The sequence below is a fragment of the Anas acuta genome, chromosome 1 (assembly GCF_963932015.1).
Source record: "Anas acuta chromosome 1, bAnaAcu1.1, whole genome shotgun sequence".
Taxonomy (NCBI): Eukaryota; Metazoa; Chordata; class Aves; order Anseriformes; family Anatidae; genus Anas; species Anas acuta.
In genome coordinates this window covers 201,689,404-201,760,364 of record NC_088979.1, presented here as the reverse complement: position 1 = coordinate 201,760,364, position 70,961 = coordinate 201,689,404, and the positions used below count along the sequence as shown (strand labels likewise).

The following is a 70,961-nucleotide window of genomic DNA, read 5'->3' as shown; positions in this document are numbered from 1 at the left end:
CTCCCTGCTACTAGGCAGGTAGTTCCAGGAGGTGTGAGGAAAGAACTTGCCAGTAAATACTGAGACAAAGAAAGCACTGTGTACTGATTTCCATATAAATAGCCCCGCAGAGTTTTGTGGCAATGGAGGAAGCAGCTGCATCTATAACCTTTTATTGGAGCAGTTTCAATCAGAGACACCCACTTCTAAGGGCAGCTTTTCTGTGCAGTATCATCATTAGAACAGAGTTAAGGACTACCTGATGATGATATCAGCTGCTTGTTTTGGAGCTAAAGCTGTTTTCCTCAACACATTGTGCGAGGCTGCTTGCTTAGTTAACACTACCCTTTCCCACAGATGCCAGAGGGTTAGCAGAGCTGTGTTACAGACATCTTCACCAAGCAGCCATCCAGCACTGAGTGTAGGTAAAGGTGAAGAGCAACCTCTTCATCACCATGGCAGGACAAGGGTTTTAATCCATGGGTTACCATTTACCCAGGGTTCAGGATCATAACCTAATGTGTAACAAATATATGCTGCCTGGAAAGCTGAGCTGAAAGGATGGAGTAAGGAGTGTTGTTGTTGTCCATGCTCTTTGAAATTTGTAGGATCAGATTCTTCAGATCCTGACCCTGGTGTAGCTCAGCCTTTGCCCCTGATTCATAAAGTACCCAAATGCAAAATCTGGCTCTGCATCTTCAAAGGGTTGCACGTGGTAGGAAGGTTAGGACTGAGCCATGTTCGCTCAGAGAACCATGCCTGGAGCTCCTGGGCACTACGACTAATATGGATCATTGATAACAAGGACAAGGGTACATTTTTAACCTGTTCTCTTTCCACAGTGCTGAGCTCCATCCTTTCCCCTGGCCCTAAATCTCCTGCCTTTCACAGGACATGAAAGTTCAGATCTCTCCTGTAGAGGCTCTGGTCTGAATTCAAAGTGCAATCTGCCTCTCACTGCTCTGCCTTGCCACATGCCAGTCTCCCTCCCCTCCTTACACTCCCCATAATTTATGTTCCCCTGCCTCCTTGATGGGATTTTACATTTAAACAAAGTTCCACCATGTACCAGTTCCTCCTGCTAAGTGAATGTCAGTAGCAGATTGATTCAGCTCCTTGGCATGCAGGTAATTTCTCCAGCTCCCTCCCATGGCATTCCTCCCCAGTGCCTGCATCTGAAGGATTCCCAGTGCAAGCAATTAGATGTCCATGTGTGTCCTAGATAGCCAGAGAGCTTTTATTTGTATTGCACTTAGCCTACAAAGACATAATATGTAGATTTAAAAGAAGTTTTCCAACAGATCTGTCTTGAAAATCTCCTGCTGTCTTGTTAAAAGTTTTAGTCCAAACACCTAATTTGTTTTTCGGTTTTATTCTAGGACTACCTGTGAGCTGGGAGCCATCCAGAACTAAACCTACTTGGTGGTGATAGCTGTGTCTTGTATTCAAATAGGAGCTCTACAAGCCCCCGTGTACAGAAGTGCCAAGTCCAATAGACACAGGTAGTTACGGCCAAAAACTAGAGCATGCAAAGAAATGAGGAAGCTTCCCCTGAAGATCAGCAACTGGAAGAAAAATCCAAGAGCCTCAGAGCCTCACCAGGGCCTGGCTGGGACAGGTGATGTACACACGTACCAAAACCACAGCCGTCATCTTCTGTGTTGATACTACTTAAAATAAGCACTCCTCTCTGCAGGTACCTGTTTGGTGGCCTTTGTAATCCAGAGAAAGACAGAAGTCAAAACCTGTGCACAGCATGACCCTTCTCCCTGCCACCCAACAGCCTCACAGAGCCCTTCTTTGGCCATGCCAAGCCACTGGCTACCGTATGGGGCTTACTCAAGCTCGTGGGATAGCCAAGGCTAGGCTGGGTGCTTGGCTTGTGGCATATGTGTAGCCCTTTCTGCTCCCTTCTCCCATCAGAGAGCTAGGTCCTGCATAATCCTTTATCTCTGACCCCTGATTCTTTACACTTATGCCGATTAATTTTGAAGATGTCTCTGTGGCTGTTTTGAGCTGCCTCAGCCTTCAAATGCGTGGCTGAGATGAGTTGGAAAAACACCACGGAAAACACTGCCAAAAGGAGTTCAACTTCCCTACAGAGAGAACCGGCCTGGCTTACAAACCTATTTGTTCCAGCTTTCTTTTTTTTTCAACCCCCTAGCCCCCCCCAAACATGTGTTCTTCTTATTGCCGTAACTGGAATCAGCTTGTGGAAGGAGAGCCAAGCAGAGTGTCCCAATTAGAGTCATAATTCACTCCACAGGTCTGATGGGTTTGCATCAGGATTACGAAGGCAAAACCAAGACAGTTACAAATCCATGAAGTAACAGCAGGCTGATAAAAAAGAACGAGGGAGGAAGATCACATTCCTTGCAGCTAGGTAGGCGGGTAGCACAGACGAAAATAAGTACATGTAGTTCTCTGTTCGGTGATGTACACTGAGTTCTCTGAGTTCTTCGTCAAAGCCTGCGTGAGCCTTATCAACTGAACGGGGCCTTCATATCTCCTTGAGAACTTCACTGAGCCAGGTCATGTCCCTGAGGTTGTAACTGTTCAGTGCCATGAAACCAGCCCTCCACCCGCTCTCACTATCTTTGCTGGCTCTAAAGGTCAGCATTGCTCAGCTGGACACCTCCCCACTCCAAAAGCACATAATAAGAGCTAAAATTGCTTTTTTTATTAAATTATTTCAGAAGATAATCATATGGGTTTCACCCCAAGGTGGTGGCAGCTACAATATCTACAGCCTTGTCCATTTTCCCTCTGCCACTTCGATGTCTAAAACTGTCACTTTATCTTTTGTTTTATTTTTTTATTTTTTTATTTTTTTTTAAGTACCAGTGGCAGCTACAGAAGTCTGGGCTTTGAACACCCACAGATCGCCTTTTGTAGGTTGCCTAAGTTATGTTGTACAGGGAGAAGGGACAAAAGGGTGGCCTTGCTATAGGTTTACCCAAATGCTGGCAGATGGAGGTGGTCCAATCTAACCACACAGAGACATCCTCCTGCCCCAGGTTCAGCCCTGATGGAGGTCCCTACAATAACTGCTCAGAGAAAAACCTTCAAGAAAATAAATAATTGATGTGTTAAAAAAAAAAAAAAAAAAAAAAAGCATATTCTATTAATTCATTTCCAAATTGAAGTCTGAAGTGTTAAATTACAAAACTGCCTGTGACTTCAGTTGACCTTTCTTAAGAGTTTGAAGGGATAAGCAAAAATCCACCTGACTCTAATAAGTGTTTAGTTTTAAGTCAATGATGAAGTGACAACTCAACCGGACATGATATTTACTTGCCTGTCTAATTTTGTGAAGAAAAAAAAAACAAGGAGAAAACATTTCACTTGGGTTCAGCCCGTACCAGTGTTTTGACTCTGACTTTTTATTTTCTGCGTATAGCTTCTGAGCCAAAAAAGTCTCCCCAGACGAAGAAATAGCACGCATTTTGACACTATGTTTTTCTATTATTCAATGCAGGTTACTAGCTGATAACCACCGGACGCTGTTTCTCTGTTCTTATGGAAATCACATACATTTACATAGCTATTTTGGGCAAATATATGAAAATGGAGACTTTCTTCCCCTGCATCAACAGCAAAATCAGAAATTCCTCGTACGTTTCTGGGACATTCCTCTGTACTCATTCTGCAATGGGATGACCCTCCATGGATGCATCCGCACATAGGGCAACCCCAAGGGCTTCCAGGGAACCAGAAAATCCCCTACATTGAATCCCCTCATGTAATTAAGATGCGCTTAAAAATGTGGATGTGCTTAAGAGCTCTTGGCCATGTCAGTTCTGTATTCCAGGAGGGACCCTGGATCAGTTTTCACATCTCAACTCAGCCAGGTCCAGCTGCAAAGATGGGATGATTTTCAGGTAATGTTTCAGGTGATGCTTCACACATGCTTTTAAGCCACTAAACCTGAAGTCTGGGATCAACATTACAAATCTGTGTTCAAATTTTACATCATTAGTCTATCTGGACAGCAGGAACGTCATGCTGGTACTATCGATCCTTGTCCTCATCCCTTGAATCTCTACAATAAATCACCCACAAGTCTTCCTCCCTGTCTTCTGACTGAATATATGCTTAGTATCCAAGCTATTTTTAAAATATGAATCTCTTGTGAAGAGAAAACTGAGTCTGAAACACGGCTGGAGAAGATATGGTCAACTGTTCAGGAAAAAATGGTGTCTATATGCACATTCACTGCCTCGACTGATGCAGGCCTCTCGGGGAGAGGTACGGAGGAGGCGTGCTATTTGCCTAGAAGAAGCATAACATCAGTGACTATTTGCTTTACCTTTGTACAAACAGGTTCCTGCTCTGAACCTGACTCCTGGTCGCTTTTAGCATCCACCTTGCACTCAGTGTAGACCCAAAACTCACACATTAGCACAGAGGTAATAAGGTGGGACGTGCTTTATGACTAGTCACAAAGAAATATCAAGGCCCTTGGGCTCAGCTTTCCCCATCTGGCGGCTCACAGCCTGTTCCAGCGAGGAGGCAGGTCACTGCAGCACTTGGTGACAATGCTTGGCAGAGCAACACGAAGCTGGATCACACCCTCTGAGCTTCCTGCAGCCACTGGCACAAAGCTAGCCCCCCTGCACCAAGGCAGTACTGCTGCTCCTTGAGCCAAGCTTGAATGTTTTTTCTCAAATCCTCCACTTTTCCCACTCCTATGGAGGACTTTAGGTGTGAAGCAGCAGAACAGTTTGCTGGTTGGGGCAATTATATGGGTATGTTGTCCTTCCATCCCCATGGAAAGAGGCGAGAGAGGATACATCTAGGTTGGTGACTCTGCTGCACAATGTCACTCCATCGGTTACTGCTTTGCTCTTCTGGTTCCCCAGGTTTTGTCCCTTTCCCCAGAGCTTCTCCATCCAATAGGTCTCTCAGATCCTATGTCTCATAAAAGGGCAATTTCAGAGACTCGCACACTTTCTAGGCTGCTTCCATGAAGCTTTTTGGGTCATCTGATTAATGAGGATGGGTAAAAAAACACTTGGCAGGTCTGCTGATCTTCTCCAATTGCAGGTCAGCAAGAGGGCTAACATTCTGGTCATCTCAAGACTAAACATCACCACTCCTGATTTACAAACAAGGGGAGGCCAAAGTAGGCATGTGCCTCATCCAGATCCCACCACACATGACAGACCTAGGAGGAAGGCCCACCTTATCCAGCTCCTTGACTCCTTGTCAAACCACCACTATGCCTTACAAGACCTCCCACCATGTATATTCTAAGTACATGGCCATGTTTTGGACAAAGCTCGATTGCACTATTTTTAACTTCCAAGCTATTTATATGATGTTAACATGGAAATTTACATGTCCCATCCCAGAGAGAATGGTGGCCTAACAACACCTACCACTTTTTTGTGACCCTCCTTGTTTATATGGCCAACACAAGAAAAGGGAACCCATGCAGAAAGACCTCAGCTCTTTGGCAGCACTGTGCTTCCTTCTTAACATGTTCCTCAACAATTTATTCAGGCAGTCAAATCATGGGGCTATTATTTGTGTGTAGTAAATGTGGTGCCTTGATTTGCCATGCTGTTGTGACTATTATTTCACTAGTCTTCCCCAAAACTTCACTTCTCAGTCTACTTTTTAACCATACTGGTTATGTAAAAATCATTCTATATTTGTGTCCTTGCCTTTGTGTTTCTCAAGAAGTTCCCCTTTCAAAGACAGGATGTACAAGTGGATATAAATTATTTCCTTCTCATGAATCTAATTTTATTTGATTTCATTAATATAAAATTGTAAAAGTGTAGACACATTATCAGACATCAATGTATTTCTTTTATTTTCATATACTCTTATATTAGGAAGAACATCTTTTCAATTTATTCAAAAAAGAAAACTCTACTGATTACCTTTCAACTTGAAACTTCTTTCAAGCAGCTCGTATCCACTGATTTCCCCTAAAACAAAGGTTTCTTTTAACAAAGAATTTCATTATGTTCTCCAACTCTCAAGAGGATGTGAGTGTATAATGAAAACTCTGGCTAAACAAAAGTTTATTTTTAATAGAAATATCTATAGAAATTATCAAGAAGGATGTTCCTTCAAACGTCACTGCTCTTGCCAAAAATATATCTCAGCTAGCATTGTATGATGCTCTCAAGCCCATGGAAAGATCTGTTGATGAAGACAAACAATGCACTTCACTGTGCTCCCAGGCTGCAAGGCAGATAGTAACACAGAGGCTGTTAGCTGTGGATGAAGAGGAAAATCAAAAGTCCTGAGAACTCATGACAACGAAGAACATGTTGGAACTGATTATAAGATAAAATATTTTAATTCCAATGTTTTGCCAGAATTATGTATGAACACACTCACCATTTCAGGTTCAGTAGTTGCTGTGCAACTAGTGAAGCCTCAGCACTAAACTGGGCTATTACTCCTAGGTGGAAGCAGGGGATTTTCTGGCCAAAGTCTTCAGTTTATAATTCCCTAGTGCTGTTGGATGATTTTTTGTTAGGTTTCGAGTTTCTGGGGTAGTAGTTCCACCTCAATATTCTAAATTTGACACTACAAATGTTTTGTTTGGTCATGAAGGCCATATGGTGTCTTTTAATTAATCAAGTGGGTTTTCATGACCTTTAAAATAAGCATCCATTGCAAGTGCATAGATACTCAGATAAATATGGCAAGGCATAGTACTTTTGAGACCATGGCTGGAATTATCTTTGTCTGAATGAGTAGAGGCACAAAGGTTCACTTCATGGTTGCACCAAACATATGCTGAATGAGTTTTGAAGAACATTGCCATTCTGCCCTAGCCAGTAGTGCCAAGCTTCCCAACCCAACAGTCTTTTATTTTAGGATCCACTGTGACAGAAGTCAGTGTGAGTGTGAGGAATTAGAATGCCTCTAAAAGAAGGCTTTGAAAAATAACCTTATTTGCAACAATTCATCACCGTCACTCAAAATGAGTTTCAGTGAGACAAATACTTTAGGAATATCAAGGATTCCTTGCTTGATGTCCTTTAATTTCAATGATGTTTCTAATTTAAGCATATAAAGAGAGCACTAAATGACAGTGAGTTATCCAAGCACAAGCAGAGGACAAGACACAACGATCCAGTTCTTAGAGGTTTCCTTCACTCTGTCCTACTTGCCTGGTGAGCTCAAGATATTCTACAAGATGACAGTAGATCAAATGCTTCCTGCAGGTGGAATCACAGCATGCCCTAGAAACATATTTTCAAAGACAATTCATTGTCATAGGGTGTAAATCTTGGGAAAACAGTAGATGTGTTGAGTTTGGGGATTCAGTTGCTCAAACTTCCTTGTGGAGCAGGCAAGAGTAGGGAGCCTGTGAGATTTGACAGACTTCAAATAGTGCTCAAGGCAGAATCCTTTTACCCAGTGATGCAGGAGAAAAACTTTTAGCTATGTATTCCTGCCCAAATTAAGTGGCTTTCAACCTTACAGACCTCCCCAGAGCAAGCTTGGTCAAAACATTTCATGGATGACTCCAGATTTTTCAGCAGTATGCTCAGTTTTGCAGTGAGAACAGACAAGTTTCCCTTTTCTACTTTCATAATTGGCTCAAGGCATAACCCAACCCCAAGAATGGGTGCTTGTCCTTCTTTCCTTACCTTTTCTCCCCTCTGCTTCCCTCTCTGTCCCAGTGCTAGTCCAGCCATGACAAGATGAGGCTGCAGCAAAGGTTGAGGGGAGAGTAGTTCTGAAAGTAGTTCTCCAGATAGCACAAGAACATCTGGCTGCTGGATGCATCCAGCCACTGACACACTGGAGCTCTGCACCTCCTTTTTCCCTCTCATCCTGAGGAACTCAAATCCATGATCTAACCACTTGGCCTGCACGGAACAAAACTGTCCCCCTTAGAGGACCATTTAGTTCAAGCACTTCTTCTCTACAATCCCACTGATGATGGGTGAGAGTTCAGCATATCCAAAGCCAGATAGGTGTCTTGGAAAAGGAAAAGGAAAAGAAGAAAAAAGATTGCTCATATCTGCACCAAATAACAAGTCTTGCAAAAAAAAAAAAAAAAAAACTTCACTGTTGGCTTTTCTCTGCCATGATCCCATACATCAATCGGATACATCAGGGGCTTGGGGCTGTGTAGTAGATTTGGGCTTTGGCACAAGTACCTGCACAAGATCCCATGTAGTTATGCCTCTGCCACCATGCATAGTCTTGGAGAAGAAGGCATCTGAGAGCAAGCTTCCAGAAGTGGAGCAACTCCTGTGGGTCATCCCACCCTAACAAAGCATTTGGAAGATATAGCTCTGTCTATAGCTCAGCAATAAACAGAGAGTGCACTATCAGCTACAGACTAGGAAATTGCTCCTCCCCAATCTCTTTATTGCTCTGAAGGAGCAAGCTTGAAGCCAGAGGTTTTTAGCAGAATGGAGAGAGTCAGATGCATGGTGTGGACAAGTTAAAGGCAGGGAATTAGGCAACAGGAAGAGGTGGGGCACAAGCAGGGTATAGTGCAGGTGAGCACACAGGTGATAAGCCTGTAAGCATTCAGGAACAGGAGGTACAAGGACCTCTGGAGATGTTCAGGATCTTTCTGGACCAACCATGACTCACTGCTGAATCAGAGTACTTCCAACTAGACATGCTTGCTCCAGCTCTCAATTCCACCATGAAAAACAACTCACTCTGCCCTGTGACCTGCTTGACACCTCTGGAAGGTTCTTGTGATGTATTCCCTTCTTTCTCTTCTCCTCTTCCCACTTCTGACCTCTCCTTCTAGCACTTAGTTTTCCTGCTTCCTCTTCATCAGTTTTACACCATTAGATTAGATATACCCTCAGAAGCAATATTGTCAAGGCCTTTCTATTTCCCCGGTCCCAAGTGATTTGCACTTCTATTGACTTTGGTTTGTTTGTTTGTTTTAAACAAAACAAAACAACAACAGAAAAGCCTTTGTTCTGGGAAGGATGTGGCAGGATGTATCCCATTTCATACTTGCATGTCTTGTGTAGACTGTAGGTCTTGCACATCACAAGGTGGATCTCATGTCCTTGAGCACCTCTGTTTGTTTAGGGAACAGAATCCCAACTTTCCTTTAACAAAATTCAGACACCTGCATTTGCATGTCTTATGAGCTGGTATCCAAGCTCCCAATGATAGCCAGCAGAGACCTAAGGCTCAATTCAGTTGTCTAAACATGGAGTTGTAGCATAGGATCTAGGATATCGGTATCTGCTCTAAGATACCCACATCTGAGATACAGAAAGCTTGCAGATATATCAGATACCCCACGGGGACAGCCCAGTTGGCCCAAAAAATGTATGATTAGGTAGGGGAATCCTTCCTACGGTGGGTGACTGGAGCAGGAGTTCACAGCAAAGACCAGCCTGAGGACCAAGTGGAGTGGCAGATGGAGGACTGCCTGCACCAGCTACGAACTTCTTCACAAAGGGAGCAGACACAGGTCAGGAATACCAGACATTATATGGGATTAGCCTGTGTAGCCAGAGAGCTCCCAAAACAAATCCAGTCTGGATCTCATGGCTCTGCAAGAGGCTGATGCAAAGAAGTGGTTAACGGCGTGATGAGATGTTTGCTGGGAGCACATCCTTGTCCTTCCTTGTCCCCATCCTGCCATGGTCCCCATCCTTCACAACCCATCTCGTAGGCAGCACCTCAACCTGCGGGTCTGGACTCTGGTGGTGTTTTGCTGCTGTCTGTTAGGCACTAGCAGACCCCAGCCATCAGCAATGGAAACTAAACATAAACTGGCTCAGGCTCACGGATTTCATTATCGAGCTCAGAAAAGGAAACACCTGGAGCGAGGGGAGGAGGGGCTGAGCCCAGCACGGTGCTTGCAGGGAATACCCGCCCCAGAGGCACCGGCGTTCCCATCACTGCCTCGTAACAAACAACAAATAGATATTGTTTTCCATTCCAGTTGCACGTCCCTGTGCAGTCACTGTCCAGCCTCAAGCCGTAATTCCTGCAGCAAGAGCCAGCCCATCCACAAGCAGCAGGCTGCCTGCAGATGCCTTACGCCGCCCATCACACCAGAAGCAATCTCTCCTAGAGGGACTTGGAAAGGCTGAGCTAAAAGGATGCACTCTACCCTCCAGCTTAGCATCCTCCAAGAGCCAGAGGGATTATGATGGCTTGCAAATTATGGTCCCCCACCCCACCGTTATTTGGGGCAGTGAAGGAGGGACAGCACCCAACTCATGGTGGTTGCCTCTTCTCCCCTCCCAGCTCAAGCCACCTCCTCCATTGCCAGCCTCATTGGATCAAAGGGCTCTTTGCTGCTCCTCTTGCTCTTACTGAGGTTTCTTCTACAAATTATAATTCTATTCCTGCTGAGGTCACTTCTACAAATTATATTTTTATTATTATTTATTATCCCGGGGCAGCACAGAAGTCCCTGTCATCCCCTCCGCACACTCCAAGCTCAACCACAAAATAAATAAATAAATAAATCAATCAATAAATATAAAGATTATTTTTTTTTGCCCCCATAAAGAACAGTCCACCTGCTCCAACTTTCATCCCCACCCCGTTTTCTGCCTTTTCCCGGAGTTTGGCCTATTCTCACAGGCAAACATTCACAATGGAAGAGATCAGCGGCAGCGCCGAGGATAACACACGAGCCAGTGTCCATCCAGACAGCTGCTCCTGGCTCCACAAGCAACCCATACAGATTTTGTTTTCCCCTTTCCCTTCACATGCTAATCACCCAGCAGCGATTAGACACCGAGGAAAAGAAATAGAGCGAGGGGCCGAGAGGAATTTTTTCAGTGCTAGGCAGCATGCAGGAGAAATAAGGGAAGGAAAAACAAAAACAAAGCAGCAAAAAAAAAACAAGACATGCAAGGACTTGAAGAAGCCTCATTCCTTATGGTTAGTCACGTTCACCCCTTTTCAGTTTTCACCCTCAAAGTGGCCAGGCAAGGGGTCTATTGAAGATGCCTGCTTTCTTATTAGTATTCCTCCTTCCCAGCCTGAGGAGGGAAAGTGAGATGCAAGCTGGGTTTGGGGAGGGCGCTGGGAAATTCCTGGCATTTTTCTGCCTTTGTGTCTGGGGGCTGAACTGAAAGGGAGGGATGCAGAGCTGCCAGGGAGGGCAACGGCAGAAAGCCTCCTGCACCCTCCAGCAGAGAAGGATCTAGCAGAACTGAAAGCCTATTTATTCCCTTTGGTAGTCAGCTTTAAAAAAAAAAAAAAAAAAAGTATAAATTTGGGGTTTTTTTTGGAGGGAGACCTAGCCCTCAAGGGAACTCAGAGGTGTCCCTGCCATCTTCCTTGATAACATGAACTCTTTCTGATCCCAGTGGGAAAGGTCTGTTCAGATCTTCTCCCTGCATCCCTGGGGGCAGAATCCCTTCAGGTTTTTGTCTGGCCTCACTTTAAAATTTGGACTCCCCTGGCTCCTCTTTTGACACGATGCTACACTGCTTCACTTCACTGTCAGACCCCGGTACTGTCACATTCCCCAAGGCACAACGACAACCACAGTGGGTCGGAGCACTGCTCTAAGTCACTACTGTGTCCCCAAAATTACTAGAGGTGGATAAGCAGGGAAAGCAGGAATATTCCTGGGGAAGAGCATGAGAATTACAATGACAGGTGAACACCCCAGGAGCTGCAGAGCGAGGGTGTCTATCCAGAGCTTCCTCAGCCCCTGATCGACTTGTCCTCCAAGAATTATTTTTTTTTAATTTATTTATTCATGCTTTTGGTGTCCAAAGCACGCTGAGGCAGCACCAAGAGCCACACCTCAACTCTGCCCAGCTTTTGTTTGGTGAGAGATGCCGCCCAGCTCCCAGTTATGGGAAGGGGTGAGTGCTCCTGCCTCCTCCCAGCTCCGTATCACTCCGGATGCTGTGACCCAGGGGCCGGTCTCCGGCTCAGCTTTCTCTTTCGCAGACAATGGAGTCCCCGTCTATTCCCTAGGTGGTGCTTATACAGCGGCTGTGCAGGGTTTGTGATTGTTCCTGGTGCTTTTACCTTTTCCAGTCCCATTGTATCCTGTTGAGGTGGGGGGATCAGCATTGTGTGCACCATGCAAGAGGTCAGCGCCCCAGAGATTTACTCAATGCCATGGGGTTCTTTGTTGGTTTGGGCTTTTTTTTTTTTTTTTTTTTTTTTGGAGTGGTGGGGAAAGAGAGATTGAACTTCATTCTTCTAGAAAAAAATAAAAAAACTAACAACAAAAAAAATAACTTTTATTTTATCTTTTTGATTCTGGCTGAGTGTAATGAAGACATTTCACTCATCCTTCTCCAAGGACACAAAGATGTCACTCTGGGAATGGTTAATTTGGGGCCCACATATAGATAAGCTGCTTTTTTTCCATGTACAGTCTCTTACACCTTTCAACATCAAATACATCCCTTTTCCCACTTGCTTCCTCTACACTAGAACATCCTTCTGCAGTATTTCATGCTGAGATTTCAATTACATAAATCTCAACTGGTTTTATTATTCAGCCCCCTTGCCAGAAAAGACTGACCTGAACGAGACCAAAAAGAAGCTGGGACCTGCCAACATCACATCCCCGCTGGGAAAGTCAGCCATCCATTCCTGTTCTTTCTTCCCCAGCTTTGAATCTCTGATTAACCCATGGAAGTTTGTGAATAATAATGATGGGATGGTCTTCTCAGGAATTGTATCAATCCAATCCGATTGGATCAGACCCACGTGATATATGAGACCCATCTCATATTTTCTTTTTATTTTATTTTATTTTATTTTATTTTATTTTATTTTATTTTATTTTATTTTGTTTTGTTTTGTTTTGTTTTGTTTTGTTTTGTTTATTATTTTATTTGATGGAGCCCAGCAAAAAAGACCAGAAAGCCCACATGACCTCACTGTTGATGTTCACCCTATGTCTTACAATTAGCCATGAGACAGGGATCTCAGAAGAGACCTCCCAGTAGTCCACATGATCCCATGAGAAGCTGAACGTGCCTAACAGCATAAGACCCAGGCATTGAGATACTCCCCTGAACTCTGCTCTGCCCCAAGTGACTCTTCCTGGGGAAGAAATCATGATTTTCCCCACCCAACCCTACTGCACAACACAGCTCTTGGCCCTTCTCCCCACCTCCATCCGACGCCAGGAGGGAAAATGTGTGGGGCTTTGCATCATGGAGAGCTATAAACCGTGTCCAAATCTGTCTCGTGGAAAGAATTACGATGAGCCAGAGCATCCACACGCCATCTGATAGCTAAAAATAGGAAGCATCCATCTGAAATCACCGAGCTCCGCCTTGGAGCGCCCAGCAGGACGTGTGTTTGTGGCAGCACAATGGAAAATGGTGAGTGCTAAATATAGGGGTGGTTGCTTTTAAGCACAACTAGGTGGGGTGGACAATTGTGCCAGTAGCTCAGCTTTTGGCTAGTAAGCGAGGGATGACTACAGCCAAGAAACTGAGGCAGGAAGAAGTTCCTTTGTCCATGAAGTCTTTCTGGCTAGTATTTTTCCCTCCTGTCTCGAGTAACCTTGACGAAATGGATTGTTCCTCATCACCTCTTCCCCCTCTTCTTCCCTACTTCTTTTTTGCTCTTGACTGTCAGTTCATCATGGTCAGAAGATGCACAAGCACCAGGGAGTGAGATCCACAAAGAAAATCTCTCATTGACAAAATCTCTTACCAAAATCAGAGCTCACCGAAGAGGGAGAACCCTGTGGATAATGCACAAGTGGAGGTGCTTTGTTTTGTTTTTATTCAATATTTGGACTGTAATGTTACATCATCAACCTCTTTTTTCATCTGGCATCTTGAAAATATCATTAAACATTCCAATATCAAGTTTTGTCATCTACCTTGTGACTTTATTTGCTTTGAAGGAGGTAAGGCTCTTTCTCCAGGGAAGATTCACAAAGCAGCAGTTGTTTTTACATTCCTTGTTTTAGAGAGGCTTTTGCCCTGCTATGCAGCAAGCAGATTGCATTGGTCCATATGGAGCTTTATGCATTAACTAGAGGGGTTCCTGGAGTCCTGGATTTTGTTCCCAACATATTCAAGTCAAAAGGCTGGAAGCTCTTGTAACACCTTCTGACTCTTCCCAGTGCTGCAGCACCCCTCTTGCCCTTGTGAACCTATCAACCTCCTGCCACCCTCCTACCAAGTCTCCAGAGTATTGATATCAGCAGCAGGGCCTCTACACATGTGGATGGATGGATGGATGGACAGCCCTGCCTTCACCAAAGTTATTCAGTGGTCTTCTCAATGCTCAAATCCAATGTCCAGGAGCTTAAAAATATAGAAACAGAGAAAACTTGTATTTTCTTTGTTGACTTAGGATACCAAATATCTCCAAATATCAGTGAAAGTTAATATGCAACCACATTTCAGGGCATGAGAGGTGAGCTGTAACATTAATCACAGGGAAAAAAAAAAAAAGAAAAGAAAAAAAAAGCATCCATGGTAATCTCTCTCTATTTATCTCACCCAGTACAACATAAGCTTCTAAGACTGGTGGCACATATCATATCCAGGGGAACCTCTCCATTCCTACAGACCCTGAAAGACGGTTATTCTTCACTTGAAGACGGCCAACTACTGGTTGACCTATGGGGCCTTTGCAGTGGGACACACAGCACTTTCTAGTTGGGTGTTGACTGAGACTAAGCCTTCACTTTGAGACCAAGAGTGCAGTATAGATTGCTCTTGGCAAGTCCGGGATCTAGTTCAGATCATCTTTTGGGTTAAATAGCCATCAACCCATCTTCCCAACTGTCTCTAGATTTGCCAAATCCGTAACCATGATCACTCATCAGAGCCATGGGATCTCTCCAGCATGGTCACTGATGGTGGTGGGTTTAGTTCTGGCTGATTGCAAGCCTGTTGGGAAGGAACTGCAGGTTATCTTTGAGTGGATTTGTCATTTGTCAGCAGGGGAATAGATCACCCTCAACCTGCTACGGAGTGGCCAAATTTTTGCGTGTCCCTTTGCATCTTTTGCAGATGTTCTCCTAAGTGGACTGTAGCTCACTCACATACAGGATGCAGCAACATAATGTGAACTTCCTCTGGTCCCAGAATTTTCAGCAAAGTGCTCCCCACAACGGGGGCATTCCCACCATGCTTGTTACAGAGCTAGCAAGGTCTCTGGATCAAGTCCAGCCCAGCCCCCCGTTCTTCCCGGAATTTCCTTTTATTGTTAATCTCAACAGCATGAAACAGAGACCTCAATGGAGTTTTCCCTTGGACTTTCAACTTTCTAACCAGCAATACTTTTTTTTTTTTGTGATGTCTGTTCCCTTCCTTGCAAGGAGAGACTCAAGCTGCCTCTTTGGTTAACTACTATTTTAACTGACTCAGGAAAAATAGCTCTGCTTTGCTGTGCCCTACCTTGTCCTTGGCACAGATCTAAGTCTTACAAAGCCTTCCATCTCCCTCTCTGCAGTGTCTTCAGATCTGCTGCCCTTCTGTACGCATGCACCATTGCACAGGTTGCTTTACACAAATCTCTCTCTCAGATGCAGAAACATGCACAAAGCAGCCACATCTTTCACCTCCAAGAGGCTTAGAGATATAGCAGCCCCAAGAGAAGGGGATGTGTCCCTGGTAATCTCAAGAAATGTATCACCCATTTGAGAAGATGCCCCATAGAATCCCCCATGGCTTCCAGCTGCTGCTCCAAAAGGGCACGTGTCTCCTCTGGCTGCTGGGAGATGTGTCAGTCTAGGTGAATATACAAAAACTGGCAATCTGAGTGACACCCCACCCTTAAGCTCTGCCCTAGAAGTGGTTGCTTTTCAATCAAGGGCAAAGGGCTTCTCTGGGTGTGATGAGCATCCTTCCAGGTTGATCCAATATAACTGCAAGGACTCTGCTTCACGTGGACAGTACATATACTAGAAAAAGGAGACCACAGGTTATTGGGCATTTGTAAGATTCTTTGTTTATTTTCTTCTTTTCCTTTCTACTCTGTCTGTTAGCTCTCCTCCCTTTACTATCTTAGTGGACCTGTGGTCTATCACACTGCAAAGTGGGTGGATGTAAATGTGAGGGTGCATTTGCAGAACTCCCTCCTTCAGGCTTCTCAACCACAGAGGCAAAACTGACATTTTTAGGACAAAGCAGCTCCCCTGACACTGCAGCCTGCATCTGTAAGCTGAATTCCTCTTCTTGCAAACAGCAGAAAGCTTAGAGGTGCCTGCTGTAAAAGGCAGGGGAGTATCTGATGTAAAATAGCGAGGTGAAGTGTTGTGAATGCTGCTAATTCTCCCTTTCAGAGCCTGGGAACAGTCACAGAATGCCAGTTCCCCAGGTACCTAATTAGCATCCTTAGACCAGCCAAGAGGACGTGCCTTTATCCTGTGCTGGGACAAGGGCAATCTCCAACACTTGTTTGCACAGCATTTAGCAAAAGACAGCTTTGAATCCATTTGAGCTTTCCAAGAGCAGCCCAAAACACAAGAACAAATAATAATAATGCTCCTTAGCTCTGGTATGTCCCATTTCATTGCCAATGTCTGGCTAAAAGAAGCTTTTGGCCCTTTATTTTGCTGGTACAAGGACATAGGCAGACTCCCTCCAGGCTGGCTTGGTCTCAAGAGGGTGAAGTGTTCGCACAAGGTGGTCTCCTGGCAAATGATTTCCCAGAGTCTGGGTGGTAGATTTGGAAATGGCCTAAGCTAAGTCAACAGCGACTCCATCAGAGTGCGGTTAAGTCACTGAAGACTTTGAGGAGCCCTTTGAATGTGTGGCAGGTCCCAAGGGAACAGGATTTTCTGATGCCAGTGGGCTGGGGTCTCAGAGGGGATGGCCACTCCTGGTGGGGCTGAGCAAGCCCAGCCCTGCACTAGCCTAGACATCAAAGAGGCTTTTTCTCACGTCTCCCTCCCTACTGTGAGCTGCAGAGGAGGGAAATTCAGAATATGTTGGGTTTGGGGCTCTACTGAAGGATGAGGAAAAGGTTGGAGTCAGCTCTGGGGTCCTGTCCCAACCTCCTCTGCTTCTTTAAGCACAAGGTCAGTGCCTGGGACAGTTGGGGTTAACAGCTCTTGCCTAACTTTTCCTAGACATGAGCACCAGGAGGGTCCAGAGGGAAAGTGAGACCCCATATAGGCTGCCAGCACCCATCTGCAGCTGGAAAACGTATCACAGACCTTTCCTGGGGTGCATCCAGGTCAGCCTTTTGATGGTTATCACTCCAGGCACTGTGCAGAGAGTTGATGACAGGACCTCACATCTTCAAGGTCTTTCCTTTCCCAGTTCCTGGATGGAACTGAGATACCTTTTAATTTGCAGACACTGTACAGAAGTGTCAAAAAGGGTTTGTGTTGATGTTTCTGGTGCACTCTGTGCTGGAGTTGGGCACCCCAGGCAGAGCACAGGCCTATAAGAAAGGTGATGGACAATTTGACTGGATTGAGTTTTTCCCATCCTGTAAATAAAGTTGGCAAAGTACACAGTTGCTCAGCTCTGCGTGTCACACAGCGTCTGGTCTCAGCAGAAAGACTCCTGCTCAGGAGTCCTACACCAGTATCAAGGTCCAATCAGTCCCCATGCACTGTCTGCATAAGCAAGATAAACTCAGTGAAGACCTGGCTGTTTATTATTATGGATTCTGTTGCAATGGATACCCATGATATAGAGCTTCAGCTCTTCTAGTGTGGAGTTAAGTGTTTTGGACATACAGCATGATGCAAACAGCAATTTTCCTGTCTCCTCTGCACTTGTACAGCAGGGAAATGGAGGACTGGTATCTCCATTGCTAACAATCTTTTGGTGATGCTGCATTAATCTAAAAATGGCTTAATTTCTTCTCCTGCCTCTGAAAGACACTGCCCAAGCCAGTAGTCACCAGCTACTGTTAAGATTCATGCCAAAGAGTGAGCCAGCATGTCTTGCTGAAGCTGTTTAGTGGTATTGTCCATTAAACATGCCAAATAAAACTGAAACATGCTGTGATTTGTACTTATCTTTCTTAGGCTGAAGAGATTTAAGGAGGTTCTTTGAGCAACCGATGGTCTTCTGTAATTCCCATTACTGCTGATGAGAATGACGCATTTCCACTAACTAGGTGAACGTCCCTTAAATTAATCTTCACTAAAACATGGCAGAGGGGAAATAAAAGGGAAGAAGTGCTTCAATTAGCTGCCAGTTTGGTTTTATTCTTGTCTTTAAATACAGAAGAGCTCCATATAAAATATAAAAAGAAAAAACATTAAAGGAGCATCACAGCCGAGTTTATCTGTAAAAACCTTCAGTTCTTGGAAACAGTGACATTTATCGTATTTACAGCATGTTCTCTCCATGGATGCCAAACACAGTCTATTACTGTCTTGTTGATCTTGCTGAGATGTGGGATGCAATTTGCAACTTGCCTTGGGAAACTGAGGCACTGGAAAGCTCCTGGTTAAAAACTGAATTAGCATCAGGATTGGAAATGAGATTTAGGAGTGGGATTCCCCTTATCTGTCTGTAGTAAGTGATTCATCTGACCTAGCTGGGGTTCCTACCAAAGTGGTGACCTCGCCCTTCAAAAGGCACTCCCCTTAGTCTACCAAAAATGCCAGTCCTTCCCTCCTAGGTAGGACCATTTTTTCCCTCACACAGACCAGTGTGGTCAACAAAACCTGACCCCACACTCCCAAATCTGCAGGGCATCCCACGGCCATTGCCCAGCAGACCACTCTCAACAATGATGAGCATTGGGATTTTCCACAGCAGCCAGCCAATGGCAGGGACACCATCGATCTGAATGGGAGCGGAGCATGGCCAGTGCTGAGTTTTGTCAGAAATCCCCCCCTGCCCTTCTGAGAAGAGGGCTGGGGCTTTGTTTTGGTTGAAAAGAGGGTGAGTGGATGCAGGATTGTGCTGAATGCCTGGCGGGGCAGCTGGGAGGTGGATGAGGTGGGCATAAGGAAGCCACGTGGTGCAGGACGCAGGATTTACACCAGTGCTGATGTCCCAGAGATGAGTTTGGGAGGGAGGAAGCCAACTGTGGTGATTCACATCATGGCAATCTGCAGTTTGCAGCACGAATAAGGGGAACAGCTCACAACTTGAGCTGGGAGCATCACCCCCTTGGTTGACATTGGAATAATGAAAGAACCATGAGGTGTTTGATGGCACTGAAGAAGGTGGAAGGGTCAACCACTATTCTGGGGCATAAGGTTTCCATTTAACCCACGCTTTACTCTTTATTTTTCAATCACATCTAAATAACCTTGAGGGGAATCAGGAGGACATGTCCTGAAATGCTTGCAGTCCAGGACACGACCAGAAGACAAGCACATAGGACTTGTACAAGGCTACCCAACCCACCCATCCTGACTCACATCTCACCGCAATTGTCAGCAGCCCTCACTGTCCCCACAAACTTCCAAAAAACCCTAACCAAGCCCCAAATCCTCTGTGTTATCAATGGATGTTTCATGGAGGAGGTACATAAAGAAAACTCACGTACAGCAAGCTCTCCCCCATCCCTTTCCCCATTCCAGGCTTCGAACAGTTCCTCTCATCTCTAATAATTCAATGAGCTTTGTTATGACAGTGCAATGCAGTTAATGGAGAGTGAAATTGAAGAAGAATGTGTGGAAGTTGCAGCTTTTATCTCTAAAACAAATAGTGAATTCCTCAGGGCGGCTGCAGGCCCAAACAATGATCAGGCCTGCTGGGCCTTCGCGTGTTGCCCTGGTAACTCCCGGGCTGTTAGGGGCAAGTCCTTCTCAAAGAGGGCATTGAAGGTGGCAAAACCTATGGGAAGAGTTGTGGAGATGATGTTTGGAGAGCCAAGTGGGAAGTCTGGAAGATATTTGGGTTGGATGAACACCCTGAGTGCAATGCCAAAGCCCAGAGGACCAGCCTGGAAAAATACCATCAGGTGCAGGAGGTTTGGGCTCCAAGGAGTTTCCCCACTGCAGAAGGAACAAAGAAATGCCAGTCCATCATTCAGCAAAAGAAGGAAATCCACCTCAAATCTATTTTAGAGGTCTCCACCAGCCCACAGACCTCTGCAGAAAAGGCTAAATAGGAGACTTTGGGGCAGGAGTGATACGATTCTCCTCTCGCTCTGGGCTTGAAAAAAAGAGGTGCCTATTTAGCTGGAGATGTGCAGAATGACAGGTTTCCACCAGCAGTTATTTCTAGCAGTGGAAAATGTGTGTAGCTGATTGCCTCTCCCCTCTAATGGGCTGTTTGTTTTTCTGTGACTTTCCCGCATCCATCCACATTCTCTTTTAATAAAAACCATTACGCAAGGTTGGGATGAAAGACTATCCCAGACAGATGCAATATGCAACTTCCAGACATATCTATGAACATTTATTAGCACTGATGGAGAGAGTTTTGCCTCTCCATGTTGCCTCTCCCAATGCCCCCACCATACAATGACCATGAATGTCCTAAATTGCAGCTTCCACATCTCTCCAAATCAGTTGATACAAAGAACAGTACTCAAGATACCTCAAGGCACCTATACCTAATCCATCCCAACCCCATCCCATCAGTAGTCTAATCAGGGCTTCAATGCAGCCTGCAGGGCAGAGAAGGGTGGCCATTTATCCAGGAGTTCATCAAAATAATTTATTTTTCCTCACAAAGCCTCAGTGATGTGTGGGCAGGGCTCGGTACTTTCCAAGCACAGAGGGAAGCCTGCCCTGGAAGGTCGTTGGTTTGGATCTCTTTGTGCAGGGCTCACTGAAGTATTTGGAAAAGATTCCAAGAGGAGATGCTAAGCCTCCAGTTATATGATCTGGTGTGCAACATGGGCTCCTCCTAAAGTTTGTTTTGTTTTGTTCTTGAGCTGCCTGTGCAGAATTGTTGATGGCAGCACTGCTCTGTGCACCATGTCTGGGGCTCAGCCCCAGATTCAGAGTCCTCAGGTTCAATTCAGCTACCTGATAAAGCTTTCTAGGGCCACCTGAAATGCACCATGTGGTCTGAGATATCATCTTGGGGCTGGTTGATGTGACACAGGACATGTGAGACACCTGTACCCCTCTGGACCAGCAGCTGGTGGCTGGGCAAGATGCTTTACCAAGCAGGACGCTTGTTTTTAGGCATTTGAATTGAACCCCAAATCAAGGCAGTGACTAGGGTTCAGAGAGTGATCCAGCTGGCTTGGTATCCTTGTGTCATTCAGGAAGACAAGAATGGTTCTCCAGGCTCTTTGGAGCAGGGACAGGATTTGGTTGACTAAATGGAGACTGTAGGGTGCAATTTTGTGTTCTGTGATATAGAACTGGTCTAGAGCTGCTCCTTCAGAGGGCTTGGGTTTCACAGAAGCCTCATCCATCCCCATGAAGACATCTCTACCACTTGAGATGACTCCAGGCACCTATGTTTAAGCAACTGCACAAAAGCAGTATTTCCTTTTCCATTGATGATAACAGCAGCTCCAAAGCCACTGCAAATGGAAACACCTACACCACAGACACACAAATGCGGGTGCCATGGTCTGGACCCAGATCTGCCTAGAATATACTACCTATGTATATCTGTGTGCTTCTGGAGCATGTACATTGTAGGGGAGATCTTTTAAAATGAACTTCCTCACTTCTTTCTCTTTAAAAAATAAAAAAAATAAAATCAAGAGAATCAGAAATTACACTTGACTGAAAGGCCAAACTCAATGCAAAGCAGAGGAACAGAAATTATATTGACCTTTAAATATAGAGTCAGAGCTGAGAACTCTGATTTTGTAAGTTTTTTTCTAATATGTTAATTGTAAAAGTACTTTTACCTCTTCACTCACATCATCTGGAAAGTCACTGATAGCACTGCAAGTGTTATCCTCTTCTTAACTTTCTCCCAGTTTCTTCTCCCAGGGAAAGATGCATTTTGGTTCATATTGCTGGGCCACATATAGGCTAAGGAAAAGACACCCCCCCCCCCCCCCCCGATACTTCTGACTTCCCAACTTCTGAAATACATGAAAATAGCCTCCATTCCCCATTCTGTGCACACCACAAAATTTCTCTCCCCCCCCACCTTTTTTTTTTCTTTTCCTCATGAACAGCCTCTTCCCCTTACTTTGGGTATAGCTACAAACTTCACTCCATCAATGGTCCCGTTTCCTTGAGGCTGTCTGTCAGGAAGACATCAAGCCATAGGTATTTTTGTCTCTTGCTGGAGGGAGGGTAGCTAGTTTGGGATTGCTTTCCTTCCTGAAATGGCCACTACTGATGTTGACCCCAGGAACCCCAGTGATGTTGTTGACACCATTACTCATACCGGAGGTATCAGACCAGCATGCTGCTGTTCATCTTCCTATCTTAATCCCAAATTTGAATTCCAAATGATATTACTTTGTGCCCCATTGCACAAGGAAGATAGGTGATGACATTCAATAAAATCGGATTACTGGCAAGTTAAATGATCCTAAGCTGGATTTCAGCCCAAGGATTTTCATGCTGCATAGGCTTTCCTTGGTTATTTTCTGTGAAAAGAAGTAAATATTGCAAGGATGTCTGCAGACGTCAGTCAAATGTTATGACGAATCTGAACACAGCTGAGAAGGAATTACATGGTGGGGAGAATACAAAGCTCTCTCTGGGCATTGATCCCAGAGCTGCGAAGCACAGGAGCATTTCCTACATTATGCTTTCTGCTCCTTTGTCCAGTTTACTTCTAAATGACAGAAGAAATGGCTTTTCCCTAGCTTCTGGAGAACCATGAAAGCATCTTATGATTTCCCCAATGTGAAGTCTTCCTCCTCCTGAGGCAGTTTCATCCCAGCTTCGTTATATGGCTCCTTTTCCTGTTTTTTCATAGACCTAAATAAATATTTAGCTGTGATGCAGGGTTGTTAGGAACCAGGTATATCTGAGTCTGCATGTATTATCACATCAACATCAAGTTTAGAAGACACCTGACTGACTAAGACCTGTGAGAATTTAAATAACAATAATGTTAATAATAAACATTAGGGTAAAATTTTCTCTTTTAGTTTATGTTTCTCAGGCAGATGTGCTAACTATTTTTCCAAAAGGTTTCTTTGCACCTCTAAGGCATGCCCTTTGTGTTTGAAGTTGAAAGCCAAAGCCCTCCTGCAATTTCCTGACCATGGGATGCTGGCATTTAGGAAAACCTCCAAAACTGGGAGACTTGTGTTAAAACTCCCCCTTAGCAGTGCTGCATGGATTTGAGTGTAAAAGTCTTGTTTATATGTCCCTGTGAAGCATCAGTGCTATTTTGACTCCCTGTGGAAGTGCCCAGGTCCCCAGGCTAGCACTTTTTCTGACCTTTTCTCCCAGCTGATCATTAGGCATCAGAGGAGGATACATGCAGACACCTAGCTTTGGAAGCAGTCATGCTAAATATCCCTTTCTTTCTTCCTTCAGCTGCTCCATGATTCATAGCCTTGATCTGACACCCTCTTGGTAATTATCCCCTTGGAGCAGAGACAAGAGGCAAATTCTGAGCCGATGCAAGTGGGCAGGAGCCAGTACCCTGCCAAGCAGCAGAAACAGCATGGGTCCTTTCTGCTACCCCCTTTAAAAGGAGGTTTAATCCAGAATTTCTGGATGAAGCAGGTTTTCCAAGAAGTGGAGACCATACTGCTATTTTAGCCACCATGGTTATTGCAAGCAGCCAGGGCTTGCAGAATGGGAGGGCCAAGCTGCCAGGAGCAGAAGGAGAGGAGGGTGGAGAACCTCAGGAGATAGCCCAGCTGGGTGTGAAATAACACCCCTCATGGATGGCAGAGCCTTTATAATTTGTGCATCCCGTGATAACCACAAAACCCTCAAGGGAAGCCTCCTGCACAGCACACCCCCTTCCCCTGCAGTGATTGCTGACTCCTCCATGTCCCTTAAGGCAAAAGGCACTCTGAGACCAGCCCCCGCTGAAAAGGGAAAAAAAATCTCTGCATAAATGGCAAAATGCCTGTTCTGATCATTTAAGAGAAATCCTACAGTCCAGATCAACAACAAAAAGATGAATGCACCAAATACTCAGGGAATGAGGTTCCCTCCTCCCTGCACAAAGCCAAAGCACCCGCACAGCCCGGATCTGTTGCTGAGGCCAACTAAATGAGTTTCTTCTCCTTTAACTCCCAAAACAACCATTGCAGCAAAAATCCAGTGGCCACTGAAGCCAACCTGATTTTTAGGCAGACCTCCATGTGCCAGTTTTAATTGCAGCCAGAAGCTTTCAGGCCGTTCTGCTTTCCTTCATCTCCCAAAGTCTTTTTTAGCTGCTGCCAAGGGAGCTTTTCTCTGGTCTGTTCTTGCCACTGCACTCACCCAACACGGAGACCCACCACATCTTGAGGGGGTCCCAGTCTCCCAAGCACTAGTACCCCAGAACAATGTGCCATGGGTTGTTTTTGCAAGGTATTATGGATGCTGGTGCATTAAAACAAGAGTTTGGGGAGCTCAGCATCACTTTCCTCCTCTCCAGCCCAGGGACACCGTTATACTGATGCAGCTCAGGTTTTTCCCTAGACTGCCTTGTCTTGGCAGTTAACATGGAAATATGCTGATCAGCAGAGCGTGTGTGTGTGGGGGGGAATGTGATCTGTTATTAAAAAGGGAAATATTTTGCAGGGAGAGAAGGAACCACCTCTCTCATACTGGCAAGATTAATAATGTGCATCCTCACATTCATTAATTTATTGCCACTCCGGTTTCACGGTTTTTAGGTGCTGCATAATGCAGAGTCACAGCAAGAGGAGGTGAGGCTGGGCTGAGGAAAATGGAAAGTCTCTCTCCAGGTCTGACCCAGAAGCTAAAATCAGAACAAGGAGCCTCTGCTAGGTGCAGAGCAGGTAGGGAGGGCTGAACAAGCTTGCCCAAGCCTTGCCAGAAGCCTTCTCAAGGTCACCTTGCAACGAAAAGAAAGTTAATTTTTAACCAAAGCCATCAAGAAAACCAAATTTGGAGAGTCCATTTGGGTGCAAGGGCTATTTTTACCACACCTGGGTCCGGGCTGTGAAGGCTCATGGTTTAGCAGGATCTGCCAGTGCAAGGGGGAGGATTCGGTGCAAAGCTCCGAGCTTATTTTTAGTCTCCTCCTAGCTGCAGTGAGCACTCCTTGCCTGAACACCAGATAAAAAACCTTTCAGCACCTTTCCCCCTTGCCACAAAAAGTGCAAAGGTTTGATAAGAATTCAGTCCGTGTTACACCGTGGTGGGGGGGTGCTGACCCCCAGCAGGGCAATGCCCCCCCAGAGCCAGCCCCTGCGCTGCGCATCCCTTGGGATTCCCCATCACCCACTCCAGGTGGGAGGTGACCTGAGAAGAGGAGACAGGGAAATTTTGCACCATGGGGGCATGGATGGCAGAGGCAGTATACCCAAACAGAGAAAATCCCAAATTCAGCCCCCTCCAGGTAAGAATCCTGTATCAAAGCTTATTTAGATGATAACTTCCACCTAGATGGGAATCCAGAATCAATCCCCAAACTCCCATTCAGATGGAAATCCCAAATCCACCCGCAAATGCACAACCACATGAAAACCCCAAATCGACACCAACTCCCAGATGCAAATCCCAAATCCCCTTCCCAAACTCTCATCCCTATGAAAACTCCAAATCAATCCCCGTCCATATGAAAACCCCAAACACACCCCAAGCCCTCATCCTGTTGAAAACCCCAAATCTCCCTCATGCAGGCGGGAATCCCAAATCTCTCCCCAAAATCCTTATCCAGGTAAGAATCTCAAATCAACACTGAAACTTCTTGCAGGTGAAAATCCCAGATCCAAACCCATCCTGACAAAAATGCCAAATCCTTCCATGCTAGTAGGAATCCCACATCCCTGCATGCAAATCCCCATCTGTAAGGAAACCCCAAATTCCCTTCCATGCAGATAAAAAAAAAAAAAAAGAAAAAGAAAAATCTCCTCACAAGCCCCCATCAAGATGAAACCCCCAAATGCACTGCCATGTGGCTGGGAACCCCCAGCGAGGTCTAAACCCCAACCCCAATTAAATCTGGAAGCTGCCCCCATGCATGTGGGAACCCCAGATCCTCCCCAAACATCTACCCCAACAAAACCCTCAACAAAACCCCCATTTGCACATGAAGATGCAAAGCCTAAACTCCTCCAAACTGTATCCCAAGGAACCCCCCCAAATGCTCCTTATAGCATGTGGGAATCCCCCACCCCTCCACCTCCATCCTGACAAAAGAAACAAAACCACCTCAGCCCGCATCTCGATGAATACCCCAAATCTCCACAAATGCAAATGGGAATCCCAACTCTCCCACAAACCTCCTTCCCGAGGAAAATCCAATCTCCTTCCCCAAACCCCGTGAACTCCCCAGATAGCACCCAATTGTAGTTGGGAACCCCAAATCCCCCTGTAGACCCTCATCACAACAAAAACAAAATCAAAATAAAACACGAGCTCCAATCTCCCACCACAACAAAAACCCCAAATCCTTCCACTTGAATCTCACCCCCCTCACACCCACATCCCGAGGAAAACTCAACCTCCACCCTCAGACTCCAGGAATCCCCCAAATCTCACCCGGTAGCAGGTGGGAACCCCAAATTCCCCTGTAGACCCTCATCCCAACAAAACCAAACAAACAAACAAATAGGTACCACGACCTCCCAACCTCCCACCCCAACAAAACACCCCAAATCCCTCCACTTGAATCCCAACCCCCTCATACCCCTATCCTGAGAAAAATCCAACCTCCATCCCCAAACTTCATGAACCCCCCAAAACAGACCCAGTAGCAGGAGGGAACCCCAAATCCCCCTGTAGACCCTCATCCCAACAAAAACAAACAAAACAAAACAAAAATAAATAAAAAAGAAATAAAAGAAAACACCACCTCCCACCCCCCATAAACCTAAATTCCTCCACTTGAATCTCACACCCCCATCCCGACAAAAACCCAACCTCCATCCCCAAACTCCGCGAATCCCCGACCCCCCTTTCTATCCAGCAACCCCCCCCAAAACCTCCCACCCCAAAGAAACCCCCAAATCCCCTCCAAGCCCCCATCCCCACCAACCCCCCCCCGTGCCATTCCCCTCCATCCCCAGCCTCGCGGGGCGGAGGCGGGGGCGGGTCGGGGCCGCCGGGCGCCTCCCCCGGTTGTGGGGCGGGGGGGAACCGGGGCCGGCTCCGGGACCGGGGCCGGGGGAGGGCAGCGCCCGCCCGCCCCAAACGGGGACAGCGCCCGGAGCCGCTGCGGGGTCGGGGCCGGCCGCACCAAGGCACGATGCGGGCACCGCTGCTGCTGCTCCTGCTGCTGCTGCTGCTGCACGGTGAGTGGCACCGCCGCTCCCCCCCGGCGCTGCCTTGGCTTTGCTACTTTATTTGTCTATATTCCTATTTTTTTATATATTTCTATTGTTCTATATTTCTATTTTCTATATTTTATTTTTTCTATATTATTCTTTTTCTATATTCTTCTTTTCCTATATTCTTCTTTTTCTATATTTTTCTTTTTCTATATTTTTCTATATTTTTCCTTCTCTATATTTTTCCTTTTCTATATTTTTCCTTTTCTATATATTTTTCCTATATCTCTATTCTTTCTATTTATTTTTTTCTGTATTTTTATTTTTACTCTCTTTTTCCCCAACCTTTTCGGGGCTGCGCGCATCCAGCATCCCCCCCCCCCCTCCTTCTCTCTCTCATCCCCTCTACTCGGGAAGCTCTTGGCGAGTTGAAACCAGAAAAAAAAAAAAAAACAACGAGGGGGATGCTGAATCTGGCTCTGTTAAACCTCTCGTTCAGCAAAGAAGTGTCGGGTGCCAACCGGCAGCAAAACTCGGGGCACGGATCCGTAGGACGGCGAGCCGCAGTGCTCGTTCCTTTATGCAGCTGCCCGCGCTGCTTCTTCGCTCCCTCGTGTGGCTTCACAAAGCCCCCCCCCCGGCTGGGCTCATGCCCAAATCTCATGGGTTTGTGGAAGGGAGTGCAGAGCGCTGAGACACGCAGCTTTTTTGGGGTCCCACCAGGCGAGGGAGAACTTTGGGTTGGCGTGGCGATGGTCCAGCACGCAAGGTGCCGTAGGTATGGAGCCCTCACTGTCCATTTGAGGAGGTGGCATGGGGAGATGGGGGGTGAAAGGTGATGGAAGATGGCAAAGTCAATGATAGAGCCATATAAAGGATCGGCATCTGGAGACCCTTCGCGGTGAGGTGGGTTTGGGGCATTTTGGGAGAGGAGGTGGTGATGCTGCCTTGGGTCGTGCAACAGCACGGGGGGCATGGGTGCTGCGAGACTGGCTGCGGGTACTGCAGAGGCTGCAGAAGTCATAATTTGGGGAGAGATGGCCGTAAACTGCTCCGAAAAGTAGCGGGGAAGGGAACTGCACTGATTGCTTTCAAAGTGAATAAGGGAAGGGAGGAGTTGGGGGATTTCTTCGCTGCATTCAGGGAGAAGGGGGGGAAAAAATTAAAGGAGAAGGTGAAATCTTGCTCTGGGTCATGTCACACAGCCGAGCCTCTGCGGAGCTGAACGTGCTTTGATTTAAGGTAACAAAAGCTCAGGAACTCTCCAGGGGTAAAAGCAGGGCAGGGGCAGGGCTCTGGGGTTTGAACTCGGGGGGAATTGGCTGAGGTCAGGCTGGAATCTCCGCCTGCCCTTTTTTTATTGTCCTGCTGCTCACAGGACTGGCGTGTGCTAGCAGCATTGATGGCAGAGGGGAAAATGTGTGTTGGGGCTCGGTGGGCGAGCAGGTGGGAAGTCCTCATCTCCTCCTGGCGCCGCCGCGGGAGCTGCAGGAGATTTCTCTTGCCATTAAAAAGCCTCAGTCTCATTAATATTGGCACAAAGCAGGAGCTGTTAATGCAGTTTTTCTTGCACCGGCCAGAACGGAGCTGAGTTTAGCTGAATTTGGCTTCTCAGACAGTTTTGTGTTGTTTTTCAGACCCGAGGGCTAAATATGCTCGGACTGGCACAAAACAGGCTTTTGGCTCCAGGACGGTGCCCTGGGAAGGAAGGTGGAGGGACCTGTTTCTGTAGCGCTCTCGAGTGATCCTATTACATATTTCTCGGAAATTATTTGATTAAATCCTCCCAAACAGCATTTCCTGCCATAGCTGCTGCTCCGAAGTTTTGAAATAAGCTACTTAGAGGTGGTTTCGTGTTGTTCCCTGGGTGTTGGCACCAGGAATTTCTTCCTCAGGGGTCAAAATAGTCACCCTTAGCTGCTGGGTGTTTTGGCTTGGGCACTGTGGCTTGGCCAGGATTATGCTGCTGGTCACAGCAGTGCTTATCTGGTATCTGCTGGGATCACCTGAATTGCTCAACCCCCAAAGTGCATCGTTTCCACCCCCGAAAATAGGAAGAAGTTGGGTTTGTAAATGAAACTACCAGTTTTTTGGTTTTCTTACAACAGTAACTTGAACAGGGCTCATTGCTTGCCTCCCGCCTGCGTGCGTTTGATGTTTAAGTGGGATGTGAAATGGGTGGGTGAGCAGGGAGCTGGGATTTGGGGGGACAGTTTGGGGTGTCCTGAAGAAGAAGGTGACAACATCGTGCTAGGGGTAGAGGAGAATCGTGATGGAGTTTCTGAAAGCAGCTACTTGGGGTACAACTGCTTCCCTACAAATACTCATGTCCAGGTTTGTATCGGATTCTGGAGAGATTCCCCCCTGTTTCTCCTGCTGTACATCAGAATAAAATCAGCCTCAGACAAGGCATGGCCAATTCATCCAAGAGATGCAGCGAATACAGCATCGGGTAAATAACGTCTTTAAATCCAGCCAGTTTGCGAGGGGCTCAGAGTTACCCATTCTGGCATGCTCCCAGGCCGTTTGATTTTGTTTATTCCTTATTTATTAGATCTTCTATCCCACTTGGGGGCACGATAGCAGAATTGCATCAGGAAGAGAAAACCGATACGCTTCATTCTCAGAGAGAGGATTAAAAAGAGCCACAGCAAAAACCTGTCCTGGGGGCAAAAGGCAGGAGCAGGTCCTGCCCTTTGTCCAGCTCAAAACATACCACACACCTCCGGATTTTAAGATCTTGTTGCCAAAACAGCCCTTTTCATTCCCAAAAGCTGCCTTGGCTCCCCGGTACTCAGGGTTCATGTTTGTCCAAGACAGGCTGTCAAAGACGTGCATTTTTTAAATCTATCTAATCCATCGAATACTAATCCAGACATGGGCAGGAGGAGGAAATTGGGGCCATGCCAAAGTGAGGAAAAAAAAGTTGTTAGCCCAAGTGTTACAAAATCAGTGCTAAAGCAGAGCACATCTTCATGTGCTGCTGCTGGAGGAACTTCGACCAGGTTTTTGCATCCAGTTTCCAAACCTCTCCTCGCAAAGGCAGTGCCATGCCTTTGATTCCCCGGTGGCGAAGCAGATACAGTAATGATACCCCGTGGGTCTGTTTAGGCAGCTTAATTAAAGACTTGTTTGTAAAGCACTTGAAGATCCCTGGATGAAAGGGGCTGGAACCATGCAATGCACTGATTTAATTCCGGAGAGTTGCTCGAAAGGCTTATGAGGAGGAGGCTGGTGATCACTCATGTCGGCGGTGACGGGAGACCGGCCGCAAATATCCGCTCTCAGCATTTGTGGGGAGGATTGGGCTGTGCTTTGGTTATTATTTGCCCTATAAATCCTGTGTCTTCTCTGCCCATCTGCACTCTCCAGAAGACATAAGCCTGCTGGCATGGTCCAAGCGAGCTGTGGGGTGTTTTGGGGTGCAGGTTTTTGGGACTAAACCCTAGTCAGCAAGGATTTCCCAAGCTGTGCAGCAGTCCCATGTTATTTTGGGTGTTACATCGCTATGCAACAGCAGAGATTTGCTCTCAGGGATTAGGTGCAGGGCCACATCCATCCCATTTGTTTGCACCTTGAATTTTGCCCCTTCCCCACAATGCTGAATCACTACGTTGCCCCTTTGCCCTGTCCCTGAGGACCCACCATGGCACTCAAATGCCCATCTGCCTTCAGCATCTCCACCTCCAGATGGTCCAAGCAGCAGGACCAAGCACGGTGCAAACAACCCACCCACGGCTGCCCAGAAATTCCCAGCCAAGCATCCCCTGCGCCTTCGGTCCTGAACGTCGCAGGAGGGCTTGAACTCTGCAGGAATCCGGGTGGCCCAGTTTGGTCCATTCCCCGTGTGCAGGCATGTGAAGTCTCACAAGCTCTCTGAAGCGTTTTCACATGTTTCTACCAACTTCCTCCTCGAAAGCCTGTTTATGTGTGCTGCTGGCTGCACAGCTTCTCATGTAAGCGGCCAAGCTCCACATAAGGATGTTGTTCCTGAATTCTTGCAATGCCTGCCCTTCCCTTCAGAGAGCTCCTGAGCAAAGTTTGCCTTTTTTTTTTTATTTATTCTAGAGGACACACACAGTCACTTGGCATTTGTTAGTCACAGAACCACAGAATGGTTTGAGTTGGAAAGGACCCTAAAGCCCATCCAGGTCCAGCCCCCTGGACCAGGTTGCTCAAGGTCCCAGTAGTTGTTCTCCAGCAATCTGTGCCCAGCTTTCCACACCCCCGAGGGCTTCACCCTATAATCCCCAAATTACAAAGAGCATCGCCTCTGGGTTTGGGATTGCCAAGGAAAGCTACCGAGTCTTTCCCCCTGTGGTAGGTTGGGTGTAAACTGGGGTGTAAGAAGGGGCAAGGTGCACCTTCCTGCCCAATGTTGCTAGATGGCTCATGCTCAATAAAACATAAATATCCATAAAATGGAGCTGTTGGGGTTGAAACCACAGGGATTTTGGGATGTGATTAGCTGAGCCTGGTTCTTTTTGGGGGTCCCACCGCATGGTGGGGTTTGGGGATGTACCTCCAGTCTCACGCAGAAGCCCTTCCATGCGCTGTTGGTGCTTGACCAAAAAATCACTGTCTTTTCCCCAAACTGACTGGTGTGATGGTGTCCCACATCCCAAGGGTCTTTCTTGTGCTGCTTCCTTCATTATTTGGGAGGAGGGAGGCAGCTCATCTTAGCTTCATCAGGTGTTAATGGCTCCAATTGTTTATTTTCCTGTTCTAGCACTGGGCTAATGCCTCGTGGTGGTTTTCTGGAGGTCCCTGAGGAAGATGTAGCCCCAGTTAGAGCTGGGAGGAGGCAGAAGGGAAGTGCTCTCCCCATATCACAGCTCCACTTTTGATGTCCCATGTTACTTTAGAGTCAAACAGCCCTTTGTGAGAAGGTGGAAAAAGCTAAGAAGAAAAACATAAATTTCCCCATTATTGTACAAAAATCATATGTGATCTCCTAATATGCAGTGTAAGGACTGGCCGTGCTGCCTTTTCTTTCTGTTTTTTCTTATTTTTTGGAGAAACCCCATGGTGAGTGTTCAGGGACAGGGAGATGCCCTCCCTGGGGTCTCCAGGGCCAATGCAGTACAAACAGTACCCACAAAGTCTTGGCTGAAATGTAACAGCAGCTTTCCATGGCCACAAGCTATCCCCTGGCAGCATAAGGGGAAGGTGGAGAAGTCTCACGGCATATTTCAAGGGATTTTATCGTGGCATCTGGTAAATCTGGAGTTCAGCCCAATGATGAAGAGGAGCTGTTGACTTTGCTCTGTCAACACTCCTTTACATTGTGACCGTGCTGATGTGCTAATATTTTTCTTCTCTCTGAACTTCCTGGTGGGCAGGATCGGTGGCCTCACCTCCTTCCAGAGACAAGGTGAAGGGATGGGCTCCTTCAAAGGTGACTTAGCCCACTTCAATTTAGCTTCCTGCTTTGAATTGCAAATAGTGCTGGGACCAGTGAGTGCTTTGGGTAGTCCTGGGAAATACCAATAGTAACACTACTGCCTGCTGGGAGTGCAGAGTTCTGGGGTGGGATGTTTGGGATGAGCTACATAGGTGGCTGCATGTACAGGTTCTCTTGAATTAAGTCGTTGCATGCCTCAGAGTCAGCCTTGGCTCCTGAATATTGCTGAGAGCCATTGGGAACCAGCAAACACCAGGATGCCTCATCAACCCGAACAAGAAAATTCCCTCTGGCTTTCAAGAGAGAAAACTAAGTTGCTCCAGACCCTGAAGGCACCAAAATCCTCCATTGACCACTCGCTTATTGAGTCTTGTTACTGAAGTTTTCTGATCGCTGCATCTGGCTGCTTTTTTTGCAAATCTTTGTGCCTTTGCAGCACGTGCTGCTCCACGTGCTGCAGGCACCTTTCCCGTCCCGTAAATAACGTACGTGTCACGGCTTTCCTGGCCACAAGCCAGGGCTGCTCAGTGTTGTGTGTGCTGCTGGTGACAGCTCGGTGACAAAGCATCGCAAGGAGGCAGGGAGAATGCAAACAACTTATTGAAATTAACTCCATGCAATGCCTCGACGCCCAGCGTAGAGCAGAAGGGCTAATGAATGGGAAAGAGCCCCCAGCTCTGCCGAAGCACCTGATTTTAGATGTGCATATGCAATAAAGAAGCTGCAGGAAGGCAGCCTCTAAACACGCAGCACTCCCCGGGTTGTGATTTGCATCGTTCGTGTGCAAGGCACCGCAGCCTGATGAAGCACTGGGGCCACCACCACCCCCAGAGGCACTGCTCAAGTACACGGGACAGTGGGGAGGAAATGGGCCCAAATTGCTCTTTTTCTCCACCTGAAGGACCCAGATGATTTCCAAGTAGGCTCGGATCCATAACCAATGTCTTTAGGGTTGGAGCTGGGTTGTCCTTGAACCCAGCTTCTGTTAATGGAAAGAGGGGCATCTTCTGAAGGCAATTCAGGTGTGTCTTGGGATGGTTTGGACACTAGAGATGCTTGTGTCCATGCACGGTCCTCTTCAGGGTCTGATGTTACACCAAAAGTGTCCAGGATCCGTCCCTGGAAACCCTTACATTGCATAACAGTATCTGCTTTAAAATGGCCAAAAAATTAGGTTTCGGGATTTGGAAGAACTTCTTGGTGGTGTTTTAGGTGTACAACATAAAGGTTGCAACATGGAAGGGGAGATAGGAAGAGCAGTCTTTGGGTTTAAAACAAGTCTGTGTTTGCGGCCGGGTGCAGGACAGATGCCTCAGAAACAGTTAAAATCTCCAAAATTGAAAAGGTAAAGTTTTATTTCTGAGTTGTTCCCATTTTAGAGATTGCAGACATATTAGCATCCTCAATAAAAGCTGGATTAATCCAGCAGATTTTTCTCTGTATTGCAAAGTCTATGTGCAGGAGTCTTCGGTCTTATAGCACATGGCTCATGAGACTGGTGAAAGAGAGGAGGAAGGTCATTCTGCAGTGTTAGAATAAAGCCACAGTTATTAAAAAATAAAGGCTGAATTTTTCTCTCTCAGCCTTAATTGATTTTAGTAAATTTAACTAGAGGAGAATGTAGAAATTGGCTTAGAGTTCTTAAGCTGCAGTACTTAAAGATACATTAAATCTCCATGCTGGCTATTGTAAGAAAGGAGGAGACACGCTTGTCAGGCATTTATTCTAAGTGGCTTCTGCTCGACACAGGCAAAGAGAAAATGCCAGATTCCTGACTTCGACAAAGGGGATTTGAAAGGGTTTGCAGAAGGGTTTAGAGAAACTGTTTGAGAAAGCCCTTCTTTGAAGCATAATAGCAAAAATGTTGTTTTTATTTTTCCCCCCGGACTCTAAAGGCGGGAGGGTGAGATAAGACATTCCACCACGTACACAAATGAGGAAAAAAAAAAAAAGTAAAAGTTTCAGTGATACTGCGGCAGCCTGCAGAAAATGGATAGCTTTCAGGGTGGCTATTACATGTTGCTTATCAAGGCACTGTATTCCTCGACCATGAGAAAAAGCAGAGTAGTTAAAGCGATGCACTGTGTTCTCCAGCAGAGATGCAATTAGAAGTGGCTATATTGGTGTAACTTTTCCCTGGATAATTGCAAATAGTTGCGGCGGTACCAGCAGCTGAAATGGATCCATGAGTGGCTCCGCCACGATGTGCCTCCTAGAGCTGTGCAATGCTCCGCAGGAGGATGTCAGCACGTCTGCTGTGGTCCTCAGCTGTTCTGTAGCTTTCTTATTGAGGAACCGTATACATTTGAAGGGTGTGATTAAAAATGTTCAATCGATTGTTTTAGAATTTAAGAAAAAAAAATATTTGAATGGGTTCTGTCAAAAGAAGTCACCCTCCCAGCTGAACTGCAGAAAGCTCTTCATTTTGTAGTGGAGGGTTCACATGAGGTTAAAGGTCTGTGATCAGTATAAAACATACATTATTTTTCTGCTAATTTCATTGCATCTGAGGTTTAGCATTATCGCTGATGGTATGCAAGTATACTTAGAGCTTCTGAAGAGTGTTATTAAATATATATATTCTAAATAAGCAATTAAAATTGCCCATGTTGGACATTTATAATTTATTAAGCAATACAAGAGTTACTTAAAACATGGTTAAGGGAAGCAAGTTTCTAGCAAGTACTAGATAAGCTAATATCGAGCTTCTTCCAATGAGATGGCAATCGCGTGATTTCAAACCCGGCCTTTTCTTTCACGCATTTTTTTAGCCATCTTCTCACTCTCTAGCTGCTGGTGACCTGATTTGGTTTCAGAGCCTGCTTCTGTTTTTTTTTTTGTTTTGTTTTGTTTTGTTTTCCCCACAGGTTTCTCTTGGCAAGGTGAAGAAAGTAATAGCTCTCAGTAAATGCAGGAAATAATCACCTTTTTTTTTTTTTTTTTTTTTTTAAATAATATCGGGTTTGTTTTCAGATGGATCAATTCCCTGATCTGGCTTGACACACTGCTGCAAAGCGTTAGTGCTCTCACAGGGGCAAATTCCTCCATCAAAGGGAACATGGATTGATGCCAAATTAAAGCAATGCCATAAGCACACCAAAACCACCAGTGGCAATCAAAAGCTGGATTGCAGCAACACAATGTGCTGCAAATATGATGTGCCCACACCAGCCATGGGGCTTCTGATAAAGCCTGACTTGGCCAAAAGACAACCAGGGCAAAACATGAGCAAAACAGGACATGGCTGTGGGTACAGCAAGCAAAAATCACACTCTTGCCCCATTTTTCAGGCATGCAGGATTTAATCTCAGCACACCTTGGTGGTTCTCAAGATCATTGCTGCCACTCTCACCCGAGCCTTGGGATAATTCACATGCCAAAAACTCAGTGAGAGATGCTGACCTCTGGTTTAGGTGATAAATTTTCCTGTCTCTAACAGTCATGTAGAATATTTTGGAAAAATAAGTTTTGAGCTTCTTACAACACCCTAGTACAGAAAATTACTTTTTTTCCTTAAGATTTTCTGGGACAGATTAGAAAAACCTCTCCACAATCTCTGCAATTTTGTAGGCTTCTAAGATAGTTCCTCCAGGTAGCAATGAATCCTTATTAACAGCATGCAACAGGAGAACGTCCCTTTTCTCATTAAAGCCTCACACAGGGTTCAAAACCTCATTTTATGGCAGGGTGCTTTGATTTAAATCGATGTGGCTTAAATTATGAATTTTAATCATGATTTAAAATAGGGAAGCATAAAGTCTTAATTTGAATGATTTGATTTTAACCATGCTTTTCATTTCCAATTCATAGCTATATCCCTTAAGCAAGGTTGATTCCCCTTGGTTGCTCACTGTAAAACATGGAGATTTACGGCCCACTCTTACCTTTCAGCTGTATTTTCCATCCAGGTGGACACACTATTAACATATTTATTTAAGCAGCTATATAGCCTGCCACAGCTCTATTTTGATTTCTAATGTATTCATCTTTGAAGTCTTCCTAGGTAATGATGAATAACACTAATTTTGGGCTTGTTGCAGGCAATCACTCTTTACTCGGGGATGAAATTTCTGTTAAACTGACAGATGCAAAGCAGCATTTAAATTCCTTTAAATACATCAAGCATCCAAGGTCCTGAATACCTAGCACATAAACTTTTCAACGTGCTTTTGAGGTTAAAACCAAGCAGTTTATTCAGCAAATCTCAAGCGTCAATCTTAGATGGAGTTAGTGACTGAAATGAATTGTTTCGTGTCCCTGGAGGGTTTTGAATAAACAGGAGTCATTCTCTTAAATCTCACTTTTACTGTTTAAAATGGGAGAGGAAGCAATTTTATTTTTCAGCTGCCAGTTCCCAATTGCTTTCACAGCTTAGAATTAACCATTGATGGCGTGGCTGAATATGTATTTCCAGGATATGCAGAGGGATTTTTAATGGCTAGCCAAGGTTTATATGCAATGAGGTTTATATGTAACATATATATTTAACATTTGACCACCTAACTGAAGGCAGAAGAACCCCATGCTTGGTGTCTGGATACCCTGGATATCTGCCTATGGTGAGGGCAAAAAGCAATAAAAGGAAAGAAAATCAAGATTTTAGGAGTCTTTCTTTAATTGCTGACCCAGATCCAAATCCCATCCCATTTAGTGCCGAAAATCCAAATTCCTCAAGTGCCATGGATATCTCATTTGGGTCTAGACCTAGTACAATATATTTAATCTCCTCTTAGCTGCTAGAAGACAAGTTTGGCCTTTCAGAAATTAAGAAGAGACCTGACTTTGCAAGACTGTGGCCCATGGCAGTGCAGATTCTCCTTCCCCATGGGACAACGCCAGCTTGGAGCAACCTTCCTTGTGCCCAGGAGAGCTATGTAGCCTGGCGGATCCTAGTGGACCTCCATCCTTCCATGCTGCATGCCCATCTTGGGAATCTGGGGAGCAACAAACTCAGTTGCCCCCCTTCTTTCTAAAGTAAAACACTGGTAATAGACAATTCTGCAAAACCTGCTGGAGCCTGGATGCCCTCAGCCAGCCCATTTGGGTACATCTCCCTGATGATCCTCTGTTAGAGAGCGCTTTCTCCAGCAGGCCTGACAACTAAAACATTACTGTTTGAGGCAACAATCACACAAAAAGAACAACTTGATGAGCAACACATCCTTGTTGCAGCATCCTCAACCCCTCACCATAGGAGGCCTCTCTCAAAGGATGTTTTCATTAGGCCTGCAGTTGCTGAGCATGGCCATTGCTGCCAAGATGGCTTTGATTGCTCCTCCTGCCCTCACTGCTCCACATGTATGTGTGGCAGCTTTGAGGTAGCTCCTCCATGGTGTGGAGGCATCTACCTCTGCTAAGACCCCAAGTTAATGCTGCTGAAGTTGTCTGATGGGCCCAGCTCAAGGTGGAGGATGCACTAACACCATTCAGGCCCTGCCCCAGATCCTGCAGGCCTCATTCTGTGTTTCCTCGGGACCATAGGCTGGCTTAGAATTCACCATCTCACCCTAAAACCCTTTTTCTGTGAGGTTTTCCAACAAGGAGAAGGCTGACAGTAGCTAGGGTGGTGTTAATAACTCCTGAGGGCCAATATTTCTACCACTGGGGGCTTCATGACCAAGGACAAAGCCTATCACCCACCAGTATCCATGTTCCTTATGTCAGGGTTCCCCCAAACCATGTCTTCAACTGGCAAGGGTAATTTAGGACATCCAAACTGGAGGAAAAAACTGTTCTTTTGGCCAAGGAAGTGGCACAACAAGAGGAAGGGTGGCCTGGTGAGAAGGGATCAGTGAAAAGTGGGCACCTGAGGCTGGGTTTGTAGCAAGATGCGTTGCCTTACAGGCAGTATGTGGTTTGTAGGGTCCAGTAATGTTCTTTATAAAGAGCTGGGGAGAGAAATGCAGAAATATGATAAAGGGAAGAGCTGTTTTTTCTGTTAACTACAACAAAAATCCAGCTCTTTTGTATTAATATGAAGCCTGGTGACGGGTAGCTGACAACTGCGCAGGGTAAAGTTTTGGGGTTGGTTAAAGGGTTTTTGGTGGCACAGTAGCCCCTGGGGCAGAAGGGCTCTCTTTCCCCTGATCCCATTAGAAATGGAGATTACAGTGTCTCATCCACATCACTGGGGGGGAGAGCCACGGCACAGTGCTTTTAGGGGGACAAAGCAGGGAGGAACAGGGAGAGATGTTTTTTGGACAAAACCCAAAGATGCTAAGCTCTGAGGTGGTGATTGTTGAGGTCCTGCTGCATTTTGGGTGAGAAAAGGAAGGAAAATTTTGATGCTGGGTGATTGCACTCTGCTTTGCCAGCTTCCCTTTCTAACTGCCTTTAGGATTTTTTTTTTGGCATCGTGACCATGGAGATGCTTCCAGCCCTAACCTGCAAACACCTGCAGTGTCCTGCCCCAAGAGGAGGGCTGCTGTGGCTCTACGTATCTCAGCACTACTTTCAGGAAAAAAAAAAAATTAACAGTCACGATAAAAACCTGCAAAAAGCCCCTGGAAAAATACAGATTTTGTAGCTCACTAAATTCACTTGTAGCTTGTGAATTTGATGAGAAATACTCACAGGACAGCCATGCCAAAGAAATCCCAGCAATGTTGGGGCTGTGTGTGTGTTTGAGCTGGAGGAATTGGGTGACAGCTCTCTGCTTTGTCTTCCAGGAGAGCGTTTTGTGGGGCTGGCGGGGCTGCTCCAATCTGCGGGGACATAAGCTGCTTTCCCCACGAGCAGTGCCGAGGGCTGCCCCCAGCCCAGCTGGCTTTTTGGGGAGGGGTTTCCCATTAATCCAGCTCAGAAGCAGTTTTAGGGGCAGAGCTTTATCTCCGTCTCAGCTGGGGAAGGGGAGGGTGAGGAAAGTTCAGCCTGTGAGCTGTTTTTATAGGGACTTCAGCTCAGTCTGAACTGAGGAGAGAGCAAGGGGTAATAAGATTTTGCCTTTGCCCCAATCTGGCAGGAGCAGATGCTCACAGCCTGTCTCTGAAGTAAGTAAAGGTATTCCTGCTGCAGGAATTTATTTCATAGGGGACAGGGACAATATGAAATTCATTTAATATTTTCACAGGAACAACTGCAGCAGATAACAACCTCAGGTATCTCAGCTCTTGTTTTAAGCAACAAGACTGCCCTTTGCTGCAAAAGGCAGATGTCTGAGAGGTGCCCGTGGGCTGATTTTCCATATTTCTCACCCGAAATGATAAGGAATGGCTTGCTATAGCAGCTTGCCACCTGGGCCTCACTGCACTTCCCAAAGCCCAAGGGTTGCAAATTGTCCTGGCCATGTTCAACCCATAGCCACTACCATGAAGCTACCAAGGCTGGGGAAAGGAGGTTCCCTCTCCTTGATAGCATAAATTAGGACTGATACGTCGGTTTTGTAGCAATAAATATCAGCTTTTGGTCCAGCTGGAGATGGTCTGGATGTGAGACAGCTCCCTTGAAGCAAGAGTCTGTGTGTGCATATAGCAGTGAGGTGCCTGGCATCCTGGTGCCAAGCTCATCTCCATCACAGGTGCATTCATCCCTCTTGTTTCCCCTTCTTGTTTCTCTCCTGTGTGGTTCTTCTCCTGTTTGGGAGAGCTGGTCCAAATCCCACAGCAGCAGACTTGGCCACTCACCAGAGGCAATGGGTACAAATTGGAACACACTGGCACAGGTTATCCAGGGACGTTTTGGAGTCTCCCTCCTTGGAGATCTTCAAAAACCAGCTGGATGTGGTCCTGGGCAGCCTGTGCTGGGTGGCACTGCTTGATAAGGGGTTGGACCAGATGGTTTCCAGAGGTCCTTTCCCACCTCAGCCATTCTGTGATTTTGTGACCTGCTGTGTCCAACATCTCCAAATGCAATGCCTGGCTTCCAGGGCACGTCTCATTTATTCTGTTGCTGTGCTGTGCAGCAGCTTGCAGGGTGAAAGACCTGGTGCTTTTATTTCTCACCTTTCAAGCACTTCAGCCTCTCATCCATGATGCTGTAGCCCACGTAGAAAGGTCTGGGTGATGGAGGGAACAAGCAGGGGTGCCCATGTGCTGAGTGGCCACAGCTAACAGAGGCCAGAAGCACACTTGGCCCAGGGAGCGGTGTCTGGAGTGCACTGTCTTGCTAGTTGTTAATTATTTAATAACAACAATTCCCAAGCATTGCTAAAAGTCACTGTTTGCTTTTGATTGATGCCTTAACTCTATCTTGCCTCTGTGGTCAGAGGCCTTATCTCTGAGCTGCCCCAGCTGGAGTCAAAGGATATTTTGCCCTGATAATAATAACCAGATACACCTGGAGGAGCTGGTGGTGCTTCTCTGAAGGTGGATTTAGAGTCTGGGTGGGAATTTTCAATTGTCTTTTCTGTCTTTCCGTAATCAGAGACGCTGTTTTTCTTGTATCATATAGGGTAGAATTGTTTCTGCTACCTCTTGCAAGCAATAATATCTTGGATATTATTATCAAGCCCAGCCCCACGTCCCCCTTCTGTGCCCAGAGCTGCGGGTCCCATCCCTGATCCCCTTCCAAAGTAGGAGCTCAGCGTGGTGCTCGCAGACCTGCCAGCCTTGCTAAGGCGAAAGAGGAGGATGATTAACAGCAGGGAGGGGATGCAGCTCCTTCTTCCTTCCTGCTTCCTTTGCTCCCTTCCCTTGCCCTGCCATGGCCTGCCCTGACGTGTGACCTCCAGACTTGTGCCACTTTGCAGCCAGGAGGGAGAAGGGTTTTGGTGGCAGGGCCATGTCAGCCAAGCCCTGAGCTCCAAATCCAACACGGGTGCAGGTCCAGAGCCCCAGGAGTCAGGGTACTGCAAGCTCTCCTTTCTATTAGATACCATTTAGTGTTTTTTCTCCCTGACTGGTGAGTCTCTGCATGCTCAAACCCACTACCTAGACCTACCTGTTCAGGGATTTGGGGGAGCTGAATATGGCCACTGTTGCATGCTATACTTGTGTTATACATTATGTTTCTCAGCACACAACAATGCCATTAAAACCCACCACAGCCTGCTTGCACTGCTTGCAAAATGCTGGGTCCCTGACCTAGTGACATCCTACAACTTGCTGCACTCTTCTGCTCAGCTCTAACCACGCAGGAATCCCACTCCTTGCTGGGAGGACAACATTGTTCCCCTATTGAGTCATAACAATGAGGTCACTGGGCTGGAAAGACAATGTCATTCAGCAGCCAAGAACCCAGCTGGCTGGTCCTGGTTGTGTCTCATCTCCTATGACAAAGCCACATCTGATTTGACTCATTAAAGCCGTTGCAGGTTCTTGGAAGGGGTGACCAAAATGTGCATTGTTCTTCATCAACATTAAGTCAGGACACTTGGCCAACTTATTAGCAAGAGCCTTCTTCCTTTTCCACCTTCGCTGCTTGCTGTGTAAGCTCCTGGCAATGGGAAAACCTCCCCGGAGATGTGCCAACATGCTTTTCAGAGCAAGCTAGCTGCTTGGAGGAGGACCCAAGGCCCTCAAGACATTCCACCCAGAACCCATTCTGTTCTAACGTGCACCAGCTCAAACCATTTTGGGATGGCCAGTCTACATTGCCAGCCCTGCTTTTGTTGGACACTCAATATTTTGGTGTCCCAGCTTCCCAGTGTGGCATTGCACCTAAACCTAGAGCATTGGGGTTTTTCCATGCCCTGTATGCTCTACATGGGACAATTTTCCTGGCCCTCATACCTAGTGGATGGACCAACTTCAGCCCAGGATTGGCTGTGGACAAGGGGATTTTTTCTGCCCATTTTTTATGGGTTATCTTTCCCTTTATGCACCTTTTGGGTGGTACAGGCATGTAAGCAGAGAAACGTCCAAGCACTCTGCCAGCAAGCTGTACATCCACCATAAAGCTCTACTTCCCTTCACTCTGGTGTGGGAACCAGGACTGCAGCCTTCACTGCTCCACGGATGAAGATGTTTTGGGTCCTGAGACCAGTGGGCACTTGTTCTCTTGATGTTTCTTGCTCTCATTGCCATTCTGAACACGATCATCCTGTAAATAGTGAATAAATATGCCCTAAGGGACTTCTCAGGATAAACTCTGTTTAGTGCTGCCAGGTTGCTCTTTCCACTGAACCCCCCAATTTATTTTTTTTTCCTGCCCACAATGCGATTGTCTTAAATCAGATTTATCTTTTTTTTTCGCTGCCCAGGCCCAGCTGAGCAGGAACGTTGGGTGTATGTTTACCTCCGCTGGTGTCCCAGCCCTAAAGCACAGCAGCCGCTTCTTTTGAAGAACATACAAAGCAAGGAAGAGGAGCAATTGTTTGGGAGGAAGTTGAACTATAATGTAATAGACTCTCATGGGGACTAGTATTAGTAATTATTTGTATTGCTGTGGCACCTAACCAAGATTGGGGCCCCGGGTAGCAAGGTGCTGGGCCAGCCCCTAGATGAAGACAGCTCCTCCATCCCAAATCTATCCCCTTCTGCATGTAGGGATGGGGAGAACCGAGGAAGGAGGTTAAGAAATGTCACCAGGGTTGTTTTGGAGGGCTGTGGCAGAGCAAGGATGTGAGCCAGGGCATCATTCTTAGAAGAGCATCCTTCCTCTTAGAGGGAAATGGTTAGGGCTCCTCTGCTTGTGCTGCTCGCAGCTATATGTAAGGCACCTCTGGGTAACAAATATGCTGTCCCGCATTAGGACAGCACTGAAAAAGATCATCTCTCATTGTCTGCATGGTTCATCCGTGATCCCTGTGATCATGTGTATTATTTTAAGGATGGACAGAGCAGGAGCTGTTGAGTTTGAAGAACAAAACTTCCTCAGATGGAAACTGAGCCCCGATGCTCTTAATATAAAAAAGCTAAGATGTATATTCCTTTTTTTCCCTGTTAAACTGACTGCTGCTGGATAGTTAAATAATGAGGCAATTACGAATTTGCCAACAATAGATGTTGATCTGATTACACGGCTTTAAAGCCAGATCGTCACTGGAGCCATTTGGTGGGAAAGCAGCTCCGTGCCAGACAGTCTTTAAATAGTTTTGAATAGGAGGGAGGGTGAGCTGTGTCCTTCCCTTCCTAGGCTCTCCCCACCTAAAGAATAGCCCTGAGCCTCCTGCCAAGAGCGCCGTGTCCAGCCAGCACCCGAAGGCTCAGCTCGCATGCACAGCTATATAAATATATGTCCATGCATGCATATATGCGTGTGTGTGTGTATATATAGAGCGCCGAATTATCCGGGAAGACCCCACCCTGAGGGAGGTGTGGGTGGGGAGCCGAAGAAAAAAGGTGGGACCCAAAATAGCAGCAAGACACAAAGGATCTCAAGGAAATGTGGAGCCCTCCTCGCGGTGCTAACAGGAAATCTCCGGGCTGCTGGCTCCATAACCCTGGCTAGCCAAGGTCGTGGAGGGGACTGGTCACGGCAGAGGGCTACATCCAGCTGTCTTAAAAGTAAAAAAGTCCAAAAAGTTGTCTTGGAGACACGTCTGGTGGTGGCTTTAACGTCAGTGAAGGTTTGCAGATGCCCCGTGAAGTGTCTGCACAGCAACATGTCCCCAGGCACAGCCCAAACAAGCAGCAAAAGCAGAAGGTGATGCAGTTTGTATTTAACTAGGAATCACCCCAAATTTTACTGAGGGAGGCTGGGATGTTTGAGGAGGTCACCAGTGCTTGTTGGAGGTGTCTCCTTTTCTCTTTGGATACTTATCACAGCACCCTCCACCACCTTTGAACCTCAGAGGGCCAAAGATGAGTCCAGTTCATCATCTCTGCGACCACCTCCGTGCTGGGCATCGTGTGATGGGGTTGGGGAAGGCGATGGGATTCACGACCCCGAAAAGGTTAAAAATTAAAGCTGGCTGACTGGAGCAGGGCAGAGCCGAGGGCGTAAATTTGGGCTGGCAGCGTGACTCACCAAAGGCGCTGGGCGCACAAAGGAGGGCGAGGCCGCGGGTCTTATCACCGCCTCGCCATTGCTTTTCCGCTGGCCCTTTTTGCCCTCAAAATGGGCGAGCATCCTCCAAGGCCTGCCCCCGAGCAAGGCTCTGCTGAAGGCTCCAGGAGCCAAAAGCCTCGGTGGTGGGAGCGAGCAGAGGCTGTCACGGGAGGGCGATTCCTGCTGTAAATCTTCGGGGAGGAGGGGAGGAAAGGGAGGTGCACCGAAGGGGGGGACAGCGCTGCGCAGTGCCACGGCGGTGCCAGCACAAAGTGACCTTCCAGATGCCCGGCCACATTTATTTTTCCTTTGCCCTGGAGCTGCCTGTGATGAATCTGAGATCTTATTCCTCTAGGTTCGGTGTTTTCCCTCCGTATTCCTCTAGATTAGGTGTTTCCCCTCTTGTTTTCCCACTCATAGGGCCTCCAGCTAGTGCCAGCCTCCAACAGAGGCTGATGGCTTTGCTTTTGGCGACATTTATTTGCAAAACCCTTGTGGCCTTCATCTCTCCTGGAGCAGCTCTAGACACACGGCTGATGCACGGCACCCAGCTTGAGTGGCATCAGGTGGGACAGCTGGGGGAGGTTTGGCCACCAGGGTACCAGGGTTGTGTCCTTCCTCATTTTGCTCGGTATTAACCCAAATCCGAGCCCAGCCAGCTGGAGAGGAAGGTGAGACGTTGACTTCAGTCTCCCTGTGCCACCCAAAAAGGATGCTGTGGACCTGCAAACCCACCTCTGCTGACACGGGACTGGGAATTGGAGCGTGGCACAGCTAGCAGAGGGTCCCATCCACTGCCATCTCATCGCCCTGCCTTTCTCCAGAATAAAAACTGAGCGAGCAGCAAGAGCTGCTGATGGGACACCAAATGCAGAGCTTCCCACCTGCAGGGATCAGGAAAGGCCAGCATCAGCTGGGGAGGCAGATGTGCCCCGTCACTGATTTTTGGTTGGCATCGGTGCAAAATATAATATTTGGGGGCTTGCTTGTGTGGGGAGCATCACCAGATTTCTCCCGAATTAGCACCCTTAAACTGCATGTTCACCTCACCTCGCGTTGGCTTTCGGAGCTAAGGAGACTTTAATTTGATTTAACCCACTTCATTTTGGCTAAATTGAATGAGAGCTGACTTAAAGCTGAGCAAGAGTGGCCACCTGGTGGGTTGTGTGCACTTCGACTAATCCACTCTGAAATCATACCTCCTTTTAATTTTAGATTAATTTTCCTGAGTACTCACTCCTGTGCAGACAAACCATCGGGATGAATGAAAATCAGTTTCCTTCTCACTGGCTCCTGTCCTCACTCCTTCTCCAGCTGTCTGTAGTAGCCCTCCAGGACAAGCCAGGCAGGGATGATTCATCTTTTTAGGGCAAAAAGCTCAGGGAGGGACTACTGCTCCATCCCAGCGAATAAAATCCCCCCCTTTGGCCATCCTCAGGCAGTGAGCATCAGTTCTGTGACAGAGAAAGGTCAGGTCTCCGAGAGGGGAGGCTTTGATGTGGCAGCTCAGCCCTCGAGAGATCCAAGATCCTTCCTTTTGAAGTCCACGTGGGCCAGCCTTCAGCCCTGGTGGTGATGCTGGGCGTTCTCCCGGGGGAGTCAAATTGGCATGGCCAACCTAGGAGCCTTACCCAGGCTCTCAGCCCTTCCTGAGATTCCTCTCCAAATTGAGACAAATTTAGGCTTTTTATCTATTTACTTTTTTTAAAAGACAGGCTTTTTAGCACAGACAATAGGCTGCAAGGGCATCTTGAAGACTGGCAACCCAAAAATTACACAAGAAGGACCCGCAAATGGTCTCTGTACAATAAAGTCATGCGGTTTTAGGGCATTCTCGTGATTTTCAGTGTCATTTTGATTCATGGCCACTGCTTAGGGCCGGAGGTAGCTGGGCTTTATGGAGCAGCTGCTGCTGCCCATTACTCAGTGCAAACCTTGAGTTTCTTCCAAAGTCCCTGGGTGACTTCTGCAGCGACAGAGGGCGAAATGTACCCGGCGTTGTGTCCTTCGGCGGCAGGTTGCAGGAGGAGAGCTCTCGGTTGCACGAGGGAGATTGATGCTCGCCTGATCCGGCAGGACGTCGTGCCGCCACAAATCTTGCCTCAAAGAAACAAGGACATCGTGGGATAACCCCACACTCGTGGCACGAAGGAGAAGGGCAGGAACGCGGCTCTGCTTGAGCTGGGAGGCTCTGGTCAGGCTGGGACACGCAGATTTTTTGGCTGCTGCTCCCAGCGTTTCCGCTCCAGCAGCTCCGCTACCGTTTCCTGAGCGATGTGGGGCGTTTCTGCCCGGGCTGCAGAGAGCCCCCACTCCGTTCCACAGCCTGGGAAGGTGCTGGGATGGAGCCGGGCCCCTTCCAAACCCCCCCCCCCAGTGGAAAGAGGATGTTTCCAGGCTCGGTGATAAAAACGCCTGAGCTGAGTGGATAGAGATGTGCCTGTCTGTGTGTCTGTTTGCCTCCTTGACAACCTCGTGTGAAGGATTTGGGAGCCTTCGTTTTCCACACTGGTTTTCCTGTCTCTTTTTTCATTGTTTTTTCCTCTTTCCCTTCACTTAGATAGCTACAGACTGTCCGTGGGAAGAGGAGTGGAGACTCCAAAATCGGATGTCCCACATTTATTCACAAGAGAGGCAGACCGGGGCTGGCCATGCAGATGGCACTGCCTAGGACAGACATTTTGGGGCCGTTTGGGTGAAAGATGCCATGTTTTGGGTGAAAGATTGCCACGTTTGGGTGGAAGATGGCAATTTTTTGGCAGCAACCAGTCCTCAAGAGGAAATTCAGGAGAGGTCCAAGCATGGCATGAAGGACAATTGGATGAGAGTGGTTTTGAGAAGTGGAGGGCTGAGATACTTCTGGTCCCTCAAATCCACTGGCTATTTGTTAATTAGTGCAGCAAATGAACCCATTTCTGCCTCCCCAAATGCAGCATTTGGAGGGGCCAAGGGAGTGAGGAGAAAGGTCAGGGAAGAGGAGTGTGTCCAACAGGGAGACGTGCCTTGGGATGATGATTTTTAATATTTGTCATGCTTCCAAATGAAACAGCAGACGAGCTGAGCTGGCTGAAATACTTGCAGAAAGAGCTGATGAGGAATTTGTTAATGAAGCGTGTTTCTCATCAGAAAGTGCCAGTTCATCAGAACTTGGGTTTCAGGGACGTGTGTCTCAGTCCTGGCAAAGAAGGTGCCTCAGGACACGGGTGGGTTTCTTGGTCAAAACCAAGGAGATTTGAAGACCATCATTTGAATAAAATCAGTGAGGTGGGTCTAAAAGGAGGGATGGAGCAGCCAAAGCTCACACGAGGCTTGGTTCACATCCTGCTCCCTGAGCTGCTGGGTTGCTTCCACCAGGTACAAAAAATTTCACCTGGTCTGGATTAAAGTAGACAAGCTTTTGGCTACCGCAGGGACATGAGTGGCTGCAAAAACCCTGCAGCTTGATAGGAGCCCCCAGGATGATGCTAAGGTGCTGTGGGGACCTGCTCCAAATCCCAGCTGAAGGGTGGTGGTGCAGCCACCAGCAGGAAGCCCTGCACAGCCTTCTCCATGTGGACGGGTATGATAAGAGCAAAAAAAAACCTTCAGGGCTTGAAGCACAACCACGTTTTCCCACTGTGTGCAGCCAGTAAGGGCTTATTGGGTAGAGGTTGTGGCTGTAGGTTCGTTACATTTGACAGCAGAGAGGATGCTGGTTGGTTTTGCTGCCTTGATTTCGCTGTCACTCATGTGCAAGAGCTGAGCAGCACCAAATAGCACCAATAAAGCCTCATCACAGCAGCATCAAGGAGGTTCCCCACAGAAAGCAAGCCCTAAAGTGGCTCTAAATCAAAGCCCAGCCGTGCTCATTTCCTTCCTGAGCAATGCAGTAGCACGAATTAGCTCCAGCCATCAGGTCTCATCTTTAATATTTTACAGTGCAATTCTGTCAAGGGCATTCTGCAGCACTTTTTCTTCTGGCAGGGTTTTGGGCAGGATCGAAATCCCCGCATTGGGTAATTGGGCTGATGGGTTAGAGCCTGCTCTGGTGGACCTTTCCCCATCTTCTCACCTGGGACGCCAAATTGGCCTGGGTGAAGGCATTTCATAATGCTGGCGGTGAGACTGGCAGCAAAGCAGCCAGGAAATGCCAGTTTGGAAATGTATTTGGGGAAGTGGAGGATGCCTCTTTGCCAAGGGGAAGGGTGGTGAGAAGACTATCGGAGTCCTCAGGCCGAATTTCCCTTGCTGAAATCCCAGCAGGGAGCTGGGGAGGACGATGCTGTCGGATCCCACCTCGCCCTGAGCAAAGGACAGAGCACCTTCACCAGCACAGTTTCGATCTCAGCGAGGTGACCGCTTGCTCTTGTAGCCCAGCTTAATTCCAGCATAAATAACTCCGCTCTGTGATATTCTGCCAATCTGCTTGACCTCACGGTTCTAAAAGGAGGTGACAAATTTCCTGTCCTCTGCAGCAACTGTGCGCTGTTCCTGCCCAGACAGGGCTGCGTTTCAGGGATAAATCCCTCCTTTTGACCAGGAGCATCCTTGCTGGCACTGGTACACCCCGTCCCCTGGCCAACACCACCCCTGCAGCTTCAGCCCCCGCTTTCCCTTTGGCAAACTCAACCCAATGCCCCTGTTGAATCAGGAAAAGCTGCAAAAAGGGGAGGCAAATAGGAACTTCCTAGGGCCTGGCTCATATCCCCTCCCCTTCCCCGGGTTGCTGGGTCTCCGTAGCTTTCTCATCCCGCCTTGGGAGGAGCAGGAGCCGACCGGCGCGAGGCTTTGAGCTGGGCTCAGCCCCGCCGGCCTGGGGTGTGTCGCCCACCATTTCCTAAGTTATTCTTTTGGGCTTCCTTTTCTCACTATTAATAGATTTTTCAGCCAATCTGAGCTGTTTCAACAAGGTGGTCAGGGCAGGGGGGGGCGGGGGGCGGAGGGGAGGCATTTCTGAAATAGGAAGCGGGAAGCTCTCGGGCAGGGAATTAATTTAACAAGAGGGGCTGCGAGGGGAGGCGGTGGTGTTGGATGGACAGGACATGTCCTTTCGCTTTGCATTTTGCACCGCCGTGATTCTTTTTTGGTTTGTGCTCGAAGCTGTGACCTTTCTGAGCAAGCTGCTTCCCTCCAAGCATCCTCCCCAGCTTGCAGAACACCGCGCATCCGCTGCACCGTGGTCAGGACATCTGCATCTCTTCATGGCATGGTTGCTGGTGACCCATCGACTTGTCGTGCAATGAGAACCATCGGCACAAATCACCACGTCATTCCCTTTATATCCTGGGTGCATTTTCACATCCTAACCGAGCCCTTCAACACCAACTCCATCCAAGGCTTTGGCACCTCCAGCCTCCCAAACCTTGCTCCTTTGGGAACAAACAAGCCCTCACGGCTAACCATAAGGGAAAGTTCTCATCCCTCTGGGGTTGTCCCCATCACGGAGACACCGTATCACCAGCATAGCCGTGGGATACACACACGAGGAAATGAAATCATGTTTTTGCAGCGTGCTCATTTCCTCCAGGCCATTTGGCCACTGTGCACGCGGATGCATGCGGGGAAGGCTCGAGCTTTGCTCCTGCAGAGAGGTATCAGGCAGATTGCTATTGCCCAGCACAGAAATGAAAGGTTTTGGGTTGTTTTTATCAGTGCTACCTGCAAGAGGAGAGTGTACACTGAGTACACTGTAGCCCATGGTGTCAAAATACAGCGATAGCTGCAGTGCTATGCTCGTTTTCCTTAAAATGAAGAAGTGATGTTGGTCCAAAAAGTGAAACTAAATAATCAGCCCTGCCCTGCCAAAATGCAGCCAGGAGGGTCAAGGACAGGTAGGGTTTTTTTCTGCCTTCTCAAAAACAAGGGTGAGGGAACCTGGCTGAAATTCAAGTGAACTTTCAGGCTTTGGGGAAGGACCTCATGCTGGTAAGGAGCGTGATAGCCTACAGGACTTCTTCTCCATCCTCTTTCTCTCTCTTAGCGTGCATTAAATCCTTTTATCTCTGGAGCTCACGGCATGAAAGGGCCTTTCTTTTCCCGCAGAAGGACATACTGTATCTTTTGTGAGTAATCTTCATGCTAAAGGGGCACCGAATATAATCCTGTCCTGTCTGTCCTTTGTTGCTGTCAGCCCGTGCTTGCAGGGGTTTTCTCTCTTCTGTTTCAACCAGATCCTATTCATTTCTTCTTTGGAGGACACTCATCAGGCCCCACTGGCCACCAGCCCAGGCAAACGGGGGCTCATTACCAGTTATTACCCCTGGGTCCAACAGGGAGATTTGGAAAGGGCATCTGGGCAAGAGGGAGGGGACAACAGATATAGCACACGTGGTAGTAAAGCAGTCACCCCTGGACCTGCAGTGCTCTCACTGTTTGTTTTGTATTTCTTTCTGCTTTGGGATTAAGTATTTGGTAAGCTTCCGAAAAAGAAGAGCCTGCAGTATGAATAAGCCATGCCTTCTGCTGGCGGTAGACCTGTAAGACACCAAAAGTGTGATTTGTTTTTCCTCAGTCTAAATAAAATACATTTTATGCCAATGCTGCCATGAGGCAGAGACCCTGGGCGAACAGCTAATACTAATCCCGGAGCAATAAAACCACAAAAAAAAGCTGTGCAGCCCTGAGACCACGGCAGCATCTGGCACCTTGTGCAAGAGCAGTGAGAAAAGAGTTAAATTTTATGCAGCTGCAGAGCAAAGGTAAATTTCACTGTCAGGTGGGTGCCTAAAAATCTGTGGGACAGATCTGGGGATAGGTATAGGTGCCAGTCCTCCATGGAAAGAGGGTCTCACCCAGCTGTAGCCATGGAAAGTATGGTGGCAGCTCAGCTGAGCTAGGGTGGAGGATAGGAAAAGAGCATCACCTTCAGGTCAAGTTTGGGATGGGAGATCTCGTACAAAGGACTTCCCAGTGGTCCCATCCAGTCTGTACCAGCAAGCGTGGGTCTGTAGGAAGGGAGCAGTGTGATGAAGTGCTTTCTGACTTGCCCTTTGCATTGCCACTTGCCAAAGGGATGCAGGTCTCCATGAAAGGAAAGAAATTTCCACCGCTGTGTCACTCAGCATCTTCGAACATCGAGTGATAAGACACAAGGAAATGGCCTCAAGTTGTGCCAGGGGAGGTTTAGGTTGGATATTAGGAAAAAATTCTTCACTGGAAGGGTTGTGCAGCATTGGAACAGGCTGCCCAGGGAAGTGGCTGAGTCACCATCCCTGGAGGTCATCAAAACACGTGTAGATGTGGTGCTTAGGGACATGGCTTATAGTGGACTTGGCAGTGCTAGATTAACGGTTGGACTGGATGATGTTAGAGGTCTTTTCCAAAATAAATGATTCTATGATTCCGTGATTCTAATCTTTTAACATCTCTTGACCTTAACAGGAGAGGGACACTGAGGCTGAATGGAGAGATACAAACAGATGAAGTCTGTTTAAGCTTTGTGGACATCAGCTCAAGTCTTGGTTCTTCTCCCAGTGCTTTCTCAGGATGTATCTTCCTGTGTGAACGAAGGACCGTGGGGGCAAGCTTGAAGGATCACACAGTTTTTCTCTGTCAGCAGAAAGATGCCTTGCTTTAGGCTTTTTCCCCCATTTTCTGCTGAAAGTGGTAAAAGCACAGCTGCAGCTCCCTGGGTTGGGACAGAGAAGTGATGGGACAGCTTCACATGGTTCATGGGGTCCCAGCTGGCCACCAAGACTGTGCCGGAGCCAAGGCATGGACCTGCCCCTTTCTCTTTTGGACAGAGTTGAATTGAATTGCCCTTTCTACTTTTTCTTCAACACGTTTGCTTCCTGCCTCTCTGGGACAGGGACAGGTTAAGAAAAGGAAGTGACAGCAGTGGGAGATTTCCTCCACCTTCCTTCCAACCCTTTCTTTATTGACATCTCTTCAATACTCTTTCTACCACTAGGGTGTGGGCAGTTTTCCCCTTGACATCAGAGCCCCTGTCTGGCTTTTACATCCCTATTTATGGGGTAGATACATTTTGTTGCTAACTGGATGCCATCTCTCTAGCTTGCTGCAGCTGTCACCGAGAATTCAAGCCAGGAAAGTTAAGCTAAGAAGGTAGCTGGAATAAAACTCCCTCCTGTCTTTTGCACCTAGGTCTCCTCTTCTGGGTGCCCACATCTTACACCTGCGTTTTGCTTTCTCTCCTTTTCTTCTCCTGCAGCCAGTGGTCAGTCCAATAATACCTATGATTTCTAGGTATCATAATATTATAAATTATAATTATAAATTATAATTATAATTAAATTATAAATGATCTTTTCCTGGATGTGTAGGGCAGGTGTTTCCTTGCAGGCCCCTAAAATAATTCATCCTGTTTTGGTTTGCTAAGCTCACATCTCAGTGGTGTTTGCAGAATGGCTGCTCCTGGTGGCTGATGGGGAAACAGGAATAGGAGTGGCATTGTCTGCACATCTTTTCTCCTGCCGTTTCCCTGCTCAGATGAGCCCAAACCTGCCACAGCTCCTCAGCCCAGATCCCATTCCCCAGGTGCTGTCTGTGCCTCCAGCCTCCAGGCCTTGACTTGGCAGGGTTGATCCAGGCTAGATTTCCCCAGTGGTACAAATCTCAGAAACTTGAGCTTCCATCAGATCTTTGAAGCACAACCAGTGCTAATAAACAGGCTCTGCAAAAGAAAAAAAACATAATTGCCAGTAAGCTAGCATAGAGGAATTAACATCTCAAGAGCAGTGCCTGGAAATTGCTAAAAATCCATCCTGGGAAGTTTCACTCCTATTTTGGGCAGTTGGAAATGATATACAAGGGGGGGCACGGGGCAAAAAAATAGCCCTGTTTTGAGCTGTCATCAAATGTAAGAAACATAGCCCCCCAAAATCGGGTTGGTTTCCTGACTCCGTGCAGGTGCACTGGTGCAGGGCAGTCTGCAGTTTCTGGAGGGTGAAAAATTAGCTGAAATTTTTCCTGGGGTGAATTTGAGCAAGTGCCCAGAGCTGGGAGTTACTGTGTGCAATGGGGAAGGTTATCTCTGCGGCGACTGATAGAGCTTCTGCTGTGATTACAAACAGAAAAAAAAAGGACCCAAATTTTGCATCCAGTCTCGTGGTGTGTATAGCATGTTTGAGTGTTGCAGCATGTTGCTGCTATTGGGGAGCTCTTTTGCCATGTAACCTGTCCTTTGGCAGAGCCCCTCACTCCAAAAAAGATTAATAATTTGAGAATTTAAATTATTCTTCAGAAATCAACTGCAGATCTCATTCTGTGTGATAAACAAGCAATGGGTGATGCTCTTTGCATTGAGACCGAGCTTCATTCCCACTGAGGTAACACCAGCTCTCACGGCTTTCCCCAAAAAGAACCAAGCCACGACACGAGTAGCATTTCTATATCATGCTTTGGGACATACAAATGCGGGATAGAGACCGCAGGAAAACACATGGGAATTTTAGGGTTCAGGCTGTGCTTTTGTCATGGTATTCAGGATTTGCATGGAACATGTAGACGGAGCCCTTCCTTTCCTGGTTTGCTTTTCCCTTTTCTACCTAAATGAAGCATTTTATTTTTTTTATTTTTTTTTTAACATTTTCATATGAAACTGAACACTAACTTTTGACTTTTTTTATGAACTTCTTGGGCTTTTTGGAACAGCAAAAATAAGCTTAACAAGCAAATGATTGTAATTTGGTGATAAAATTTGCAATGGACAACTGAATCGAACAGCCTTGAAATTAAAATGATGTGGCTCCACGTAAATGTTTTTTTGCATTTAATTGCAAGCTCAGTCCAGTGTTGACCCATTCTTTTGGAGCAAATAGAATAAATATTCTTTCCATAGTTCACCTAGCTGGGGATTTCTGCCTGTACGAAGTTTGGCTCTGTGAGTAGATGCGTGTGCCTATTTTGTGTTGCTTTTCATAGTAACCATCTGAGTTTAGGAGAAAAATAATTTGAAATGTGAACAATGAAAGAAGCAAACGCTAAGCTTGCAAAAATAATAAAACTTCCAAAGTGGTTGGAAGGGTTCACCTCATTTATCTGCAGCTCCTCGCCACTACAGAGACCTCTGAGACCCTTGGGGTCAGCCAAACAGCACCTGTTGTGTCCCTTAGCTGCTCTCCTAGAATCATTAAGGTTGGAAAAGCCCTCCAAGATCATCTGGCCCAACCATCCCCCTACCACCAATGTCACCCACTAAACCATGTCCCTAAGCACCACGTCCAACCTTTCCTTAAAGGAAAGGTTTTTCCTTAAAAACGTCTCCTAGAAGGGCTGGATATTTTCTGTTGTTGGGTGTTTTTTTGTTCAGGAACGACCTGTGTGAGAGGTGATGCATCTTGCCTGAAGGCAGACCTGACTTCTGGGTGCCAGCAGGTCGTGCCCTCCTGCTCTGCTGGCCAAATCGATGCCATAACGCAGCACCCTGTGAGAGTTCAGAGAGCGTGAGACAAGCCCCGAGTGGATGACTCATGGTTTCTGTTCAGCGTTTTTTTCTCTGCAAATACCTGTTTTGGGTGGAAACCGAAGGAAGTTCCCCTAGCCCAAAGTTTATCTTGGCTTTTCTGCTTTTCCCTAGATGTCAGCTCTGACGATGTTACTGAGATGACCACAGTGAACTCAGGAGGAGATAAGCCGATGACCACCTCCACAACCACCAGCAACGTTCAAGAGGACACCACGACCAAGCCGAGCACCCAATCTACCGGCCCCGGGCTGTTGCCACCCACAGCTTCAGGGGCAGCCTCCACAAGCAAAACGGACACAACACCCTCTACCACTACGATGTCACCCAACACTCCTACAAAGCCCACCACTACAAGCCATCTGATGAGCACATCCACCACCCGGCAACCAGCAGCCCCAACTGCAGCCAAAACGACCACAGACAAGCAGGGTGGCTCTACACCAACCACCACCGCATCGTCCAGTACTCTTCAGGTCCACCCTTTGACCAGCTCCAAGACCACCCCTGTGGCATCCACCAGCACCACCCAGCAGAACACCAACACTGCAGCCACCTCGGGAGCCAAGCCCACAGAAAACCCTGTTCTCACCCAGCCAACCAACCCCCCAGCCACCTCGACGGGCTCAGTGGCTACTGTCACGACAACTCCGTGCAGCGTGGGTAACGTGAGCTGCCCCTCGGGCCCGTTGACCAGCACTGTTGGGAGCACTGCAGACCCACAAGCCAACCTTCCACCCAGCACCAAGAACCACAATGTCTCTTCTCCTCCATCCGTCACCAACCAGTCTGACTCTTCTCCTGCTTCTCCAGTCCACGGGCCGGCCTCTTCTACCCCTTCTGCTGTACCCGTGTCCTCTGCCTCTGGTAAAACATCTCCGTCTTCACCAACTGGCACCACAAGCAAGGTCCAAGATGTTGCCACCACAACGACTCCTCGTGCAGGTAACAGAAGACTAGAAGCTTGATTTCTTGGGGAAGGAAGCCCTTATGTGGTCTTTTCCTTTGTCTATCCTATACACCTCCTGTCACAGTGGGGTGCCATCGCCTCGTCTCATTTCAGGACTTTCCAGCATAGTTTTTTCCATGACACCTAGACATTTGGGTCCCTGTTGTTAGTGAGGTCGAGTCACTGTAATTCAAGGCACGGATCATCTGAAAGTGCCTACATCTGTTTTCAGCCAAGCATCACTGACTGCAGTGCCTCGATCTTCAGCAACTGCAAAAGGGAGGCAGCAGCAATGAGTTCAGAGGCAGGGCATTGACAAAACAGATTGATGGCACCCCAAATGCTGAACGAAGAGGGTCCCTAACAGGGCTAACAGCTTAGTGAAGGCTGTCTGGGCAGGCACAGAAAATAAGCTTTAGATGATGACTAAGGAGATTTTGTGGCTCAACTCCGAGTCTACAGCCCCAAAAGATTCTAAGCAGTTAGGTAGGATGGCTGCAGGGTTTTGTCTGCTGACTTCTGCCTGAGTAGCATTAGCAGTGCCCACGTGGTGTTTTGGACCTTGCTGAACACCACTGATATGCTTGCTCTAGACCTCTGGAGCTTTGTTAAGTCATGTTAGTTCACTGCTGAGGCACAGCTCCACCTCCCCTGTGGCATTTTGTTGAAACCTTTCATTATCCTCCTCTGGGGAATATCTAGTCAACCCCGTTTCCCGTTATCTGCAATGCAGAAGCCACTCAAAAACCCATCTCCTTTCCTCTCAGCCTCCCAGCTCCTTGCTGCCAGCATCACGAAACGGGCCAAGGTCTTACTGCAACACCAGCTGCACTGGCTTTCTCCAAGCCGTGTTTCAAACTAGCAGTTAAGGATAGGTGACATGAGTCTTGAATTGTCAAGAAGGAAGAAGGTTCCATGAACCTTCATAAAGGATTCTGGATAAAGCATAAAGGTTTCTTTCCCCTCATGCTTCACAGGACTATTCTCCAGTAAAGGATGGACTAGGAAATGATTTTGATTCAAATTTGGCTTGAAACAGTGAACATGAAGGGGTTAAGAAATCTTTGCATTCAATAAAGAGGTGAGAGAATGAAACAGAAATATTTTTTTTTGAAATTAATTCTCCCCTGGAGTCTCCACAAGGTGTCCAAAAGAAAATATCCCTCATCTTTGCTAGGAAAGAGGCAGGAATCCGAAAAGGAAACAGGCTGTAAACAGGATGCAGTTTTCTACTTCTCTTTGTCACCATTTAAGGATCAATTAGGAACCAGGGGATGCAAATTCTTGAAAGGCTCTGTGGAGGCAGGAGGCTGCTGTGTTCCTTGCATTACTCCCTTTGCACAAGAAACAGTGGTCAGGGGGTGGCATGCTGACCTCCATTAACTGGAGACCCAGGGTAGCCAGCTCGATCTACCTCTGTTGTAGACTTCTAGATGTTGTAGAAGAAAGAAGCCCAGATAAGGTGAAATGAGGGCCATCCCATTTGCCCAGCAATACCTCTTTTTAAAGTGATTTCCCAGCTATCAATACACAGCCATCGAAGAGTCTGATGGCTTTCAGCAGCAGAAAATATCATCAACAATGCGATTTTTGTTTTAAAACAGGAGCAACCCAAAGCTTTTCCATGAATTGCTAGGAGTAGTGAGGAGCTTCAAGGCAGGGCAAGAGTTGGAAACTCATTTTCAGCCTCTCACAAATGGAGCTATGTCAGCTGTATCCTCTCTGCTGTATATCAGTGTCTGTCTTCTTGTTTTTTTTTTTTGGTGTATGTTGGGGACCCAGACCGCACAAGCCAAGGACTTGTGCCAGACAAAACCGGAGCTACTGAGCAGAGCCCCAGCAGTGCCCAGCCGTCAGCACCAGCCCAGGGGGACCAGACGATCAGCAGCAGGCCTGACCAACAGCACCCTAATATTTCCTTCAAAAATGAGGTAATGATACCCATGGGAAGGTGGGCACTTCGTGGTGGTGTCCAGAACACTGCTAAAAAGGAGGCTCGTTTTTCCTGAACCAGCTCTGTTGAGTAGGGAGCACAATCCCAAACTCAACTTTTATCCCCAAGTCACACTAATTTGTAGCTGGCATCCCATGTAGGTGTAAAACCTGCAGCCCTTCTCACTGTGTGTGCCTGTGTCAGAGAGATCTGCCTCTGGAAAACACGATGCAGCAAAATAAGAGTGGATAAACTCTCTCCTGCATCACTTTCCAGAGATGGATGGAGGTGAAGGTGACCATACTTTGGGTGCCGACCAAAGAAAAGAAGTGAAATTTGGGAAAAAAGGGGAAATGAAATGAACATGGTGAGAGGGCAAAAACCACAATTCAGTGTAAACCTTGAAGAAAATGGCTTGGGAGGGTCTAAAAATGTAAGCCAGGATAATGAGTTACCCAGAAGAACTCTTATCACACAGTGGAGGGCTGCTGGGCCTGTCCTGCCCCCAAAAAGCAGATCAGGGCTTTGGTTGGGTTGGCTCATGGTTTGGGGCAGATTGTTGTATCAGTGTCAATGTTCATTCAACCTATGCCAACAGTTTGACAGTTGCATTTCTTGTGTCTTTCCAGATCGTTTGTAAAGACCAGATCCAAGACACGTGGCCCATCATAAATCTGAAAGAAGCTAAAACCTGTGTAAGTAGCATCCTTTGGGATTTTTCTGTAGGATTAGCTGCTGGGCTGCTGTTAGCAATCAGCTGGCAAGCCGTGGCACTCTGAGCATGTGAGCCTACAAGAGATCACAGTAATTCCCTCAAAATAAGAGGCAAAAACTTTTGGGATGTAAAATGGTAAATGCAAGTCCACGCTCATCAGTGTCACCCAGTGGGGGATATGGCAGGAACAGAAGACACCCATGAGGACTTCTTCATGTGGAGGGACCCACTCAGCCAGCCTAGGTCTCAGAACAGAGGCAATGGAAAGTTTTAGAGGGTGAAATCATCTTTCTTTAAAGCTAATGGGGAAGCATTACCTTTGACTGCAGAGAGGCCTGAAGTTCACCCCAAAACTCAAAAAATAATTAAAAAAAAAAGTGAAGGTGACATCCAACTATAGAGTGACAAAGAAGCACAGTAGGTGGGAGTCTTTTTTTTATTATAATTTATTTATTTTGTGTTCCTTGATCCTAAATCAGCTCATAAATCCCTAAAGTAAGAGCAAAAACCTCTATTGCATTTGTTTCAAACCCTCTGTAGGATGAGTGAGTGGTAAGATGTATTTCCAAGGTAAGGGAAAGTCAAAAACCAACCCAAGAGTATAGACCAAGACCCCTTTTCCTGGTGGGTACCCAAATTCTTGGCGTTTTTTCTGAGGGATACCCACCTTCAGAAACATTAGTATGGAAACTATGGGTTTCCTGCAATAGGGAAGATGGAATTTAATAATAATTTATAAGTAGGTTGAGTTTGTAGCTTTATGGTCAGGTGCAAGAGCCAATACCCCATGGCTGGTGAAATCTTAAAGGCTGGTGAGATCCTGACTGCTGTGCATTTGGGGTGTTTTAATGGTGGTTTGGAGGTTATAATGTTCTGGGTTTTGGACCTCAGCACTGCCAGGGCAATGTAAGCATTGGGAAATTGTCACCCCAGGGGCATTCTCGTAGCTCATGCTTCACAGCATCAAGTAGCTGCTCAGGTTCATGAACCTCAGCAGGCCCCAGAGGGACTAGCACTGACTTCACCGTATGGTGGCAAGATGCAAAGAGCAGTTTTATGAACCATAGTCCTAAAAACACTTCAGATACATACTGAGAGGAGCACAGTGGCTCCTACTGACCACAGCAGCTTTGAAATTTCCTGTGGCTTGGTGGTGGTGGCCCTGCCTGGCAGCCCTGGAGAAGGTTTGTATCATCTCCCTCTAGCACCCGCTGAGCTCCTGGAAGAGGGAAAACCCCTGTGCTGCCATCTCATGGCCATCACCTTCCTGCTTGGGCTGCTGCTGGGTGGAAGTGCTCTTTGCCCAGACACCAGAGGAAGCAATGATTTTTTTGGCCATGTTGCCCTGAATGCTGAGGATGAGGATGCTCATGGCCTGGATGCTACAGCAGGAGACCCCTTCCTGATAGCATCCCCTTACCAGCCCCGCGCAGTGCCCAAACCCACTGCCATGTCAGCACTGGGAAAACTTCTCACCAGATTTTTCATGGAATATATAAAAAATATGATATCAGCTTGACCAAATCTAATTTCGGAGCGCAAAGCAAACGGGGCTGTAAGGCTGCAAAATGATGGTGCACAGGGATGTACCAGTGAGCTACAGGGTGAGCAGACATCACAGCTTGGCATCATTTGTGATCCTCTCCAGGCATTCACTCCCTGGAGCTGGTGAGCCAGCACATCTCTCCCACTCTTTTCCTTGGATTCCCTTGGGTGTGATAATGATCGGCAGCCTCATTAGTGCTAAATGCCAATTGCATCCCGAAATGGCCACAGAAAGGGTGCATCCTCCCATAGCATCAGTCCCCTCCTGCTTTCAGAACACCTCCCAGCCATTAACTTCCCGTTCATTAAATTCCCAAAATCGCATTAAATGTTGTGTCTCCCTAGCTGAGCAACTAGCAGAGAAGTCGCACTATCTGGCTTCCCTGCTTTGTAGGTCCCGTAAACAAGTCTCTAGCCAAAGCTTGACAGCAAAGTGAAAAAAAAAAACCTTTGCATTTTGCAGCCCGTGGGAAAACAGGAAAGTGTGCGCTATAAGGAGAAGTGTTCCAGAAAGGGCTCCGATCCTGGGCCATGAAACGAGCCAGGATTGGGGCTGCATTGTGCTGAAAGCTCAGCCCCAGCTGGGTGAAGCATGGTGAGGATGATGCAGGGGTTGGGGGACATGCCCACGTCCCACCTGGCAGAGGAGGGGGCGATGTGGGCATCCTCCCTGCTGCTGCGTTCTCCTGGAGCATCCTGTGCAGTGTGGGGACCCTGGCAAAAAGGTTGGGGCTGAGCCTGAGAGCACCTCAGTTTCTTAGCTTCAGTGAATTCAAAAATTCAAAAGAAAATCATTTATAAACTCTTAAAAAGAAAAAAAAAATCTAGTTAGACATCAGGTACCGTGCAGGTGAGTGAAGGTCTTTTACAGGCTGCTTGGTTCCAGCACCCTTAATTTTGGGGTGATGCTTTTAACTAGTGCTGAGCTGTTTGGTCCAGGTTGCCCCTTCTCCTTCCTTTGATGACAGCAGCATCTTAACGAGTTTCTTAATGAGGCTCGTTAGCTCGATGCCTTGCGTTATATAGGGTGACTTTCCTAAGGTCTAGCTCCTGTATCCTCAGCTGGGTTTTTGGTTGCTGCTTGGGGTGCTCCAGCCCAAAACCCATTTGGTGCCATGGGAGTTGAGGATGCCAGGGGTGCCCAATATCCCTGTGAGCTCCATCAGGGCCACAACAACCCCACGGCCACCTCCCAGGGCTCCTCCACCACATCCCCAGCTGGGACATGGATATTCCCAGCTCGGAGGATACCGAGGGGGCACCACAACCCGCTCCAGCCAGCAAAACACACGGCGAGACCCCCGTACCCCAACCTCTCTGACCTCTCCGGGCTCAGGACGGTCCCCAAGGGGCCACGGGACCCCGTGCCGAGCAGGGTCGTGCCCCCCGCTCGCCCCACCCGGCTGTTTGTTGACTCAAGTGCCGTTACCTCACCCGGGGATGTTGGTTTTAGGTCCCCGCCAGTGTGGGAACCGGATCCGCGCCGCTCGGCAGCGCCTCTCAACTCCGGCCAAGGAATGTGAGCGGCTCCGGCGGGGAGAGGGCGCGAGGCCGGGGCACCACCGGGGCATCCCCCTGGTTCCCTTGCTGGGAAAGGGCAAATCCCTCCTGATCAGCACATTACGGGGTGTAGGCATCGCTGGACAGCCAGCAGCAAAGCGGTTCAGTGCTCATCATCCTTAAAATGCAAGGGTTTATGCTCTCCGCCCACAAAAGAAAAAGTTTTAAGGGTTTTTGCTTCTTCATGGGGTGCCAGGAGGAGGAACAGTGCTGGGAACTGTGAGGGAAACCCCAGAGAAGGCTTTGCAGAGAGGCAGCAGAGAGGCTTTTAAGGCTGCTGCCAAACAGAAAGTGCTGTGCGTGCTCAGGGACCGAGAGCTGCAGGACGTGCATAGCGTAGGAGCACAGCCCAGCGTCCGAGCAGGCTAAAAACAGCACCCTGAGCCAGCCAAGGCCTCTCTGCCCTCCCCTGCTGCCTCATCCTGCTGCCTGCAGCTTTTTCCCTGATGCTGCTGGGGATGCAGCCAGGACAGCTTGAAGGGAGAAGCTTTTTCCCCCTGCAAATGGAAAGGGAAAAATTCCCAGTGCCGAGCTCGCCGTCACGCTGCACCCGGGACCAGCCTTCCACACCACCACATGCATCCTGGCTCTGCTGCCGCTTCCAGGGCTGCCTCCCAAATATTTTGATAATACGGGGTGAGATTCAGGGCTTTCCTTGGCCAAGGGGGACACTGGTGGCCGTCAGCACAAGCAGGACCTGGAGGGTTGCAGAGGGAGGAAGATTGGAGGTGCTGGAACAGGCGGGAGCTGGGCTCTTCCCAGCCAGGGCAGTTTCCAAAGGGTGTGCATGGAAAATTTTTGCATGCAAGGACTGTGCATGCAGGATGAGTGCGTGCAGGGTCATGCAGCACACAGCATCTCCAAAGGAGGGGTTTGTGCATGCAGGATCTGTGCGTGTAGGACCTGGGCATGCAGCTCCCATGCACACAGGACTCGCACGTGCAGGATTTGTACACAAAGGTCTGTGCACGCAGCATCTCGGTGCAGGAGCCATGCATGCAGCTCCTGTGGATGCAGGATTGTACCCACAGGATCTGTGCGTCCCCAGGAACTCTGCATGCAGCATCCCTGCAAATCAGACCCTGTGCACGCAGGAGCTGCTCGTGCTGGATTTGTGCATGCTGCTGTGCAGGATCTGAGCACACAGCATCTCTGCATGCAGGCTGCAGAGCAATCAGACGTATTTTGGTGATCTCGCAGCTGCTGGAGAGCATCAGGCAGACGCAGAGGGTCTCAGGAGCACCCCAGAGGGGCCGAGGGCTCCGTGCACCCCTTTGCAGTCATCCCTCCAGTCCCACCCAGCTTCACCCCTCCAGAGATGCTCCCATTCATACAGAAGCCAACCCCTTTTTTAACTGTCTCCAGAACCCCAGGGAATGCCCAGGGGGTAGAAATGCAGCTGGTGGGAGGGATGCAGATGCCCCTGGGGCACCACAGCCCTGTCCTGTTCCCGCTGTGGCCTCAGCTCCCCACCCCGCTTCCCTCAGGGACCTGCTATTCCTGGAACACCAAAAGCTGCAGCTCGCAGATAAGACCAGCGCAGGGCCCCGGTGAGGAACGGCAGCCAAGAGCTCGGCTTTTCCTAAAGAAACGACTTTTGAACTTTTCCTGTTCCCTGGGAGGGCCGGCAGCGGCCGGACAAGGAGGAGGAGGAGGAGGAGGGATGGCTCCAGCTGCAACATCCGAAATCGCGGTCCCACGTTGTGCCAGAGGAGGCTTAGATTGGATTTCTTCACGGAGAGGGTGCTCAAGCAGCAGGATGGGCTGGAAATATTTAGGAGATGAGCAGAGGTGGCACCAAGGGACGTGGTTTAGCGATGGGACGTGGTGGGTCAGGGTGGTGGCTGGTGACCTCGAAGGTCCTCTCCATCCCCAGCCGTGCCATGACCCCACCACCCTGGGGAAGGGGCTTGATGCTGTGGGTCTCTGGGTGCATGGACAGCGGTGCCAAGCCCCTCTTTGTCCCCGCAGACCGACTGGATGGCTGCCAGCAGAAACGAGTCCTTCTTCGAGCTCTTCTGCTCCATAGGGCAGCAGGCATTCGACGTCCACAGGGACAAGTGCACCGTGACGCTGGCCTCCTCCACGCCCCAGCGCTGGGCTGTGCATGCGGTGGTGCACCGTGAGTGTGGCCCAAAACCCTGCTGTGGGGAGGGTTTGGGGGGGGACACGGGTGTGGGGAGGAAGCTGAAGGCTCAGGAGGGTCTACCAGAGCCCGGTCAGGGTCTGCTTTCCTTGGGTTGCCCTTTCTCATGGGCTTGGGAGAGGCACAATGGATGAGTTTTGGTCATCAGTGCAGCCTTGAGCCCACCAGATCCCTCTCCTTGTCCATGGTAAATCAAAGTGGGGACAAGTCTCCAGCAGAAAAACACCTCCCACGTCCTCAAAACCCAGTGCCCAGCTCCAATCCTTCCCCAAAAGACCATGGAGGGGATCTTCTTGGCCATGTCTGAGCCCTTGGGGTAAATCCAGCTCTGCCCATGGGTGTTTGCACAGGGGACAGTGGGGACAAGCCACCAGCACTCCCCATGTGGGCTTTGACCCACTGGGTACAGCCCCCATCCCCAAAACGACACCCAAGGGAGGGAATGGGGCAGCCTCTCTCCCACAGCAGGACGTGACCCACTTGGGGTCCCACCATGGTGTTGTCACCCCCTGCTTCGGTTTGGGGTCAAGCCTTTCCCCCATAGCTCCCTTGATGAGACCTCCAGGAGCGATTTGGGTCTTTTTGGCTGGCTTTAGAGGGACCCTCAAGGTCCCTCCATGGGGCTCCTCCCTTAAGGAGGAGGTGGTGGCACAACCCATCCCCTCTCCATCCCCGTGCTCACTGCAGCTTCTGCCTTCCCCCAGGCCTTTTACAGCCCGAAGACGTCTTCGAGGAGCTGAAGGAGAAGAGGAACGAGCTCGAGAAGGTAAGCAGCAACCCAGGCACGGCGTGGGGACGGCCCCGAAGGAGGCTGGCACAGGGTGGCCACCCTACGTGGGATCCTGACCCCATCCTTCCCTCCACAGCTGGGCATCGTCAACGTCACCTACCTCAACCAGGAGATGGAGGAGGAGGTGAAGGACCAGTTCAGCACGCCCCTCATCATCACCATCATCACCCTGGCCTGCTCCCTGCTGCTGGTGGCGGCCATCTACGGCTGCTGCCACCAGCGCTTCTCCCAAAAAAAGAACCAGGTGAGGTGGGAGGAGGGATGGGACGGGCACCCCGAGACAAATCCCTGCCCCAGGGGCACCTCGGGGAGGCGAGGAGCACCCGAGCTGCTCCTCTGCTGGTGGAGACCTCCCTGCTGGTGCCACTCAAGGAGCTGCCATCCAAAATCTCAATGCAAGGTGCCCAAATGCCATGGGTGCTTTTGGGATGGGGACCAAGGGCAACCACCAGGGCAGCTGAGCAGCGTCCTCAGGTCCAGGCATAATTTTGATGAGCCTTTCTCAACCCAAATCCGCCCCCCTCCAAACCCATCCCCTCCTCCCCTTCACCCTCCCACCCCAAAAAGAAACAAAAGATCGATCACGAAAAATAAACATGGCACCAAAGGAGAAGGGGAGCACGGGGACAGATTTTTTTTTCCGACTGCTTGCTTAGGAAGTCAAAGGCGTTTCTCCTTTTTTTGCATTTGTTTTTTTTTTTTTTGGACGCTTTTTCCATTTTTATTTTTTTTAATTTCACTCCTGCTGCTTTTCAAAAATGACTTGAAAGTTTTGTTGTGTTGTGTTTTTTGTTTTTTTTCCCTTTTATTTTTCTCCCTTCCCTCCCCCCCCCCCCTTTTCAAACCCTGCTGTTGTTTCACCTTGGAAATAAGCAGCACATCCACCCTGACCTCCCCGGGTTTGATGATGGACGTGCCATCCTGATCTTTAATGTGAGTTAAATTCAACGCAGGGGTGGGTGCCGCAGCTGTAACCCCTCCCAGCTCCCCAGCTTTCGCCCCCCCGTGATGGTTGGCAGCTTTTAACAAGACTAAAGCCTACTAAAGCCCAGCTTGGATGCCCCCTGCCCCTCGCTGTGGGTGCCAACACCACGGTGGGGAGAGAGCACTGCCTGAGCATCCCTCGACCTGGGAGGGTTTTACCAGCATCCCTGGACCTGGTGGGGTTTTACCAGCATCCCCCCCAAACCTTGAGGGCTCAGGGTCCCCCCCTGCTTCCACGCATCCCCTCCAGCTCCGCTGCCCGCTCCTGCAGTGCCTGCTCGCGCCGAGCCCTCTGGTTTCGCTTCTCCATCCTTTTCCCTTCCCAGTATTTGTTAGGAGTGATGCAGCGGCTGTACGGCCAGGAGGACACACACAGAAAACCCTAAAAAAATAAGAGAGGGAACGCAGGAGTCTGTAAACACAGACCCTGTAAATCCCCAGGGGTTGGGATGGGGCTGAAGGAGCCGCCCATGGTGAATTGAGATTGGGACGAGGTGGGGATGCTGCTGGCAGTGGAGATGAAAGGAAAGCACCCACAGGGCTGGGATTAGCAAGGATCCGAGCACCAGGTGATTCAGTGTCTGATTCATCCCTGAATCAGCCCTTTTTGGGAGGGGGAGATGATGCCCCAGCCAAAATTGTGCGTGGGCAAAGGGAAGGAGAGGAGGGTTCTCCACCAGGAGCTCTCCAGGACAGGGCACGGGAGTGATGCTGATACAGGGAGAGATGGACTGGTGGCATCTGCAAGCTGGGAGATGTCAGGGGGGTGAAAGGAGAATAAAAATAAAGGGACAAAGCAGGCAGAAAGGGGAGCTGGGGAGGCAGGAGCAGGGATTCAGGGTTGGGGTGAGCCAAGGATGCTCAGGCTTCGGTGCTGGCCTCCTCCCAAGGGAGATGTGATGTGGGGACACAGCCACGTCACCCCAGCTGTCTTTGGGGAGGTTTTCTGCAAGTCTCTGGCTGCTCTCCCCCCCTTCCATCACCGGCAGCCTCTGCCTCCAGCCCCGTGCTCCCCCCTTGCTGTGCCGGCGCTGCCCGCAGCCCCCAGCCCCTGCTGCCCCATGGAGCCTCCCTCCACGAGCAGCAGCCTCGTCGGGCTGGGAGGCTGAAAATACTGCCAGGAGAGGACCCGAGGGGGCACGTAGGGCATGGCCGAGCTCTTTCTCACCTTTTTTTTTTATTATTTTTTCTGGGTTTTCCCTTCCTCGCAGCAGCGCCTGACGGAGGAGCTGCAGACGATGGAGAACGGCTACCACGACAACCCCACGCTGGAGGTGATGGAGACCTGCTCGGAGATGCAGGAGAAGAAGGTGAACCTCAACGGGGAGCTGGGCGACAGCTGGATCGTCCCTCTCGACACCATCATGAAGGAAGACCTGGAGGAAGAGGAGGACACGCATTTATAGGATACGGAACTTGATCCCGCAAGAAACAACACCCCCCAGAAACCCCCAACTCCCCTTAAAAAAAAAATAACCACAACCCCCCCATACACACGCACAATTCCAAAACAACTCAAAATTCCCAGAAAATCCCTTGTGAGCTCATCACAGCCACCAGGTGGGGTGCAGGATGGCAGGGGGAGGGATGCGAGCAGAGAGCTCCGTGGTCACCACAGCACCCGCATCGGGACGAGCGGCTCCGTCACCCACGGGTGCTCCTCAGGACCAACCCCACGGGACGGCTTTGCTGCCCTGCTCTCCTCCAAGCAGGGATGCCCGAGGTTTTTTTTTCCCAGCAGGGATGCTGCGTTCCCTCCCATCCATCCAAAAGCAGCCTCCAGCTACTGAGTGACCCCAAAAATAAAAAGAAACACCACGAGGATGGGAACCGGAGCGCAGCCCCCGACAGCAAACCTGGAAAACAGAGCTCCAAAATTCCTCCAGCCCATGGTTTTTAATCATCACCCTGCCCTCCCCTACACCCTTCCCTTGCAGAACGCCCAGGTATGGAGCAGGAGGAGCCGAACCAGCCCCTTTGCTCCCTTTCCAGCCAGTTTCCATCCCTGCCAAACTGCTGGATGAAAACGCACCACGGCTGCGCTTTGGGGCACAAGCAAATGCCCGGGGATGCCAAATCCCACCCTGCCTTCAGCTGCCCCACAACGGGCTCCAGGGCTGGGGCAATTTCTTGTTTCAGACCAGGAGAGGTGACAGGAAGGATGCAGCAGATTTTGCTTTAACGTTAAAGGGAGAGGAAAAGGAATCACTCCTGGATTTCATCCTTCTGAGGAAGCGTTTAAAGAGACCTGGAGCGGTGCCCGATCGCCAGCCCAGGCGCACAGTTGTGAGTTGTGTTGGTTTTATTTTGCTGTAAAGGAGCCCAGCCCAGCTCTGCGGCTGGATTTACCTCTGGAAGCATCTGATCACCTGCCAGGAATGCTGCAGCAGCACCACACATCCTCTGCCAGGGCTGGTGGCAACGTGCACGGTGATTTTTGGGGGTCACGGTGTCCTGCGTGAGCTGCAGAAGAGATAAAAGAGCAGCAGAAGCGCGAGCCAGGTGGCTCGGAGGCAGCTTTCCACCCTCCCAGCCCTTGGTGTTTCCTCCCCACGAGGCTGATCAGCTCAATCCACATCCTCACACTTCTCCTTTCTTCTTGAGCAAGCGGCCGAAGGAGCAGCGACGCGCAGAGCAGCCTCCAGCTCAGCTCACCAAACCTCATCCCACAGCCCTCGGTCTCCTCTCAAGTGCTCCCTTCGCAGTAAATCTTTAGAGGGGGGCAAAAATCTGAGCAAAAAGTGGCTGGACTGAGGCATTCCTGGTTTTCCCCTTCCCATCCCAGCTCCTCGCTGGGTCTGGAGGGATGGGGAGGTTGCAGAGCTCGGCACGGAGCACAGCACCCAAGCAGGGTCCTCCTGCCTTGCTCCCATCAAGGAGGAGGTTTCCTTTGGGGTAACACCACGGGGACCCCTTCCCGTGGCCGTCCCCAAAGCTGGGTAAAGCAGAAGGGATGGCAGATGCCTCGCGTCCTCTGGGCCAGCTCTTCTCCCTTCGCTCCTGCACTGACGGACAGTTGGAAGCGTTGGAGCCTATCTGGTTTTTGTCTGTAAATAACTCCTGCTGCCCATTAGCGATGTACTCAGCGCACTTCACCTATCATCTGCGCACCGCACTACGGGGAAGTGATTTTGGAGGGGGGAAGAAAAAAAAAATCAGAGAAAAAAAAAAAAAAGAGAGGAAAAAATAAGAAAAAAAAAAAAAGCTAAAGGCCAATCTGGGAGGGGACCAAAAACTCACCACGAAGCAGGAAAACGCCTCCCTGCTGGAGCTGGTCAGCCCAGGGCCGGTGCCTCCGCATGGGTGGCAGCGAGCTCGGCTCCTTAACATCCCAACAAGCCTTAATGAACCCTTAACGAAGCTCGCAGCTGCTTCCCGGATTGAGTGCCCCAATTCGGCGACCTCGCGGCTCGGTCCTCGGCGGCCGGCAGAAGCCCAGGATCCCCTTCCCGGGGCAGAGATGCCAAAGTGCTTTAAGGAGTCAGGTCCAAAGACTTTCCAAGAGAACCCTACAAAGGCTTGAGGTCAAGCAACCTTAAAATCTTTCAGAGCAGAGACCGGTGGAGATATCGACTGCTCGGCAAGTGCTTATAGTGATTTATATTTGAATAGGAATTGTACATTTATTTATTTTTCCAGACACCATATTTTTAAACCACTAATATTTTATAGTAGATCTTCCTTCCCCTATTTAAAGAACTATTTCCTTGGAAAAAAAGAAAAAAAAAAAAACAGTAAGTTTTTATGTTGGTAACATTCTTTTTTTTTGCAAAAATAAATAAAATAAATCAGGTAGGAAATGCAGCGACGAGCATCTTTGGCCTTAATACTTCCCTTCGTAGACCGTAGCCATGACTGTTAGACCAAAAAAAAAAGAAGAAAGAAAAAAAGAAAAGAAAAGAAAAAAAATAATCTCCCCAGGCATTTCCTCCCTCCCTGCCCCTCTCCCCTCTTCCCCTGGCTTCTCTCCTCTTCCCCTACCACAGCTTTAAGGTGGGAGCCGCCGTGCGAAGCGATGGGGACTCGTTGCCTCCTGGCGAGCCTTTGGGATGCTCTCGCAAGGAGACGTCTCCACTCGCAGACCCTCCGGGAGGGTGGACATAGGTTTAGGATCAGTTTTCTCCCGCTTACGGCGCCGTGGCCCCGCCGAGGAGGACGCAGCCACCCAGCCCCGCACGCCTCCCGCGGCTCTCGCCGTTGCCTCCCGCGGGGACAGGAGTCTGACGTACACTGGAATTTAACCGAGGATTTAACTGGATCGCGGAGATTCTTCTGGCATTTTCCTACAAATATATATATTTTGAGAGCATCATGTATTTCTGTCAATAAAGGTTCGTATGGAACAGGCTGGTTTCTTGGCTGGGGGGAACGGCGGGTGCTGGGTGTGGGGGGTGGGTGCAGGGTTTGGGCTCCAGGACCAGCAGGGCTGCTGCAGTTTGAGCTCGTTTGGAGACCCAGCACAGGTTTTGGATGGTCCCACCAGCAGGAAGATGTTAAAACATTGGGATGAGCAGGAGGAAAATCAGCCCAGGCTTTCAGGGATGCCCAGCTTGCATTTCTGCTGTGCCAAAAAAAAAAAGCAAGATAGCGATGAAGACCTGCCCTTAATTAAGGGGAGGAAACCCAAAAGGGAGGGATGCTCAGCTGGTAGGGGTGAGGCAGCCCCATCACAGCCTGTTGGAGTCCCCAGTGCCTTTAAAAGACCCCAGAAGGCCAGCCAAACCTACGCTAGGCACCGCAGTGCCAGCATGTGCATGGCGTGAAACCATCTGAGGTCGAGATGCCCAGGTAGCCAAAGCAGCTACAGCATTTGTGGGTACCTCTGAGCAAGGAGGAAAGGGGGAGGTCCCCAATTAGTGCCCCTAATTCTGCATTTTGCCCACCTCACGGCTGGGTCAGGCTGCAAAAGCAAGGCTGGTGACCCCATACCAAGCATCCTTCAAAGGAGCTTGGCATTTCCATTTGCCTTCAGATGCCCAAATAAAACATTTTGTTCCAGGTTGGATGAAGCAAGTTTCCAATTACAAAAGGGGGAAGAGAAAAAAAAAATGAATTTAAGTATTAAAAGCCAGTGGTTTGCATTAGCCTCTGTTCCAGCTGCCTGTTCCTCCCTGGTTTCACAGCTCTGGCACCGCTCGTACGAGGTGCTCGCGGCTCCTTTTACCACCCTCGGAAGCAAGCGCTGTTAGAACAGATCTAAGATAAACACCCCTGCTAGCATATACATTTTTATTAAGAAAAATGAACAAAATACATTCTCTCCTTATGTACATTACATACAACGTAACTACAGTAGGTGTTCCTTGCAGCACTCGTCCACTCGGGTACAGCATGAGGCTCGCACGTCAAACCAGCGAGGACCAAAGGTGACTTAATTACGCCAAGGAAGCAAACAAACAGCCCGGGCTGAACAGAAATAACCTATTTAGCTGGAAAGGGTAGGATGGGGAATGCCCACAGCCCAGGAATGAAGCTTGCACCCACCAGGTGCATTTGTTTAACCGAGCTCTTTGCTCTGGCTGAAGGTCTCCCCAGCATCCCATGGCTTCCC

At 48.3% G+C, this 70,961-nt stretch overlaps 1 protein-coding gene and 1 long non-coding RNA gene across 2 annotated transcripts; one reads left to right on the top strand and one right to left on the bottom strand.

Moving 5' to 3' along the window:
- The first annotated feature begins 26,978 nt into the window (after positions 1-26,978).
- Positions 26,979-69,753, top strand: PODXL (podocalyxin like). Its single transcript, XM_068670104.1, has 9 exons — positions 26,979-27,138; positions 54,903-55,733; positions 57,520-57,668; positions 58,300-58,365; positions 63,462-63,612; positions 64,341-64,402; positions 64,503-64,670; positions 65,300-65,359; positions 66,622-69,753. The coding sequence occupies exons 1-9, from the start codon at positions 27,093-27,095 to the stop codon at positions 66,814-66,816; spliced, it is 1,728 nt and encodes a 575-aa protein (XP_068526205.1). The 5' UTR covers positions 26,979-27,092; the 3' UTR covers positions 66,817-69,753.
- On the bottom strand, positions 32,831-40,722 carry LOC137849934 (uncharacterized). The gene is made up of 2 exons (XR_011092183.1): positions 39,092-40,722; positions 32,831-34,040 (listed from the first exon to the last, which is right to left on the bottom strand). It is a non-coding gene; the product is annotated as an uncharacterized lncRNA (long non-coding RNA).
- Positions 69,754-70,961: the final 1,208 nt, after the last annotated feature.

Bases quoted from the DNA above. Each gene is read 5' to 3' on its own strand.
- PODXL (XM_068670104.1), top strand. From the start codon at position 27,093: ATGCGGGCACCGCTGCTGCTGCTCCTGCTGCTGCTGCTGCTGCACG. The intron at 57,669-58,299 runs GTAATGATACCC...GTGTCTTTCCAG, and splicing joins ATATTTCCTTCAAAAATGAG to ATCGTTTGTAAAGACCAGAT. The intron at 65,360-66,621 runs GTGAGTTAAATT...CCTTCCTCGCAG, and splicing joins GTGCCATCCTGATCTTTAAT to CAGCGCCTGACGGAGGAGCT.